This window comes from Schistocerca serialis, chromosome 8 (genome assembly GCF_023864345.2).
Source record: "Schistocerca serialis cubense isolate TAMUIC-IGC-003099 chromosome 8, iqSchSeri2.2, whole genome shotgun sequence".
In the NCBI taxonomy this organism is placed as follows: domain Eukaryota; kingdom Metazoa; phylum Arthropoda; class Insecta; order Orthoptera; family Acrididae; genus Schistocerca; species Schistocerca serialis.
In genome coordinates, this window is record NC_064645.1 from 227,055,182 (window position 1) to 227,127,270 (window position 72,089).

A 72,089-nucleotide genomic window follows, 5' to 3' on the forward strand; every position below is an offset into this window, starting at 1 on the left:
TGTAGTCACCTTCCTCAGTCGATCCAGGGAGCGCTGTCTGTGGGTCACTCCATCTTATTTGGACAATTTATCATAACTGTTTAAAATTTACTCTAATGTTTTAACATGCTATTGCCTTCCCCACTTGTAATCCCGGCCTTCAGCCGTTAATTGTTTGTAACACTGCTTGTGGCCTTCAGCGAACAAATTATTTTCAGTTTTCTCTTAATAAGGCCTGGAGTTGTCACTATAGCTTGTTACAGTTCGTTAAGATTGTTTTAAAAAAGGTTTTAGTATTTTAACATGCAACGGCCTTCCTTACTTGTAATTCAGGCCTTCGGCCGTTGATTATTCTGAAAATTGCGTGTGGCCTTCAGCTTCAAATAATTTTGAATCCTTTCTTAATCAGGATGTCCGCCGTCATTTGTTTGTAACATTGCTTGTGGCCTTCAGACGACAAATAATTTTCAGTCCCGTTTTAGTGAGGCCTTCAGCCGTCTCTATAGCTTTTTACAAGTTATTAAGATTATTAGAAAGGGTTTTAGTATTTTTATTTGTAATTCAGTCCTTCAGCCGTTGTGTATTCTGAAACTGCTGCTGTCCTTCAGCCGTTAATTGTTTGTAACATTGCTTGTGGCTTTCAGCCGACAAATAGTTTCAGTTCTGTCTTGATAAGGCCTTCAGCCGTCACTATAACTTGTTACAGTTATTAATATTGTTGAAGGGATTTTTGGTATTTTTTTAACGTGTAAATGTCCACCTTATTGGTAATTCAGGCCTTCAGCCGTTGTGTATTTTTGAAAATGCTTTTGGCCTTCAGCCGACAAATAATTTTGAACCTTCTTAATCAGGCGTTCAGCCGTTGATTGTGTGTTACATTGCTTGCGGCCTTCAGCCGACAATAACTTGCAATTTTTCTAATAAGGCTTTCAGCTGTCAATGTAGTAAAATCTTAAAAATGATAGTTGAGAGTTTTGTTTTTTAAAAATAAAGTGTTTTCTATGCGCCGGTCGCAGGTTCGAATCCTACCTCGGGCATGGATGTGTGTGATGTCCTTAGGTTAGTTAGGTTTAAGTAGATCTAAGTTCTAGGGGACTGAGGTACACAGCAGTTAAGTCCCATAGTGCTCAGAGCCATTTGAACCATTCGTTTTCTGTGCAACCAATGGTCACTGATTAGGCTCCGTCCATACCTTTCCTGCTTTCCCTAAGTCCCGCGTTTGAAATGAGTTCTGCTTTCATCTCGCAACCACGACTGGGCGTCCTTATCACTTTAGATAGCTGCTCGAAACAAGAGAGAATCTCTTGTGATCCGAAGCGACGCACACCACTGGTACTGATGTGACCACCGCCTAGAGCTGGTTGCGTTATGTGGTCTCCACGGCGTCTGGAAGGAACCGTTCCACATCTGGAATGACTTCACCCGATATGCAAATGGCGTTCACATTGGCTTTCTTCCGCTCCTTGGGAGCCATGTCCCTAAGCGAACCCATAAAACATCTAACACTGGAGCTCTCAACTACCAATAACCTCACCCTCCGTGACTGCCTGGATATTGCAGTCTGAGAGATTTCCTTTTAAACAACACAAGCGACTGTAACTGGCTTAGAGACACTGTCAGCCACAGATAACACTTGGAACCTGCTTGTCAGACTAACAAGGCAGGCCTTACTTTCGGTCCCCCAGGAAGTCTTTCACAGTCTGCCGCGCTCTGAGGCGATCTCCCTCTCTACCACATGTGAGAGGTCAACGTCGGTGCTAGCAGTAATTGGGCTTGCCATCAGTGCGGACCATTCGGTGGGCGCACCAGTCGTGCTGGACGTCTGTTGGATCCTCACTGTCCATCCACAGTAGTGATGCCCATCCACTGCCGCCTCAAGCTCCCAACACAGCCTGGACCTGAGAGCGAAGTGTCACCAACTCAGCTAGCATCCGCACATAGCAAATAAAGTCCCTATCAGTTCTAAAGACTATGGAAAACTGTACTACACAGATAAAGATCGACACATGCGGAACTCTACTATAGACGCTAACCAAAACGCAAGAACTGTGTCTAGTAAATTAGATTAACACACCAGAAATTGAAAAACTAAACTACCAACGCACATGCAATCCACCCGTGGTTAGGAACTCGTCAAATATCACAAAATCGGTTACTTCCCTGTTGCTGTTGTTCATTCGGCAGCTGGTAATGGTTCACCACTGTAGGTATTTAATCAAGTTGGTGAGGGGGACCTGTTATCTTAAGCAGTCTGTAACTGTTGTGTGGCAACAGTGCGCTGGTGATGTTTAGTGTTGATAGAGTAATTCTATGTGGCCCAGTCGTAAGTTATCCCTTTTAAAATTTGGTTAGTGAAGTCTTTCTTTATTTCTGCCTTAAATTGGCTGAGTGGTTTTTATTAAATTTATTGCTGAGTCGCAACTGTTATTTTAGGGCCACTTCTTAAATAGTACCCTCACGTACAGTGATTATTAGATTTAAGGCGAGTTGCAAGTTCTCTCTATGCATACATGCTAACTATTTTGATCGAAGGAAATATTTTATTAAATATCCAGAGCTTTTTACGGGAGTGAGTTCAAGGACAAATTGAATTTCTATTAGTGGATGTTCTTTAATTGCCATATCGGTCATCAGAACCTGTACTAAGCTATCACCAAGATTGTTGTAGTGATCTGTGGTTATAGTTTCAGGTTTTTCCATGGCAGTATATTGCAAGTTTTGCCACGTCCGATCCTATCCAGGATGGTGGTGATGTCTTCCCACATTCCAAGCAGCAAGTGGACATCAAGTACAAGTCACGGCTGAGAGCTTCAACTATTCTGTCTGAATCTTTAATCAATAAACCAGAATCAAGTTAACCTCATTAGAATTAATATCCAACTCTCCACTACTACCACATGAAAGTATCCCAGTTCAACATGCTGGTATTAATGTGCAGAATACCGCTGAGGGGGATCAATATTGCTTTGCATGGTCACTTAGCAATAGAAACTACTCAAAAATGCATCAAATAGGTATACATACAAAACAATTTATTTTATGCGGGTATTATAATTTCAAAGGCATTTCATTCCCCGTAAAACTCCAGGACCTACCAAAATTCGAGGAGCAGCCAGAATGAGCAAAAATAAACATAACTGGTATTTTTGCTGCAGATGCATCAACTCCATTAACACAAGTGTCTTTAAAGGCATCTGATTGCTGGAATCAGGAAGCTCTACATGCGAAAATACCTACCGAGGGATAAAGTTCTTAAAGTATAAGAACACACACCCTGAAGAGCAAGGTACATTTGTCGTGTATGCAGTCTTCGAATGCCTCCTAGCTCTTTTCGTGCATTGTGAAGGTGACCCACTGCCCCTCACACCTCCTTCACAGAGTGGTAGAACAGCACATATCTGGTATGGTTCCTCTCCAAGCACGAAAAACCTGTGAAAATTTGATGGGATTTATCACAATAATAGGCTCATGACCATCTCGCAGGAAAAAGATGCCTTGTACAAGTAGGCAGTTGTTTGTCACAATTGTGGGCTGCCATTGGATAACAAAGCGGGAACGCAACGTAGAGACCATTGTAATCTAATGGTGAAGTTCTGCACCACAGTCCACAATGCATGCTACTTGAAGTACCAACTACCATGGCACATACCTGTCTTCTGCCGTTATTCAAGCAAGTATGAGACTACTTTTGTGCTGAGAATTTGGGCGATTTTGGTTTGAATGATTTTAAGCTCACTGTCAATCCTGGAATTGTCGAAAGAAAGTCACATTTTCTGAGAGAATCATACCAAGAATAATGCTCCACTTCCTCCCTGACTAGGTTTCATGCGCGCACATCTTCAGAAACGTGAGATGGTGTATCGGAAGGATATGCATATCACCAGAGCTGCATATCCTGATGAAGCAAAGTTTTGGCTTGTGCTAAAAGAGGTAATCTTTCCTTCCAGATACGTGACTTCATTGCTTGACATATCTACATTCCCTAGTGAACAGAGAGACGTTGCCATAGTAGATGCAGCATACAAGCATGTTTGAATGTTTGGCATATTTAGAGGAATATCCAAGATTATGCTTGAGTACCTATGTATGCCTGCTCACAGACATCTTTCAGAAGTTTCATATTTATGCCTGGGTACATACTTCCTGTGCCTTACCTTCTATTAAACTGTATTCGGGCTTTTGTGGGACATGATGTAAAGTAAGTGGAATACCTACAGCAAACTGTCAACTGCTGTTGACATCTTGCACATCTATAAATGCAGGATTCGTAGGGTGCTTTGCCAGCGTATGCACAGGTATGGCAAGGTGAATAACTTGCAGATGGGTGAGGATGAGTACAGGCTATGTGAGGCTTTAGGTCATGTTCTTTACTTTTATGTGAAATTCGTCTACGGACAAGCCATCCAGCAGTCTTTGCTGATTGGAGGGTTCCGATGGACGTCCAGAGTGGAAATCGTCAGACTGTAGAATTTAAATGCTGCTGTGGATTCTGGTGGGGGATATTTCCTGGAGGCAGATGAATATCCTATGCAACTGTCCCTGAGCCTGGAGCGCAAAGTGCCATGAAAATGTTCCACCTTCAAGCAGATGACAATGCTGGAGAACTATGAGGAGCCATAGACATACTATATACTACATAAATCTCCATCAGTATCTCAATTTGCAGGTGAAACTTGTTAGAATCACCTATGAAGCTGGTTAACGAGTACAGTGATTTAAACACCAAAATGAGAGCGTCCACGTCGTGGGATTCTGAGAGAGATTTTTATAAATTAATGAACAGTTCATTTTTTGGGAAAACAGAAAATGTTAGGGAATACCATGAAACTAATTTATTATGGTGCAATAGATTTCTTTGTCAGGCTAGATTTCAAGTGGGCCACCATTTTCAAATGGTTCAAATGGCTCTGAGCACTGTGGGACTTAACATCTGTGGTCATCAGTCCCCTAGAATTTAGAACTACTTAAACCTAACTAACCTAAGGACATCACACACATCCATGCCCGAGGCAGGATTCGAACCTGCGACCGTAGCAGTCGCGCGGTTCCGGACTGAGCGCCTAGAACCGCTAGACCACCTCGGCCGGCGCCACCATTTTCAATGAAGGGCTAGTCACTGTGGAGATGATTATGATTTCAGTCTAGTTCACTAAACCTATCTACAGGGTGAGTCTTATTAGTGTTTAAAAACCTCCAAAGCTATGCAGATGATGGTGAGAAAGTAATTTAATGTAAGACACATGGAGCTGCAAATTTCGGGAAATACCCCGAGAGCGGATTACAAATGTTCAACATGCGATAACACCAGGTAATGTACCTTGCTGCGAGTGCAGCGGTTGGGCATGTCTATTCTACACTTACCGGTAAGAAGCAGTCCCACACGTTTTGCTGAGGTATTTTGTTTTTGTTCGTGCGTTATTAAATGTGGTACGGTAGTGCTCGCAGTTGTGATAAAAAAGACTATGATGAATTGTTTTACATTTACGAAAACACAGTAGCCTGGTGAAACGATGTTGGAAACTCCCCCATACCAGCGAGAGTAGGATCGACAGGCTGCACTAGTAGTGAGGTATATCATCTGGTGACATCACATGGGCTACATTTGTCGTCCAGTTTTGTGATATTTTCCGTCATTTGCGGGCCCATATGTGTTTTGTTAAATTACTTGCCTTCGTGTTATCTAATCCACTTTGAGGCTTTTAAACGTTAATAAGAATCACCCTGTGTATCGGCATGTGTGTTATGAACCTCTGCAAACTCCATATGTACTGCGTTCACTATGAGTCTGCGCAGCCAGATTTTGCCAATCCCAAATTTCTTTATGTAGATACAGTCAGTTTCATCTACTGAGTGAAAGGCTGCGATCCATAGGAAGTAATTAGATACAATCCCGAAACATTCGACACGTCAGAATATGCAGGGAATAATCCTTATGAATAACACATCACAGCAAGAAGGGTATTGGTCTGATAATAGATTAGCTGATGTGTTTCAGGTTATGGAGTTCATGGGGCAGAGGTAATATGTCTGCATAGAGTATAGATGCTGCGTGCATCTGAAGGTGGGTTAAGGATGTGCATTGTGTGGTTTCAAAGGCTTTTATGACTGAAGACTAAAAGAGATGGAATGGCAGTGGTTCACGTAAGACGTGTCAGATAGTCTTCCACTTGCAAGGTAATGAGGTGCATGCTGCAGTGCTGTTCCAGGAGGATGGGATCAGGATCCTACCATACTCACACTATTCAATTCAGAGTGAGTGAATCTGTGGATGGTCATTTATTTGTAACTGGCGAATGTGTGCGTGAGTCTATGTGGAATAGATGGATGGACTCCTTGTTATGGGTGCATATCAGTATGTGTGAATGACTGCCCTTGCATATCATGACTGCACACTAAGTTTACACATAAATATTACCTATATATTTGTGTGTGTGTGTGTGTGGGGGGGGGGGGGGGGGTTTCTTCACTTAATACTGGCATCCCCTATTTCTCTTATATTGTAAATATTGTAGAGAAATTCATCAGAAAGTAATGTTTAAAATGTAAATAATGTTTTAAAAAGTATATGAAAATGATTGCTGTAAAAGAATGAAATTTATAGAAAACCAACCAGAAAGTAATAATTAAATGCGAAACATAGTGGATATGGTCTTCTTCTTCTTCTTTAGTAGTTTTAGCGTAAATGAATGAACATTATCCTCATGTACATATATATATAAAGCATCTCTCTTTCCTGATAGCATTTGCTTTCAAAAAAATCTATACATGTCAACTTTGAAGAATAAAAAATAATTTATTGTGAAAATAGCGTTGGAAGAAAATTGTTGTTAATAAACTGTAAATTATAAAAGAATTGTAAATAACTTTTAACAAACATTGTTAATAAATAAACCAAAAAATTAACAAAATTAAACAATATTTTTAAAATTTCCATTACACAAAAAATATTAATAACAGTGAAGTTGATTTGTTAATTCATGTTCTGTTACCACAACTGAACTTCAGAGAGTAAATTATTGTTGTTAATAACAGACCTGTTTCTCTCTCCCTATAGCGCGTAACTAAAGAGTAAAGCTACACACTCAAGTGCTGTAGTTATAAAAGAGGGAGAGGGAGCTTTAGTCACCCTGGTTCATGGTTGACCTACATTTTCCTGAAAGTTTTATCACTTTGCAGGTATGAGCGAGATATCAGATTAGATCCTGACCTTGAAAGTACCACATACATGTGCACGAGCAGTGTTTCTGGAAGTCCTTATCTAAACCAGTAATATGTTTCTTGGCTTGAACTGGCAGTACCCCAAGTGCTTGGATACACAGGGGAAATGGGGTGGTGTGTGACTTTGAATGTAAGTCATGCAGAGTGGTAAGCTGACACCTAAAGTCCTTTTTAGGTACATAGACAGGCCCACGAAGGGACAGAGGGGAGGGGGTGAGACAATGAATGTAAGCACTGCAACTGTAAACTGATATTCAAGGTCAAGGACGAGGTCAAGGTTATTTGTATCCAGAAGTGGCTCTATATAAGTACTTACGGTTTGAAATGAAGGCTAGTATGGGAAACTATTCACTCAAACTCTCATAAATCAACATACTAGTCTTCAGGACCAGATATATTAGGAATCTGCAGGTGCTCTATTATAATCAAACCACTGGAGTAAAAGTAGGAAAGCACAGGCATTTTACTGGTGAGACATCATATTAGGGAGAAAAACGCTAAATTTTATAAATGCAAGATGAGAAGAAAATACTTACATGCTTTGGTATTCGTTCTACTCGTAATTTCGTGTCTGACAGCACAGAATACAGTATTGCTTATTGGATGCAAGATAAGGGACGTATGGCAGGTTCCGCTCAATATAATAGCACTTGAACTCAGAAAAATATTCTCAACTGAATATGATCCCTGAAGGCGATGGTATTTACGTTTAATCAACTCAGAATGAGCTTCGACTGGTTAAGTTACCACGTGGCATGATTACTGAAAAGAAGGACCATGATCAAGGTACGGATTTTATCACATAAATATCATACTAATTCCAGAAGAAATATCCTTGAAAGTTACATGAAGAAACCCGTATTTAATTTAGAAACCAACCAATGTGCAATATTCTTAACTCATTGAGCTATATTTGCATATGTTTACATGTTTCAACGACAAAGACTGTCTCACAAAACTGCATGTTACACTTAAAATCGAGTGTACAGAAGCTAAAGTATGATCGTAAAGTGAGTTATCTTATTCTACCCTGAGACAGATTAAAAATCGCTACATGGTGAAAAATTAATTCAAGGCCTAACACCAAATCAAATCAGTATGATGATGAAACACACCATGTAACAATAACGAGGACCTGACGAAGAGTCGTCCGCAGCTCGTGGTCGTGCGGTAGCGTTCTCGCTTCCCACACCCGGGTTCCCGGGTTCGATTCCCGGCGGGATCAGGGATTTTCTCTGCCTCGTAATGGCTGGGTGTTGTGTGATGTCCTTAGGTTAGTTAGGTTTAAGTAGTTCTAAGTTCTAAGTTGACCATAGATGTTAAGTCCCAAAGTGCTCAGAGCCATTTGAACCTTTTTTTTTTGACGAAGAGTGTCAGCATGTTTGCAAAATTTTGGCGGGTCCGTCCTCGCCATGTGGTGTGGAAGGCCAGAACCGTTAGTCGCTACCAGCAGCATGTCAGCGAGGCTGAAAGCGAATGGGACATCTCTGACCCTCCCTCCATCTACTGCTAAACTCCAAGTCCCAGAATACTGCACTGTTCGTATAGCTCATGCGTACAGATGTCACCTCTCTCGCTTCTCGTGAAACATTCAAAACTGACTGATTCATCCATCCAGTCACCCAGAAGATTTAACAGGAAGGAATGTGGGTCAAAAAGATATCACTACATAATAACATTTTCTCGCTCATTCTTCTTCCAGGGGCCTCGAACAACATTAAATGTGAAACTTCCTGGCAGATTAAAACTGTGTGCCGGACCGACACTCGATCTCGGTCTCGGTCCCGCACACAGTTTTAATCTGCCAGGAAGTTTCATATCAGCACACACTCCGCTAGATACATTAAATGTGTGAAACTCAATGTGACTCACATATACTGACATGCTCGGAAACGCCAAGTGACAAATGTAATGAAATGGAACTGATAGTGCCGTTTCAAATCTATTAGTGAACTCTGTACCAAAATCTCTACAATCGTTTCTGAGATTAGCCTTCACATACAGACAGAAAAAACAAAACAAAACGTGGCAGCAGACTTTAATTAATATGTATAGATTTCCTGATGATGAGTTCTGAGTGAAGCAATGCACTATTCTATTAAAGGTATCTGGACACCTATTAGTGGGCATTAATATAGGGTCTGTCTATTGTTTTTTTATGAGGCTTGCACTATGGTGTGGAAACTTTCAATAAAGTTCCTGAATGTCTATGGAGGAATGGCACCCCATTCTTCACAAGAACGGAAACTTAAGAAGGTAATGATGTTGAACCTGGGGTCTGGAACGAAGTAGACCTTTTTTTCTTTTTTGGAGTCATCAGTCTTATGACTGGTTTGATGCGGCCCGCCACGAATGGGCAACCTTTTCATATCAGAGTAATTCTTGCAACCTACAACCTCAATTATTTGCTGAATGCATTCTAGTCTCAGTCTTCCTCTACAGTTTTAACCTCCATAGCTCTCTCTAGTAGCATGAAAGTTACTGCCTGATGACTTAAATTTCCTATCATCCTGACCGTTCTTCCTGACAATGTTTTTCATATATCTCTTTTGTAGCCTATTCTGTGGAGAACCTTCTCATTCCCTGTCTTATCATTCTACTTAGTTTCTAGGTAGACTGATATGAATTTTGCTCCATTGAATTCAGATTGGGGCTATGGGCGGAGAAGTCAGTTTCATGAATGTTATTATCCACAAACCATTGCCTCATGCAGGCTGATTTATGACAGTGTGCATTGTCATGCTGACACAAACAACAATTTTTTCTCAACTGTTCCTCTACTGTATCCAGAGAACGATGCTGTAAAATGAGTTCATAATCTTCCGCATTTACGTTTTCTTAAGTGTAGTAAAGGGATCACACCATAACCACGGAAAACACCATCATACTATAACACCACCTGCTCCATACTTCACTGTTGACAGTAGACACGATGCCAGATAACATTCTCCAGGCATTCGTCAAACCTAAATCCTTCCACAGGGTATAGCGTGATTCATCACCGCAAATCAACCGTTTCCAGTCATCCACTGTCTAGTGAAGTCGCTCCTCACGCCACATGAAGTACCGCTTAGTACTCATTACAGACGTATGTGGCTTATGAGGTGCTTCTCGACCGCTGAAAACCACTGTTTGTATCTCCTAATGTCTATTCATTGTGCTAGCTGTATTGCTCGTAGTACTCTGAAATTCATGAGTGATTGCTTCTTCTGATTTCATGTGAACTTTTACAATCACCGTCTGCAATGCTTGCCAGTCCCTGTCCCTCAGGACATACGGTGTGCCTGGTATTTGTTTAGCCATGATTGTTACTTCGCATTTCCACTTCACAAATGCATCACTATCAGTCGACTTGCGCTGCATTAAAAGATTTGAAATACCCCTGATGGATTTGTTATTCAGGTGCCACCTTTTCATCTCAGAGTAGCATTTGCAATTATATTATATTATTATTATATTATATGCTGTATGTACGTCGACGTTCTCAGTCACTGAGCCCCCCTGACCGACCCATTCCGCTGTTACTGTCTCTCTACTGACAACACAATACTGTATGCCTCCTTTGTATTGGAGCGTAGCCTCTGGTGGCATCTAGTGCTCATTTCCGCGTTACGTAGGGGTGTCCAAATATTTTTGTTGTGTGTGTGCAGGAGTGTGTTCCTAAAAGCAAAGAACGTTTGTTTCTCCAAACAGTTCTACTCAAGATAGTGAAAGACAACTTATTTTACAGAGAATTTTGATAGCTTATTGTTAACTGTCTTTCTATGAAGTCGTCGTACAAATTTAAATATTTCTCGTGGCGCTCTCCAATCGTTCCTATGCTTTCTGCATACCTAGTTGCCATCAAGTTGTTGAACCTGTCACTAACGTCCTCTTTCAGTTCATTGACATTTCCATAGTGCTTTCCGCTCAAAAATTCCAACAGTTTGGGAAAAAGACGGTCTGTGAAGGGTTGACAGTGGGTCGTTACATTTATAGTCTCTTCACAGTGCATTAACTCTAAGAGAAAGTGGCATTTCGGTCCAAAATACTGGTCCTTGTTTTTTTTAAGCTCAGAATTTGTTTGGTATTTTTATTTTGTTTTGCTGACCCATCTCTCGTCACCAGCAAGTGTGGTTCAAGAGCAATTTGAAATCCTTACTGTGCTGACAAAATTCAGTGCAGCTCCCATTTGCTATCGCGTTCATTTGTCAAAAATCATGGAACCTTGGAGGCACATACTTTTATGCAGTCTAAATCACCACTATCGAATTGATGAGGAAGACATTGTGAAATTTCAAGAAAACATAAGCTCACTCCATCAACGGTCCTTGATTTGAATTTGTCAGTCACAGCTGAAGGTCGACCCGCTCTTCATTCATAACGTTTCGATAAACTTCGGTCACCTGTGCGTAAATTTCTAAAGACCGGACAATTTTTTGCATTACGATACCACATTACACTATGAACCTCACACGTGATTGTTAATGTAGGTACACTCTTTTAAAATCACACAAATAAGAAGTGAACGACTGTTCGTACTCGCTTTTATCGTAACGGCGACAACGATTAGTAAGGTCTATGACAAGGCGTCGTGGTTTGGGGGAGAAATGCCCGGCTCGACAGATCAGATCAAAACGTTCTTTACTTTTAGAATGATCCTCGTAAAAATGGGCAACTCTATTGATATGATGAATTCAGGTCATATTTCTGTTAGTTTTTCTAGACTGTCGATTGACAACGAGGTAGTTGCTGCAATAGTGTAGGGACATTTGTTGTAAATCTCCTAAACCACTGGAACAATTTAAACCAAACTTGATACACATATCCATTACTATCAGGCAACAATTTTGAGTGAGAAAGAACCACCTATGTATCATACTTCAGGGCAGATGACATCATTAACACTGAAATACACGGAAAACTACTGCATCATGCATGACGTTTAAATTTATTACTACTTTGCTACTAACTCTATTCGCAACACCTTTAGCAAACAGTATCCACATATCTGCTGAATGTACTTACAAAATTATATCCCTGCACAGCTCAAAGTGGGAAGGAGAAGATGGACAGCGCAAGGGGTGGGTGGGTGGAGGAGATGAACATAGATAGGAAAGAGATGTATGGAGAGGGGGAAGGAGGAGATGGCCAGCCTGTCTCCATTCTTTATTGCCATAAAATATACTCGTCCATCATCTAGGTCAAATACACTTTTGAAAACTAATAGTACTGGATTAATTTGTAGCAATGAAAGGTATTGTGGAACCTATGTTATCTGACTGCTTCCAGATATATTTGGAATATGAATTTACTGGTACATGCGACCAGTTAATTTCAAAATTATGTTCCCTATCAAAGGAATCTTAAGTAACTTGCTCAGTGGAAAAACATTTCAATAAAAATAAAAAGGGTGTTTCATCTTGAGTATTACAATCAGGAGGGCATCTTATATAGCATACCATGTAACTTCTACCCACAGTAAGGTAAGCAGTTAGAAAGGAATCCCTATTACACCTAGTGATTTCTTTCCTTTGTTATGAATATCTAACCTCACTAGGAAATTTATTGTCCAATGCCATTTTAGTCATTTCTTATCTCATATAAGAAATGGTGCACTGGTCAACTGAAAGGTATAAATAACTTACTCTCTCAAGGCATATCTTCAAAATGGTGATTGTAAGTCCTCTGTGACTTCTCTGATCATTCAGACATATGAAAGCAGTGTGTTGCCTGTTACCACTGTACTTAAGCATTTAGCTGTTACTATAGATTCTGCTTTGTGAGCTGATTGATTGTCCCATGAGCTAAGTTAGTGATAGCATGGCCATTTAAGTGTGTGTGTGTTACGTTGAGATGTTTGTGAAAATTTGGCCTTCCTTGACAATCACACCCCACGACTCAATGGATAGCAGAAATCTCTGCTTCTATGAACTAATCACAACAAAGCTAGAATTTATATAAATGATGACTGTCAAGTTGCCTTTTCAGTAGGATTTGACAGTTGTGTGTAGGTTCTCAGTATGAAGGTAGGATGACACCATCTCTAATGCATTCATTAAAACCATCTTCAGGTTGACAACTGTTTATCTGTGTACATACATATAGTGTACCACAAATGAATTATCAATATGAATTTGTCCATATGGCTTGATACCTTGGTTTTAAGTGGATTTAAAAGTGATCTATTTGAGGTGACATTATGTTGCTGATAGAGTGAACTTTCAAGCTACTTAAGCATTTACTTGCATAAGGTGAACATACTGTATAAACAAGTTATTTGTAATTCTGGGAAGCCCAGTTCAAATTACAAGTAGAATATGCAATACTCAATCAATGGAGTTATGTGATACACAGAGAAATGTTTTGTATTTGCTCATTTGTTGAAGCCTTGCATTGAGCATCATTCCACACATTAATGACATTGTCATTGATGCTATGAGAATTATATGCACAGTCATTAAAAGGGTGCCAAAATTTGCAGCTCAGTAATCCAAAATACAATGATAAAGAAAATAATTTTGAAGTGAAGCATTTGAATATAATAATGGCATACTATCATTTTCACTTCTTTCTCTGTGACTGTTTCTCATAACTTCTTTAGATGCTGTAGCATAGATTACTGCATGTTCACATGTCTATGTATTAAATTATGTCAACTGTAGTGTATGGTGTAAAATCCTGAAACAGCTTCCTATAATCATCTAATTAAAAGTAAAACTTACCCATTTTCTGTTTTTAGGACAATCAGTACAGTTCTATGTCATTTGGAATGTAAAATTTCAGGGATTTGTGGTTTCTTTATTGAAGTGATGGTTGACTGTACTTATCATCATTGATCAAACATTTCTGGAGAAACAGCCTGTCACTTCAGAAATTTAGGGAAAGAAATATTTACTGCAAAAGGTATAGCACCTGGTATGTAATAGGTATAATCGTATGAACCTCCTCTTAAAAATAACTGTTCCTTCATAAAAGACCATGTAAGATAAAAATCATAAAAATACATTTATTTATAGAAATATTTTATAAATGTCTTTTCCTATGTACACTTCGATATTTACAAACATTTACAATGACTATATTCACACTTTTATATCCATAAATTTAATACTTACAAATGATATAACTTTTTCAGTTACATGCATTGGTATAAAATTTTTTGTTGTACAATATACACATTGAAAATAAATATGATTTCCTTATCCAGGTACAGGTTCCTATTACAGTGCTCAATATAATTAGGTGTATTTTAGAACTCTTAAGATAACATCCTCTGGGTTATGCCCAGAAACAAAGAATTTAATTATGCTGTTTATACATGTTTGATACTTTCTGCACTTCATACGAGTGTGAATTTCCCAGCATCTGTTACAACATTGCATTTCTAGGATAAGTGGGTAGGTTTATTCATGAAAAAATGTTACAATCTGAGAAGCTGCATTTTGACCATAAATGTTACTTAAATTACTTGTAATTATTTAAAATGTAGATTTTCTCTTGAGTAAAGACCAGCATTATTAAAACATTACAAGAATGTTGATATGGGATATATTTGTAATAAATAAGGAATTATCAGTGGTATCACAAATGCAAATGGATTTTTATCAACTATAGTAAAAAAACATAGGTTACTGCTATTTTGATAACTCTTATAACAAAAAACAGACTGCTTGAGGTACCAAAGTAGCCATTTAGATTTGGAAATCTTTTGAATAGCATAATAGCACATGATTAACATGTAGAATAGAACAAATCTGAATGTAATTTATTTACTTAGAATTACAAGGAACTTACTGTCAATGAAAATAAGATTTTGGAGGTGTTGCTGCAGGTTAACACTATAGGATATAATTAAAAATAGACTTCTGTAAGGATATGAAGCTGGCACCATTACAGTGGATACAGTTGAAGTAAAACAAATACTAGCATGTGTGTGTGTGTGTGTGTGTGTGTGTGTGTGTGTGTGTGTGTGTGTGTTTACATGCTTGTGCATGCCATTTGGGTGAGAACAGATGGCCTAAGGAGATTATGGAATATTCCACCTAATAAAAGAAGAGGATGCCCAAACAGAGTGTGAAGAGGGAGTTGGAAGGATCTCTGGCAGAAAGGAATTCAGAGCTGGAAGTTCGGAAAGACAGAAGACTTTTCAAGCAAAATTGCAAGAAACAACTGTAATGTATTGAATCACAGTAATAAAAAAGAAGAAGAGTTACAGAAGGATTAATGTTCTTCAGTTCAGAAATTACAAAAACTGAAATTGTGCTTGATGTAATACTCCACTCTCATTTGAGATTATTGTATTTGAGTACAAAAGGGTGCCAATGTTAAGGAGCAATGTATTAGGACAACGATCTTTTAATTGCAGGGTTGGCTTTTTTTTCCATACAGAATCACAGAATAAAAGCAGCAAATTTGAGTCTGCTTATTACGAGCAGAGTGTTGAAGTAAATTAGCAAATGTCTATAAAGATTTTGCTACATGATGTGATAACTTATAGCAATGTACAGAACTGCTGCTGACATTATCTACAGTTCCAGGTTGCTACAAGAGACCTTTTTGAAGGGGTAGGTGTATGAGAAAGGAGAACACTATAATTTAACTGCGGTTTCTCTAAGTCTGTCAGACACAAAAGTAATGAAACATGGTGAAAAAAATAATTTATCAATATCTGTAACATTGGAATTTTGATGAAATGCCAATTGATATTGTAAATTTGTTTATGACCAACACAGCAAGAGGTAATACATGCTTCATGCTTTTAAAAGTTTGACTGTACAGAAATGTCAAGAATACAAATAATTTTTTTGAGCATTTGTGATTTATTTCCTGACTGAATGCAGTAGTGGTAAGAACCTACAAAATAAAAGTTTATAGTACAGTTTTGTGTTAAATAATAAATTACCCCAGACTTTGTCAGGTACTGACACATGATTTAATATTTATATATATATTGTGTACTTTTATTGCACATGTAGTCTATGAGTAAAGTTAGAAGGCACTATTTGTTCTTTCATAATATCAGTTTAATGTCGCTTTTACCCTGTGAAACACACACAAGACTAACTGAAAAATGATTATATTGCCTCCCTAGTGCTGTATTTATTCAACGCAATGTTCTAGCGTACTAATCAGTCAAATGCTTTGCAGCACAACAGGTACCTCACTGCATTTGTCAATATTGTCATTTCTCGGACGATTTCAGGATCAGTTCATCTGTTCACTGTCTAGGCAGTATCGTTTGAATATTCTTTCGTCATAACACAGCGAGTTTGTCGAGGCACAATTGACAGTCAAACTACATCTAACATTACAAAATGGCACAGCCTGCGAATGTGGGGAATGAAATGCACCACGGTCCAGAGATTAAAACGGAGATACGCACGTCCTACCGACAACCACACCCAACCACTGCCATCTCGTGGTAGTTCTTAAGCACCACTTTGGACTCTTCATCTAAATAAAGCATAGAGATGGACGTGAGCTGCGTCGGTACACAGCACGCTTTCGGCACGAGGCCAGGGTTCATCGAATTCATCAAAGTCTGTACGACGGCGTGGTTCGTAGAGTTCATGTGAGCTGACAGTGGGAACGGACAGTCACCGTGACAATACCACGCTTCGTAGCCTGGCGGTGCTACAATCCAGTCGTCCCAACCGACTTCGCGGAAATCCACGTAGAGCGGGTGACGGCGACATGTCGAACGCTGGTCCTTCCGCTTCGACTTGCGGCTGGGGGGCGCGCCGTTGCGCTTGGAACGTCTCTGAGGTCCGCGCTTGTCGTCGGTGTAAGCGAGCAGTATAGGCTGCCGTTGCAGCCACCGGGAGTCGTCCTCATCGGCGGCACGTCGCAGCCGCACGTGATGAGGTATCGGTGTCGCCGGTTGCTGCTTTGCGTACTGGTCCGCAGCCAGCACCTCCACCAGCAAGCCGTGGTTGTGGCGCGGATCCTCGCGCCACCTGCGCACCGCCGGCAGCACGTCGAGCGCCAGCGATTCGTTGGAGCCGGTGCCGACCACGCGAGAGTCGACGAGGCGCGTGAGGGGCACATCTCGGGTGCCGCGGCGCACCACATCGTGCACCAGCACGCGCAAGCGCCGGCGGCCGCGGCCGGTCTCGATGGCGTCGCGCGCCAGCCGCAGCTCGGCTGCCTGCAGCAGCTCGGACTCGGGAATGCTCTTCACGTCGAAGTGAAGACGGAAGCGATGATGCCCCTCGAACTCTGCGTCCGCATCAGATTCTGCAATACAAACGAGAAAAATGAAATTTAGCGTGGTAAACTGCGTAGGCGCGATATCACTCAGGTATGCAACTTTTTATTGTAATGTAATTCGTCATCAAAAGTTACCGACCAAAACGTTGTACAAAACTCGCACATAAATATAGTTGTCTATATCCACATGGTGGCGCATAGGTCCGAGCAGCTTACATCCATAATTGCGAATCTAACCCACAAATTCCAAACGACAAGAGTAAAACCAAAGTTTAAGTACACGTTATATCAGCTCTAAAGAGAGGCTCGTTTTATACAAGGATAAAAATATATAAACACTCCCTAAAATAAACATAAAGAGAACAAAGTTAAAACATCATATGAGTCATAAACATTGAATGTAACCAGTATTTCTTTACGAGTTGACCTAACTTTTAACTATTGTTACGGCAACTTCTAGTATTTTAATCCACTCTTCCGGTTATTTCTCTTTGGCATCTGTAACAGCACGCATCCTTCTGACGACTGCAGACAACTAGCTGTAAGCGTTAGTAAGAAGAATTTTATATTATTCCTCGCAAACAAATCGTCGCGTTTTCTTGATAAATCCTGGAGAAGCTTGCAAATCAGACCCCAGCGACACAACGTTAATGAGTTCTGGTTGTAGCTGTCAGAAAATACATCTTAATTCATCCTCGTGTACATCAAACTAAGCTGAAATATGTAAAGTTGTGGAGGTATGGTCAGTCGTGGGACGCCACAATGGCTGAGATGTAACGTAAATTCGTCCTTAAGACAAGCTTCCATCCCCAACCTGTATGTGAAGAATCTCAAGTACTTGCGTAGAAATTATGGATTGTAATCTTGAAATTATGGCCAACAGAAAGTTGTGATTAGTGGAACCGTATAATACGAAGCCGAATCCTTTAGTTTACAGTGCTTCCTTTACCTGATACCAATCAGTGATGGCAAAAGCTGTTCACTAAAGAACTGCCGGGAAACTACTATATTACGACGCAGTAACAAAGCACCAGCTATTAGCGTCCCTCATACTCAATGAAGTCAACCTATAATAGCTAAACGCTGAATCGAAAGAACTAAGACAGATGGTACAGCGAACCTTCAGACTGTGACGAAGTGCTGAAGACATCATCTGAGTGTTTTGTAGTACCTGAATTGTTTAACGCAAACATCCGGAAGACTTCATCGAGTTTGAGGGACGCTAGTAGCTGGTGCTTTGTTACTACGTCATAATCTCAGGAGCTTAAGTGTTAGCACAAAACAATACTGGCCCACTGTCCAGAAAAATATTAGGCCCATGCTTCAATTTGGCACACATCTTTAACTTGTCAAATGTAATCAATACAGCACGTACTCTGCTCAAAGAAAAAGCAATAAATATCTACTACTAGAAAATTTTTTATCTTCCACGGTGCACAAAGGAAGAGGATACATTTACTGTGATGTGCAGCAGGTTCAATAAGCTTCAGTTCAAAGATGCGAAATCTTTCGCTATGTACTTAAGACTCACTGGGCGGCAAAAGACTAATTATACCCCGCAAGGTACGAGGGCTTTTCGGAAAGTAAGGAACGATAGGTCGCGAAATGGAAACCACACTGAAAGTCAAAACTGTTTTATTTATTGCAACAGTTAGCTACAACTTCCAGCTACTTATCTCCATAGTCGCCGATCCGACTTAGACGTTTGTCGTAGCGTTGTACCAACTTTCCAATACCCTCGTTATAGAAGGCAGCTGCCAGTGCTTTCCGCCAATTCTCTACGCTGGCATCTTCATTGCCCCTTCAGAATGCGGCTAAGAATTGTCTTGAAGAAGAAAACGAACGACAGTTATGTAATGTTGGCTGCATAGCTTCAGGCGAGATTTCTCACCAGGCTCTCGTACTTGGCGGGGGACACTATTGTTCTAGGTATCTTTATGTGCTCCCTGTGTGTTCAGAACTATAAAGAACGACGTAACGCGATCGATGGGCGTATTAGAGACACTGCCCAACACACCTGTGCAAAACTTCGTCGGATTTTCACTGTGGTGTGATAACGAATATCTTTGCTGGACTGGGACTCTAGCCCGGTTTTCCCCTCTTATTGGGAGCGCATTAACCACTTCGGTTATCCGAGCACGCCTCCAAGACCGATAAGCAGGAAATTCATGATCGAGTTCCGGTCTGGCACAAATTTTTAGTGCCACCCATTGTGCAGCTGAAGTCTAATCGTATTCGCAACTGCGAATACATTTAATTCATTCTACCATGAGGGACAATCACAGTTTGTTTGAGGGCGTTGCTGCAGTATATACGCAACCTAGCGTGACTCCGATGCTCGTATATAGGGCCCAGCACGTAGGCAAGGGATTAGCATGGCAGTGTCTCTTTCCGATGTGCTCTCGATAAATGCGGAAATGACCTACGGCGATATTATTAACAAATGCGTCAAAACAGGGTCAACGTGCTGTTATTCTTTTCATGGATGCCGAAGGACGAACACTGGTAGACATTGCATCGGAGAATGAAGAATTAGTGTGGGGCAGCAGGTCTGTCGAAAATCACCGTTTTGGAATGCTGCTGATCCACGATAATCCACGTCGTCATATCGAAATGTCGTTACGCCGACTCAAGCGGAAGACAATACAGCATCCACCCTGTAGTCCTGATATCTCCCCATGCGATTATCTCGCCTTCGAGCCTTTAAAAAAGGCCCTTGAACGATCAACGATTCCAGTCGGGCGAGGATGCGCAGCAGGCAGTAACGGACTTCTTCACATAGCAGGACAGTGTTCTGCTAAACCAGATGTGTCGGTATGATAATTGCCTCAAGGATCACAGAGATTTTGCGTGATTGGGATACTGATTCTGGACTGTAAGGTCTTCGGACGGATAGTCCCTTACGTATATCTATGTCTTGCGCATCATTACATAGCAGACGATAATATTCTTACTGCACCATATACTGAGTGTTATTATTGTTCCATTTACGGATTGTGCGTTGTTCGGGCGTCTGTGCGAGCTGTTATTTGCCTACACTTTTTACTATTTTCGATCATTTGTTTAATTTTGATCACAAACATTCCGGGGACACTGTGTGTATTACAGCAACTGGTTTTCTGCAGGCATCGCTTACACAGCCAAATCCTACTCGTTGCACACAGACGCACAGTTTAGTTACATACATGCAACTTTCAACGCTTACGTAGCGCATTTCACCAAGTTGATGTCAAGTGTCATCATGTTATGAATGGTTATGAAGCAATAAATCTTTTATGTGTAAACAGATGTTCTGGTTTTACCAGAAGGAAGAAAGGAATGGAAATTCGCCCGTCGCGCTTGAATGCTGAATGCCCCTGGACTGACAAATTGATTCGGGTTCACAGTTTTTCACCCGAACACTGTGTCTCTGCGCCTGCGTTGTCAGAGTGGCCCGCAGTACACAAAGGCGGGAAGGCGGCTGAAGTTGCCTGGCCGGGGCACACGAGTCGTTAACATCTCTGCGTTTGTCCCGTCTCTGAAGACCTCATTGTCGACAGGAGGTTAAACTAAAATCTCCCTTCCGGGTTTATAGCAATTTTATACACCAAATAGTCCAAACCAAGCCACCTACAGCCACAAAAAACCGCCTTTGCAGTGTACCTCGTTGTCTGCTTCTTCACGAGAGGTAGTGGGTGTTTGTTTTCGTGCCATCCACTGCGACCAGGCGAAATATGTCCACTACAGCCACTATTTTACTACACTAACCAAAAAGAAAAAGAGAAAATTCTACATCTGAAAGATGAAGTTTATTCAGATTTTGCTCCATTCACAGAAGAGTGGCGCTAATAGTGCCACCATGAGGATGCAAATTAGGTTTGCTTTAAATACGTGTTGTAAGAGTCGTGAGCATTAATTACATTTGAGATTGGACGTGTTGACTTGATGTTAGTGAAGAATGCCTTTACGGCAACACCTCACTGTGTTTGAACGAGGTCGTGTAGTAGGGCTATGAGAAGCTGGGTGTTCCTTCTTCGATATTACAGAAGGTTTTGCAAGAATGTAGCGACTGTACATGACTGCTGGCAGCGGTGTCCACGGGAATGCACAGTCGCGAGAAGACCAGACTGTGGATGGCCACGTGGCACTAACGGGAGGGAAGACCATCGTGTTCGGTGCATGACTATCGCATCGCACTGCATCTACAGCAGCTGATGACTGATGATCTCAGAAGTTAAGTCCCATAGTGCTGAGAGCCATTTGAACCAGATTTTCCTTCGCATTTCCTTTCGACGCCTTATATAAAAATATTAATAAATACAATATAATTAGCATTATTTTGGTTTATTTGTAGTGTAAGTAACGTAAAAATTTAAAATACAGAAATTTCTGCATAGAGACTGGATCCCACGATCCTTTTCTTATCTTTCCGTATTCTTGGCGCTGCGCCAACCGCTGTCTAGTAACTAAACTAACATAAATGACTCGTGCAGGCCTCGGCTGCAAGAGACTGTGGTCATTTGTGTGTGAGTAGCGTTTGCATGAGTGAGTGAGGGAGTGAGTGAGTGAGTGAGTGAATGAGTGCCGAAAGCTTACTTGTTTGACAGTCTTTTTGTTGTGCCTCACTACGACTCAGCATCTCCGCTATATGGTGTGTAGCAATCTATCCTTTTCATAGTATTGTCATTATTTCATCTTTGATTTTCCATTTTTTAAGTACTAGTTCGTAATTCTAGCCCCAAAATTGCCTTAATAATGACATATTTTCAAAAAGCCTTTAATTCCCTATTTCATCTCCTTAGGAATGGAATTTCGAAAAATTGATTCTTAAACGACGCCTACAGTATAAGATCAACACTCTCCTCAAATTTCCAGTTTCTATCCTTAGCGGTTTGGGCTGGGTGATGTTGGGTCAGTCAGGACGTCGCCTTTGACATACATAGTTTTCGTTTCTCGGAAACTTCCTGTACGTATGTCAGTTATTTCGGTACTAACCTCGGTGCGTAAAACTGCGGACGGTATTGGCGCCGTGCGCGGGAACGACGTGGCGCCGGGGTTGCTTGGCGTGCTGCTGCTGAGCCTCGAAGCGCGTCCGCCAGAGCTCGAGCATGGCGGGCGGCACAACGACGCGGGAGCGGTCGGGCCGTGGCCGGGAGCGCAGCCCCAGCGCGGACAGCAGGCTGGCCTCCGCCCCCGCGGGCAGCGCTCGCCCCTGCGTTGCGCTCGCCGCCCCCACCAGCACAGCCAGCGCCACCGCCAGCAGCAGCGCCGCCGCCGCCGTGGCGGGGCGCAGCGCACTCATCCTCTCTACACTCCGGCCGCTGTGGACGGGAAAACAAGGCACAGCTATAAACGAGGGTGCCAGGCGAAACGTGCAAGCGGACTACAAGGGGAAGGCCAATGTGCAGTACACTCATGTATGACCAGAAAGATTCATGCCGAGACAGAGTTAGTCAGCTGTAGTAGAAATGTGTGTCCAAACGTTAGTCGATGTCGAAGGTCGGAAAATACGTCGGCTATTCGGAAAGTAAGATCCGATCGGTGGCGAAAAGGAATCTCTGTGAAAATCGAATGTGTTTTATTTGTTAGCTACAGGTTCCAGCTACTTCTCTAAATAGTCGCCACTCCAACATTTTTCCCGCATTGTATCAACTTGCCAATACCCATCATAGAAACTTGTGGTTTCTGCCAATTCTCTGCACTGATCTGCAGATTGTTCTCTGTGCGCAACATGTGAGCAGAGATGAAACTCATAGGAAACCAGTTACGGGCTGTACTTTGCGTGATCGAACACTTCCTGTCGAAAGCGCTACAGGAGCATATTCATTGACCCTGCAGAGTGCAAACTCTTTCACCAGGTCCTCATCCCTGGCGAGACACACTATTTATCTAGGCATGTGCTCACTGTCCGCTCAGAACTGGAAAGAGCAACGTGACTCGCTCGACGGGCATTATAGAGACATGGCCCGACACATCCGTGCGAAGGTTCATTGGATTTTCACTGTCGGTTCCATTTCGCGACCAATCGGACCTTACTTTTCGAATAGCCCTCGCACTCTCTTTGAAGGTCTCTCTTTCAGGAACCATAGCTGCAAAGAGTGAAATACGAAACACTGTTACAAAGCCTTCTACTCACATCTCATCAACAAGAAGAAAAGGTCCCTTAAAAGTAAATGAAACGTTTTTGCAGCTACGACAAGATGAAATTTTTCTTGCCCGATGGAACTGGGAAGACCCTTCCACCTTCTTGAGTCACGCAACGGTTTGCAGTTGAATTCATGCACTTTAATCGTGTCGAGACATCTGCGCACCTTACTGTAGCACAGAAAATTCTTTGACAGTGATAGTTCAACATCTTTTCCCGCAGAGCACAGAAAAATAAGTGTCGTATCACTCTGTTTAGTCGTGAGTGTTTGCCGGCTCTGCTGACATGAAATGACATTATTCGGAGCGTTTTGATGTTTATAATCTGGTTTCATATCGTTGATTTTACTACTGCAATAACTAAAGATCCAATCAGATCCAGTGAATATATTCTGACTGGGATTGTACATATATTAAAACAAATTATGTATTACAATACCCTAGTTGCTTTGGTAATATTCTCGCAAAATATTAAATCATTCTGTACATCATTCTATACATTCGATAGATGTATTGATTCTGTAGGGCTGTCAACACAGATTTTGTTGAAACTGTGTTAAAGCCTTTCTCAAAATCAGTGAACTGCAAATCTTTACTTCATACTGATTGCTTCGTTCCATACTCTTGTAAAATAAAGGTGTTACGTTGCCCGTTTAAATTCTACTGTTTATTCGACGCAGTTTGTACACGTTAGGGACAGGAGGCGGACAAATCTTTGTTTTTGTCTTGCTGTCTCGTTTCCTTTGTGAGTGGAAATAATTATACTCTTGTTTCAGATTTGGGGACTTCACTTCTTCCTAGACATTATGGATTTAGCTTTGCAAGTTCATCATCTTCCGACGCCTTTCCTTTGCACATTCCTCGTGATTCTGTAAACCTTGGCATTTAATTTTATTGTTTATCCGTTCTTCTTATTAATACCTTTAACTATACAAACTAGAAAATAGGTCTTGGTATGCTGATACGATTTCCTCTCTCATGTTTGTTGCAGTGCCGTCCGTCATCTTCACTTGTGATACAAGGTGTCTGTCAAACACAAGTTTTGATTTTATTCAGTTCCAGTGTTCAGAGTTCGCTATTTATTCCCTCTCTCCCATTCTCTCTACGACGTTAACGAATAGTTCTACATAATTCAGAATATTCTGTTTTGTATTGCTGTGGTCTTCAGTCCTAAGACAGGCTTGATGTAGCTAGCCGTGTTACTCTATCGTGTGCAAACCTCTTGATAACAGAGTAACTACGGCAGCCTACATTCTTTTGAGTCTGTTTACTGTGTTCCTCTCTTTGTCTCTCCCTACAATTTTACCCCTTTTTATCCCCCTCCCCACATACACTTGAAACTAGTCACCCCTTTGTGTTTCAGAGCATGTGCTATCAACCTATCCCTTCCGTTAGTCAAGTTGTGCCACAAATTTGTTTTCTTCCCCGTTCTGTTCATTAGTTACATGCTCCATTCATCCCATATTCAGCATTTTTTTGCAGCGCCGTATTTCAAAAGCTTCTATTTTCTTCTTGTGTAAAATCTTTATTGTTCACGTTCACTTCCATAAAAGACTATACTTCAGACAAATACCTTGAGAAAAAATTTCCTAACGGTTAGATCTATGTTCGGTGTTAAATTTCCCCTCTTCGGAAATTCTTTTCTTCCCATTGCCAGTCTACATTTTTTATCCTCTCTACTTCGGTAATCATCAGTTATTTTAATCCCCAAATATTAAAATTCATCTACTATTTTCAGTGTCTCGTTTTCTAGTTACTTCCCTCAGAATCGCATGATTGAATTCGAATCTATTCTATTTTGTCCTTATATTTTTTATTTCTTCTCCAAGGACTTTAGTTCTTTCTCCATTTTTTCTTTGGTATCATTTACTGGTTGCTCAATGTAAAGGCTGAATAAGGTCATGGATAGGCTACAACGCTGTCTCACATTGTTCCAAGGGCGCCGATATTCCAAACTTTCTGGGTGTGCGTATCAGTGGCGGAATGTAGTATATGTTTTCGAGGGAGACTCGATAATTTTTAAAATGATTACCTTTCATTTATAATCATTTTTTAACATAAAAATCTTTGCCTTGATAAAGTAAAATTTACTGGAACTGTAAGCATACGTTGAGATTGTCCTAGCTCAGTCCCAACACAGCTGATTTAAAAGCAACAGAAATGAGATCAATCTCGGGTGCAAATGTACGAGGAACCCACAACGGCAGACGCGCAACGTACACGATACGGGCCCGCCTGCAAAAATAAACATCCTTATCCCTAACATGAAATGTATAACCAACCATTAACTAACATAAGTTTCTTTATAGCAGGTAGAGATAGAAATTTAACTGTGTGTGTTATAAAATCGCCTGTAATGTACCCAAAAAGATCATTCGTTTACTTTATTCAAAGTATTAAACAAAAATGATTAATACCGATAAATGTGATTAAAAATTAATTCATTACAGTGATATACAGGAAACTTCGAATTCGAATGTGTGTATGTATGTACACTCCTGGAAATGGAAAAAAGAACACATTGACACCGGTGTGTCAGACCCACCATACTTGCTCCGGACACTGCGAGAGGGCTGTACAAGCAATGATCACACGCACGGCACAGCGGACACACCAGGAACCGCGGTGTTGGCCGTCGAATGGCGCTAGCTGCGCAGCATTTGTGCACCGCCGCCGTCAGTGTCAGCCAGTTTGCCGTGGCATACGGAGCTCCATCGCAGTCTTTAACACTGGTAGCATGCCGCGACAGCGTGGACGTGAACCGTATGTGCAGTTGGCGGACTTTGAGCGAGGGCGTATAGTGGGCATGCGGGAGGTCGGGTGGACGTACCGCCGAATTGCTCAACACGTGGGGCGTGAGGTCTCCACAGTACATCGATGTTGTCGCCAGTGGTCGGCGGAAGGTGCACGTGCCCGTCGACCTGGGACCGGACCGCAGCGACGCACGGATGCACGCCAAGACCGTAGGATCCTACGCAGTGCCGTAGGGGACCGCACCGCCACTTCCCAGCAAATTAGGGACACTGTTGCTCCTGGTGTATCGGCGAGGACCATTCGCAATCGTCTCCATGAAGCTGGGCTACGGTCCCGCACACCGTTAGGCCGTCTTCCGCTCACGCCCCAACATCGTGCAGCCCGCCTCCAGTGGTGTCGCGACAGGCGTGAATGGAGGGACGAATGGAGACGTGTCGTCTTCAGCGATGAGAGTCGCTTCTGCCTTGGTGCCAATGATGGTCGTATGCGTGTTTGGCGCCGTGCAGGTGAGCGCCACAATCAGGACTGCATACGACCGAGGCACACAGGGCCAACACCCGGCATCATGGTGTGGGGAGCGATCTCCTACACTGGCCGTACACCACTGGTGATCGTCGAGGGGACACTGAATAGTGCACGGTACATCCAAACCTTCATCGAACCCATCGTTCTACCATTCCTAGACCGGCAAGGGAACTTGCTGTTCCAACAGGACAATGCACGTCCGCATATATCCCGTGCCACCCAACGTGCTCTAGAAGGTGAAAGTCAACTACCCTGGACAGCAAGATCTCCGGATCTGTCCCCCATTGAGCATGTTTGGGACTGGATGAAGCGTCGTCTCACGCGGTCTGCACGTCCAGCACGAACGCTGGTCCAACTGAGGCGCCAGGTGGAAATGGCATGGCAAGCCGTTCCACAGGACTACATCCAGCATCTCTACGATCGTCTCCATGGGAGAATAGCAGCCTGCATTGCTGCGAAAGGTGGATATACACTGTACTAGTGCCGACATTGTGCATGCTCTGTTGCCTGTGTCTATGTGCCTGTGGTTCTGTCAGTGTGATCATGTGATGTATCTGACCCCAGGAATGTGTCAATAAAGTTTCCCCTTCCTGGGACAATGAATTCACGGTGTTCTTATTTCAATTTCCAGGAGTGTATATATGTATGTATGTATTTATTTCAGTTTTCCATACGCGTTCAGGAACTGCGTAACGTGTGAAAACTGCGAAAATTTTTGGCCGCTGGAGAGCTTTTGCTCCACACATTCCGCCAGTAGACCACCTTCTTTGTACTAGCTATCAATGCTGTGACACCTCTTCGGTCTACAGTATAGACTACTTCGTCCTTCAAAGCCTCTGCCGACAAACAAAACGGTAACATCCAGATTACATGAAAACAATTTCACTGTAATCTTAAACTACACCACTGTTATGGTTAAAAAAATAACTACTGAGGTACTTTGTTGCAATCGGCTTCCTTGTATCTCTGATTATTCTTTATTATTTCTCGATGTTGGCAAACAGATATTTTAAAACAATTATTGATGAATGGAGTGGGAATATTGTTGCGAGTCACTTGTAAGGAAATATGAATGCAAGCCGAAAAGACGGAATTCCACTCACAGCATACTGCGACTGTTGTTCTGGAGAGTGACTTGACTTGGCCAAAGAAAGGCAAGGAACGGGGGAGTGTATTGTTTCGTTGCCTTTGTACAAAGACATCTGAAACAAACAGATATATTTCAGAAGTCAGAAACTTTAACTAACATCTCTCTGTTTTAATAATTCATTAATTTTTGGTAAAGGCAAGAGAGAAATATTTATTTTATTTTGTTTTTATCAAACTAAAAATGTTGTGGATCCAGCAAACCCACGAGATTTTGTATTTGGGTGCTCGAGTACCGGCGCACCCACGTAGTCGACGCACACGCTTCCTTCTCAACTATTGCTTCCTTTCATGCTCCTCAACTCCTGTAACTATCATTTGGTTTCTGCACGAGTTGCAAGTAGCATTCTCTTCCTGTATTTTACCTCTGCTACCTTCATAATTTGAAAGAGTGTATTTCAGTCAACGTCAAAAGCTTTCTCCAGGTCTACAACTGCTATAAACTTGGTCTGCGTTTCTTAAACGTATCTTCTTAGAGACGAGTTAGGTCAGTATTACTTAGCATGTCCCTACATTTCTCCAGAACCCGAACTGATCTTCCCCGACTTCAGCTTCAACCGGCTTTTCCATTCTGTAAAGAATTCGTATTGATATCTTGCAACTATGACTTTTTTTAAAAGATAACATGTGCTTTCTTTGGCATTTAAACTGTTACGTTCTTCGTGGAGTCAGAGTATTCATCCGGTCTCATACATGTTGCACACCACGTGGAGTAGTTTTGTCATGGCTGGCTCTCCCAAAGTCATCAGTAGTTCTGACTGAAATGTCGTCTATTCCTGCGGCCTTATTTTGACTTAAATCTTTTTGGGCTCTGTCAAATTCTTCTCGCAGTATTATGTCTTCTGTCACATCTTCATTAAAGTCCTCTTCCCTTCCTATAATATTATCTTCAAGTTCATCTCCCTCGGATATCTCCTCTACATACTCCTTCCACATTTCAGCTTTCCCTTCTTTCCTTAGCACTGGTTTTCCGTCTGAGCTCTTGATACACGAACAGCTGTTTCTTTGATCTCCGAAGGCTTTTCATTTTCATATACGCGGTATCTATCGATCCTGTAGCGATGTATTGTTCTATATCCTCACATTTTTGCTCTAGCCATTCCTGCTTCACCATTTTGCACTTCGTGCCAATCTGTTTTTAGACATATGTATTTCCTTTCGTCTACTTCATTTGCTGCATTTTTGTGTTTTTTAGTTTCACCACTTGAATTCGGTATCTCTTGTGATAGCCAATGATTTCTACTAGACATTGTCTCTTTACCTATTTGATCCTCTTCTGCCTTGACTATTTCATATCTCAAAGCTATCCATTCGTCTTCTTCTGTGTTCCTTTCCCTTTTGTTGTCAAGCACTGTCTAATGCTCCTTCTGAAGTTAGCAAAAACTTCTAATTCCTTCAATATATATGCTTAATTTACTACCATTTTGCAGTTTCGTAACCAATGAATTGAGGCCAGAGCCCAAATCTTCCCCTGGAAGTGCCTTTTAGTTTACAATCTGACTGAAATCTGTCGCTTACCGTTATATAATCAACCTAAAAGCTTACTGTGTTTCCAGATCTCTCCCACGCATACAACCTCCTTCATGAGTCTTAAACCAAGTATTAGCAATGTCTAAATTACGCTCCGTTCAAAATTCTACCACGCGACTTCCTCTTTCATTTCTTTCCCACAGTCCGTATTACTATTTTTCCTTGTTTTCCTTTCCCTACTATCGAATTCGAGTACCCCGTAACAAACTTCCATGTCTCTTAACTTTATGAATTTTTTTTTCCTCAACATACATTTCTTCGATCTCTTCATCTTATAAAACTTGTACTGCTCTGGTGGGCGTTGACTTCATGAGTTCAGTATGCGGTTCATAGAAGCTTGCCAGGATTCTTATTCATTATCAGACCTACTTCTGCATTACTCATTTCATTTTGTATATAAACCTGTATTCATCAGACCAAAAGTCCTGTTCGTTCTGCCACCGAACTTCACTGATTATATCTAACTTCAATCTACGCATTTTTCTTTTTAACTTTTCTAATTTACCTATCCTATTAATAGATCTAACATTTTATGTTCCGACCCGCAGAGTGCCGGTTTTGTTTCTTTGTTGTTACCCGTAACACATTAGGTCGAGAAGGTATCATAGTTTAATGGAACACGAAATTTAAAATGTTGTTCCTGTGCTGCCCATCTATAAAATCATATTTTCCTCCGTCGGAAGTCTATTTTTAGCTTACGGTTCCTAATAGATGCACGACGTGAACCTCTGGACTGGACACTGGTATTAACCCTGGTTGGAACACTTAATTTTCATTAAGATGTGATTAAATGTTCCCTATACTAACTCTTAGCTGAATAGTTTTTAGCACCTGTGATATATCGAGCGAAGTGGCGCTGTGGTTAGCACACTGGATCCGCATTCGGGAGGACGACGGTTCAAACCCGAGTCCGGCTATCCTCACTTAGGTTTTCCGTGATTTCCCTAAGCCGCCTGAGGTCGACGGTCGACTTCCTTCCCAAATCCGATGAAACCGATGACCTTGCTATTTGGTCCACTTCCCCGAACAAACCTACCAGCCACCTCTGATAAGTGGTTAGTGCAGATTGTCTGGACTTTTAGAACGCAATAATAAATTTCCGTAATGTTAAACATACATAAACAACAGTGTTGCTCCCCTGATCGTTATATTGTACAGCTGATTACAGCAGCTCTGAAATTAATCCTTTTGCTTATAATTTATTTAAAAAAAATTAGTTTTATTGCACCATGAGAAAAAGATGAACTTCTGGTCCAGCTTTAAGCTTTACACGCATAGGAAGTGACGAAGTTTGAAATGGCCACGTGTCAAGTATGGAGCACAACAGGGAAATAGCATATGACGCTATGCTATACACGCGTAGTATTAGCCAAACAACTCTTTTTAAAGCCATTTGCACTAAAATGTCACCACTTTTGATCCTTAAGTCATACGCATTGTTATCGTTATTTGTAGTGAAGCCTACACTGAACAGTTAAGTTTTGACGACACCGCCGATTTCTTCTGGGCTCACTAGTTCTGCAGGTCAATAGCACGACGTACAGGCAATAAATCTGAAGCAACGAAATTAGACGCCGTGGGTGTTGCAACTGCGGAGCCGGCAGCACTCTCAATTATCTTTATGGTAACTGCCAGTTAAATTTTATGTGTAGAAGTGAACTTGAACAGCGTCATTACATATGCAGGAGCAGACCTCTACGTCCGTCGCTTTCGGCCAGGTGTGCTGCGTGTTCTCAAAACCATGAAGTGGTAATTAATGCTAGCTCGATGGAAATACGCTTTAGAAAGTAACTCGACGGCTCCAAGCTGCTGACAGCCAATGAAAGTAAATATAGTAGGAATCTCACTGCTCGTTTCGTAATGAGACGTACAAAAAGAACACGTGCACCCACTTCTCAGTCACCTGCTCGTGCAGCCAAGCAACGACGCGGAACAGCCTTATTATACGTAGAATTGTTTACTGGTAACAGGAGACATCGTGTAACGGCGTAGGGGAAAAGTAGATCAATATTTAATTCACACACTGATTCATACAAAAGTAAAAATGAAGTAAAGTTTGTGTATAGTAATAAAAGAGCAATAAAAGAGCAGGAAAAGTAACGGGCTCTATTATTGCTCACTCACTGAAAGGAACTAGTGTTTATAAGAATTTCTAAAGGAAATGGAGAGAATATTTACCTTTATGGTGGGTTGAAGCTATGCAAAAAAAGTGGCAACTACAAATGCAATGAAAAGTAACAGCAGTGAGAACAACAATCTGCTGAACGTTTGGCTAGAGACGATGCAATAAAGAAACTCAAAGGATGCAATATTACTGACATAAATTTCAGTTTAAATGTCATCCGCAGCTTACGTTTTATTTGGACGAGGAGCAAATATCAATGTCTGACAGAGTGGTAGCCTTATTATCAATAGCATTGTTTTTGTGTTAGCTCGTGCTGCAGAACGAAAGAAGGAAAACGTTCATGTTCTTCGGAATTGTGGTGTCTGTGCGATTTCTTTAAAAATCCCTGCGTATGTTTCGTTTGAATGAACTGTAATGCTGTGCAGTCATAAAATATATTTGGTTTTAAACGGTTTTTACGAATTTAAATCTATCTAAAATGAGTGCAAATTTGTAAGTTTATTAGAAGCGTGGTACTTAATTTTCAGCAGATAAGAGAACTAAGTGGAAAGTTGACTATGTTTTCCTTGAGAAACTAAGTGCGAGGCAGCTTTGCGCAAGCTGATTAGACCGTTTGTTGAATGAACACCAAGAGCAAATTAGAAACTTATTTTAAAGAGCGTAGTACTGAATGTATAAATCGATTTTTTACTGTGAAAGTGCACTGCATGTCTGAGCGTGCCACGCGTTACTTTTCGTTCAACAAGCCACACATTCGACGGCCGAGCCGATGGTTTGTTCCACAGACTGACAATCACTTACAGCAATTTTTGCATTTGACGGATGACGACACACGCCGCGGAACGGCTGCATTTCCTATGATGTGAACTGAGCACAGCTGGCAGATTTGCCGTCCGCGATGTGGCAGCCCTGCCAGCTTGCGGTCGGTATTAGGGTCAACGCGATACGAGAAACTATTTATGGACGAAGATTTCGAGCCGTTACGGAAATAAGGCTGGTAAAAAAAGGGAAGGTGTTGAAAATAGTAATTATCTCCATTGGTGAAATTCTAGAAAGAAACACTGCTCGATCAGTGTTCCGTTAAAGTATAAGCGCACATATCGTCGAGGAAATGGAAATATTCATTCATGCTTCAAGGCGTGGAACAGGGCTCCAGCGAAAAAAGCAAGTCAAAGTACACAAAAATTCATTTTTCCGGTACGCCAAGTCTTCCTAATGTGTTTAAGTTAAGTCATCATTAGTCCTAATTATGTCTGCAAATGCCGATGCCAGCAGTACAAATAGTCGATATCCATACCGAAAATTCCATGTCCATCATACTTTAGTACCGATTATGTTTTATAATGAAGTCAAAAGGTAAAACTGTTGCAGTGCAATGTTGCACAATAGTGTAGTGTGGTGTTAACGAGCAGAAACGACGGGAAAAAAGAAAATTTGGAAAGCTAAATTAAGAAGTGAAGCATTTGAGTTGTGGAGAACGCGGTATGTGAAACGTGTACTACAGTAACTGCTACAAAAATACTAATGCATTGACACAAGCTGTAGTCTGCCTATCTACAATCAAGCACTCAGACCCATCTTGCTAGGGCCTACATAGTTTATACCTCAATAACTCATAATTAATTTCTAATTATGTAAATAACTGGCGTTTTTGTATAATTTATATGAAGCAGGCGCGCCTAATGATTCAAGTCATGCTCCAAACAAGTTACAATAAATCTAATTTAAATTATAACCTAAATATCTGACTAAAATCTGTATTCCGCAAATATTTCTCAAGACACTTCTTCACACTTATTTACTGTGTTCACAAATATATTTCGACTACATACTGCCTAAATTCTAAAGGAACTTCGTAAAATTTTTATCGCTACTAGGACAGAGGAGATTAAGCGTAGCTGCCGAAAACTGATTGTCTTCCAGTACTGGCGGTAGCTGTAACGGAAAAGAAAGAAGGACAGGAAATACATCAGAATCAGTGAACTACAAGCAATAATACTCTATAGCTTCAATTAGAAATCTGTGCTGATTGACTTAGAGATCCATGGGACACTGTCTTTCGAAGAGAACTTTAAGAGATATAACTAAAGGAAAAAAAAACAAAATACGAAATGTGTTGATAGTTAAATTCCTCTCTCCAAAGAATATTACTAAGAAGAATCCGTTCTTCAAGGAACAAAAGTAATCCGCAAATACGAGGAAAAAACAAGACATCCTCCAGCGCTAGCGCGTCGACACAATCGCGAAGAAGAGGGCAGTGTATCGCGTTACCCATTTCGTAACAGAACGCTGTTGGAGAAAAAAAGATAGGGAATCATGTTTCACGCGGACAGAAATAACGCACTCGTTCTCACGGACAATACTGGTAGTACAGGCAATTTTGCCTGCTCAGTTGTAACCGACGCTATTCAGCTTGTCCTTACGAAATAACGAAGGTATTACATTGTCATGATCTTTATTGTTACTCTTCAATGGCCTTCTGAAGTATCAATAGAAGCCAACGAAACCCTCTTGTATACTTTAAGGCTTTTCTGTCTCTCCCATGAAATTATTTTGGGTCTTTTTATACTTGTCTTTTCAAACTTTTGGTGTCGCCCTTAAGACTTTTAATTTGTATCTTTACTTTATTAAGGTTAATATGTGATGAGAGCAAGGAGAAGGGAGGGGGAGGGGAATTCGTGTTCGTCTTACTATACAAAAACACCCACTGCCTATCCACCACATTTACCTCTGTTACAAATTTAATTATTGCTTTCTGCACCAGTATGTGACCCATCAACTTATCCCTTTTTATTCAGGATCTGTAATAAGTGTCTTTCCTCCCCTATTCTATTGAACATGTCTTCATTAATTACCAAACCTATCGCTATAATGTTCAGCGTTATTCTTCAGCACCAGATTTCAAAAACGTCTATTGTCTATACTGTTTATCGTTCACGTTTAACTTCCATATAAAAACACACTCCAGATATTCTTTCAAAATGCAATAGTACCACATTCATGTAAGATGATAACGTTGTGTCTAAATTTATGAAGAATGTAGCAACCAGTCGCGAAAACATAATTTATCTTGCAAATCGATTTCGACTGATACCAGTCATCTTCGGTACATTTTTCTAACCGATACATGCCGTAGGTAGAAGTACTGTCCTTGGCAGTTTTCTATCATGAAGTTAATGTTTCCGCGACTGGTTGCTACATTCTTCATAACTTTATATTCCACGGACTTTGCACAGAAAGGGAACATTATGGAGCCCAACATTATAACGTTGTCTCTTTCATGGGAGCCTTTCTTCCTATTAGCAATTTGCATTTTATATCCTCTCTGCTTCCAACGCCAAATATTTTATTGCCCAAATAATGTGTCTTTTAGCGTCTTATCGCTTAACGTATTTTCCACTTACATCTGCTGACTTCAATCTTACTATACTCCATTACCCTTGTTTTAATTTTGTTGATGTTCATCTCTTAATCTCTTGTTAAGACATCTATTTAGTTCAACTGCTCTCTCAACATTATCAGCAACCACGTACTGTGATAATCTTTCCTAGTTTCTCCATGCTTTCTTTCCCTTAGTACAAATTCAATAAAATGGAAGTTATTCTAAGGCCCTGTCTCACAGCTCCCTAGTCAAGTGATGTTTCCGTTTCATGTCTTTCGTCTCGTAGGATTGAATTCTGGTTCCGTATAAGCTGTAGTTACGTTTCGCTACTAAATTTACAAATACTTTAATTGTTGATTGTACTTTCTTCAAGCTATTTTCTAAGATAAGTCGTAGGGGTGTTATTTCCTACCGCGTTCCTACGTATCACTGGAACCCAGAGTGATTAGAGCTGCAACAATTTTGCACATAGTAATCATAGAGTAGTAAAATGAAAAATGATGGCTGTTGCCATGTAAACCTTTAACTAAAAAAATAAATAATAACTCGAAAATTTCAAGAAAATGTTCTAAAGTTTTTCCGGTCAATTAGACATATCCAACGGTTAGAAATCGAATGGGTTGACACTGTAAAGGGAACAAGTGGGCGTCTGAAACGCCGTAGAACACGTGACATTCAACTCTTAAGCTATTGGCTCTATCCCGGAGCTCCCGAAAGTGTGTCTGTCGAATGCTGCATGTCTATGTAAGAACTCACCCATAAGAAATGTGGCTCATGCAAGGACTGCTAGATAACCGTTCTATGCTTCAGTTTGCATTCTGCTAACAAATAAATAGCACGACGAAGTTCTGAACACGAAATGAATGTCTACATCTACATCACACTTCGTAAACCACCTAAAGATGCTCGGCGGAGAGTACTTCTGGTGAATTTAACAGATTCCATCTTTCCTGCTCCACTCGCGAAAGGCGCGCAGGAAGAATGATTGTTGGTAAGCCTCTGTGTTAGCTCTAATTTTTCTAATTTTCTGTTGTGGTCATTTCGCGAAACGTATACGAAATGCAAGTGTATGTTGTCCAACTGTTCCCCGCTATCTCGAAAATTCAATAGTAAACATCTCTCCGTGATGCACAATGTCTCCTAGCAACGTCTGCCACTGGAGTTTATTGAGCATCTTTGTAACACTCTCGCGCCAACTGAATGAACAAGTGACGAAACACGTCGCTCTTAGTTGGATCTCTCTTTCCCTCTCTCACTCTGTTTGCCTGTCCCCTATCAGTCCTACCCGGTAAGGATCCCAGATGATTAAAAGCAGTCAAAATCTGTCGAACAAGCGCCCAGCAAACCATGTCCTTCCCGGATGAGTTACATTTCCTTAAGATTCATCTAATGAATCTACGTCTTCATCTGCTGCTCCCACTACTTGCTTTATGTGGTTATTCCACTTTTTCCAGCAATTTTTTATCATTAGTGTAGTTGTGCAGCAGTGTATTTCTTTTCCTATGTGTGGGCAATATGTTACATTTATTTATGTTCAGCGTTAACTGCCAGAGCCTGCACCATTCTTCAATCCTCTGCAGGTTATTCTGCAAATCGATACAGTCTTCTGGCGTTGCGACCGGCTGAGAGAGATTCCGACGCCCCCTACGTTGTACACAGTAACAGTCCTATCACACCTCTGTCTGTCAAAAAATGTTCAAATATGTGTGAGTTTCTAAGAGACCAAACTGCTTAGGTCATCGGTCCCTAGACTTACGCACTACTTAAACTCACTTATGCTAAGAACAACACACACACCCACGCCCGAGGGAGGACTCGAACCTCCGGCGGGAGGGGCCGCGCTTATTTCTGTCGATTTTATTCCGTTAAGAATGACATGTTGGCTTATATATGCTAGAAAGATCTGCATCCAGTCGCAAAAACCAGTCCAATACTCGGTATGTTCATATTTTTTTTCACGAAGTGACATTGTAGGATGGTGTCACGTGCCTTCCTGGAGTCAAGGAACGTGGCATCAACCTGACCGCTATTGTCTACAACGCTATGGATCTCATGGAGGAACAGTGCGAGTTGCAGTTCTCAAGATCTCTGTCTGCTGAATCTATGTTGATTTTTTTGGAGATTTTCGTTCTGTAAAAGCTCTTAATTCTTGGGCATAAGACATGCTCCATAATTCTACAACAGTTTGACATCATCGATATGGGCCTATAATTATGTGCATCTCTCCTATGACCTGTGCTTTTTTCCAGTCGCTAGGTACCTTTCGTTGCACCAACGGTCTACGATAAGCTGCTGCAGGAAGGGGAAAAAGTTTTTTCGCATGATCTTTGTGCAATGTTATAAGTATCTTATATTTTCCTATAGCCTTTCCACTACTAAGCGATTGAAGCTACTTTCCATCCTGCGATTGGTTATCTCGATATCTGCCATTTCAGCGTTCGTACTGTGACTGAAAGAAGGGACCGTGTTACTATCTTCTGTGTGAATTCCCATTGTTGTGTCACAGGTAATCAACCAACACCATCGTTGCTAGATCAATTACAATCCTAAAGCACACCCCAAATGTTCGTTTGAATAGCTACACGATGATAGTATGTTGTACGAAAATAAAAAAAAAGAAGTTATCACTTTTGTCATGCTGAATCGGTATGTTGGTGTGCTTCAATCTTTTGTAGTACCTGAGTTGCTGTAAGACGCTTGATGTCAACAAGTTGCTGCGACATGGCGCATACAAGGTAATTAAGGGCAGCTGTGCAAGTATTATTCGTTAACAGCGCTATCTGAAGATTAGATTTCTTTCCCTGTCTTTATTAGCACCGTATTTGCTGTAGGAACCTCAAGAGTCGCGTCGATAAGACTTAAGCCAAAGAAAAATCCGTGTAATACCATTTCAGACCCACTCAGCAAAGTAAGGCTGCTGTAACATGCGTACAGGAAAACTCACTGTACGGTACGTGATTTCAAAGAATTGTTAATTTGGTATAGTGAGAAATACGCTGCCTGGCAAGTGCCAGAAATTCACTGAGGTGACCAATCGCACGCGTCGGAGAACGTTAGTAGCTTGAAATACAGGTTGAAAACAGAGGAAGTGTATTCGACCATCATGTTCGTCGTCATGAAAAACGATTCTGAGTCCATATCGTATTCTGTATGTACTGCAGAAGATAAGTTTTTGTGGTTTACCACAGTTTACGAAAACAGTGATTTGGCTGTGTTTGAACTGCATAAGAATAACTAATAATTTTAACTAGCGTTTCAAACTCATGAAGGGACGAAGCAGGAAGACGATACGGTACGTACAAATTGTAGCCAGACCACACGTACTGAAAATTATCTAAATATGACTTCGTATGTATGTAACAAGAAGAAGAAGCAGCAGCAGCAGCAGCAGCAATGAAATAAAGTAATACCATTTTATACACACATGCATGTGAACTTCATTTGAGGATCTAAATGATGTTAGATAACAGAAGATGCAATGGTTTCGTTTTGCCACGTAGCAGAATGTATTCGGATTTGGTTTTATAAAATCGCAGCTTCGTTTCATACAAGATAGCTTAGAGTATTTCGATTTTAAATCTTCAGTTAATATCCAGGTGCAGTACATTATTCACAGTAATACTTGTGGAAGAGCTCTTCTGTTTTGTACTGTTTTGCTTTCACCGTGGAGTACCAACGACAGTCACTTTTATACAGTACAGATCTATACACTCAGTGGGTCACGGAGTTTGCTCATTTTTCGAACGACTCTACTAGATAATAAGGTGTAACGACTACTGTTCTAGTGCGGTGCATTTTTCAAGCGTTTTAGAGATGACGATGACGATGTTTCGTTTGTGGGCGATCAACTGCTCGGTCATCAGCTCTCGTACAATGTCCCAATCACAGTCCAATTTTAGCCATGTTCCCAAAGATGATTATGATAATGAAATGATGGGGACAACACAAAAACCCAGTCCCCGGGCAAATAAAATCCCCAACCTGGCCGGGAATCGAACCCGGGACTCCGTGATCCAGAGGCAACAACGCTAGCCACTAGACCGCGGGCTGTGGACAAGCGTTTTAGAGAAATCAAAGTTGGACGAGCATGTCACGAACAGCTTTCAACCACGAAAGGTGCCTAGCAACGGCGTTAGCACTACGGGTAAGCCGTCAGACTAGAAGTCCGAGAAATGTGATTTTTTAAAAATGTTTTACGAAATACTTGTATCGCCACAACGAGTATTCTTTCTTTGGTGAGGTAGGATGACGATGATGATGATGATGCTGATGATGAGTGTTGTACATTCGTGGCAATGTGTAATCGGGGTATAATATGGAATCTTATTACAATGCGCGACAAAAGTACCAAGAAGGCTTGGTCGGATGTCAACATTACTTTGTACACGTACAAACTATCGGCGAGTATGTAAATGAATAGATCTGCAGTTCTCAGTGGCAGGAAGAACGGCCACCAATATGTGTTAGTATTGTTCGTCACTAGTGTTGTCACCAAGCCTGCTAGGGTGTATGAGGATCGTGCACAGCGTACAACGCTGAGTTATTACGGTGAAGGTCACAGAGATCCCGCGTACTCCTATGAGACAGTGTTACCAGCTCGTGACAGTCTGAAAAGGGCCTCATTGTGGGCCTCCATTTGGCCTCTGGACGAATAGTGTGATATCGAGATTTGTGGAATATTCAGATATGACAATAGCTCGATGTTGGACTGCATGGGAAAGTGAGGGCAGGCATACTCATCAAGATTCCGACCGACAACCTATGATCAGAAAAACCGAGAGACGCCATACTGTGCAGAAAGCAAATGGTATACTCTTCATGTCCGCTCCTGCCATCCGAGAACAACTAATGGAGACCCTGCAACATTTTGAGTCATCCCGCACCATTGGTCACAGACAGAAAGCAGCCAGATCAGGACATTATCGTCCCATGCATTGGCTGCAGTTAGAACGCAACACAATTCGCTGCGTTTGAAGGGATGCCCTGACCGGAAAACACGGACTGCTGATGGATGGCGTCGCACTGTGTTCAGCGATGAATCGCAGCTTTGCACTACCCTGGAGGAGCATCGTCAGCGAGTTGTGACGGTGACATGAGATGTCCCATTCTTGCAGTGTTTCGGAGAGGCACAGCCGCGTTACTCCTGGCTTCGTGGTACTGGAGGCCATCGTGTATGATGTGAGGTTTCGTGGTCTCACGTATTTCCTGCGTTCTCTTGCGTTACTTCTCCTGCTGCAGAATCGTGGTAACATGCTTCTACAGGGCAATGCTCGACCACACAAAGTGCGTGTACCTATAAAATATCTGTGTGGTGTTGAGTTGGCCAGCGAGGTCACCAGATCTATCCGCGTTGAACATGTGTGGGCGCAGCTTGGACATCAACCCTGTCCCACTGCCAGTATATCGAGGACCAATTACAACAGGTCTGGGCCAGCTATGCTCGGGAGCGGGTAGAACGGCTTTATGACACCCTCCTCAAGCCAATCACTGCATGCAGCCAGGACAGATGGGACGCAGTATCATACTGAAAAGTGGGACTCGCACTGTGAAGTCTTTTGTGAATCTCACTCAATACTGTAATCACTGAAATAACTTGACATATCCTCTGAAACAGTTTAGTTTCTTTCCCCCCTCCCGGTGCGGGCGCTTTAAATCTTTTTGTCAGGCATGTAAATGAACATTTATCAATACTTTCGTACGCATATCACGGTGAAGTCATATGCGTGTGACTTATTTCGTAAAGTTTTGTTTCTTAATGATCCAAAAATGTATTATTATTGTTGCAATTATTATTATTATGTTATAAGGAAAATATGTTTGATTGGTGATTAGAAAAAATAAGCCAAGAGAAAGTAGGACTCGCGCTCTGAATTCATTCATCCCAGGAACCGAGAATGTCTAGGGTTTTTGCCGATTACCGATATCGATAGTTAATAGACGGACAGCCAGACTGTCGAATAATTAATGACAAGAGAAATATTTTTTTCCGTGTGATATATTTACAAATTAACAATTTTCAGATTATTTCGTTTAATTATACCGTAAAATCGTGCTTCTTGCCAAATTTCATGATTCTGGGTCAACGTGAAGTAACCTATAGGTTTTGAAGAGTTCGTTTGCGGGAACCCAAATATGACACAAATCTTCATGTTTTTTGATTGCATTGACTTAGAAGCTTAATGTTTACACTCTGCCAAGGGATCGTACTATACTACAAATTCCCGAGAAAAAGAGTTTTTATCAGTCTGACAACGAAGTGATCCTATGAAGGTTCTTTTCTTACCACACATGGCTCTAAGCACCATGGGACTTAACATCTGAGGTCATCAGCCCTCTAGACTTAGAACTACTTAAACCTAACTAACCTAAGGACATCACACACATTCATGCCCGAGGCAGGATTTGAACCTGTGATCGTAGCAGCAGCGCGGTAGCGCCTAGAACCGCTCGGCCACAGCGGTCGGCCCTTTCTTACCGATTGGCGTATAGAACCCTAAAAAGAAAGAAAATGACTCATGCCGATGACCGTAACGTCAGACTTCTAGTTCGCCGTCTTATTAGGTTGCACTGACGCCGCCAATCGGCGACTAGTTCTCTGATACGTTATTCAACAGGCTCGTAACACTTACCTCGATTTCTCTCTACCTCTTGAGAAGAGTATCGTACTAGAGAATGACTTTTTCTTTTTAAATGTACACTATAGTAACCCCAAACATGAGCAAAACGGGGGACCTGTTGTTTGTATACATTGCCGGGAGTCGTACGCCACACGAAGTAGTGCAAACAACCGACGTGAAAGAATATGCGACCAACTGTGCGGCTGGTTACGTCAATGGGTCACATCTTAATGCCGTAAACAATGCCAACATAACATTTGGTGAGGTTCCTGAACACACTTATTACATCTCCAGATTAATTTATTGCGTTTGTTTTTCGTACTCGTCTATAGGAGGGATAATTGCGGTCCCATCACCTCACACTCTGAAAATAACGCTCTCGCTGACCCGAGGTATACGGTTTACCGTGTTCATTCGGATTAGCAGGAAGGGCACCCGAGGTGACGTCGTTGCCGGGCGGCGTCAAGGGTCGCCTGACCCAGATCGTGCGCCGAGAAACTCGATCGGGCTGAGGCGCAGGCGGCGAGGCGGCCGGCTCGGGGTCGGCGCGACGCCCGGCGACGCCACGGCTGAAAGCCGAGACCGGCCCGTGGGGTGGCGGGCTTCGCCGTCCCGCCCCGGACTGACTCAGCGGGCGCACCCTCGCCCCCTGGACCCAACTTTTACACCAGTGTCTTCCCCGCTCATAAAGGCAAAAGTAATTCACTTCACGTCCTCAGGCCTCTTTCCTTCGGTGACCGTCCAATAAAACGAATTGATTTCTTCACCCTTCAAAGAATATGCGCGGCACTGTTCCACAGCGAACACAGCGTTTGAGACTGCATGCACCTATATCGCTCTCCGAATGATTTTTCCTCTCTAGTGGCAGCATGATGTGTTTCTTCACCTTTTTGTTGACGGAGTCAACATTTTTTTCGGTTGAAATGAAGATTCTACGAGTTAAAGATTACGAAAGCTGCAGCGCCATATTCCCTGCAACAGTATTTACGTCGTTGCTCGTGGACGATAAGTCGAAACAGCGAATTCTCGGTAATACAATACCGACAAGAGCAAGGTCGTGGGCAAGCACAAAGTGTCACGTGACAGAAGGGAATCGGGCAACTTATCTCTCATCAGTCGTCGTATTACCAACACGGATTACAGTGTGGAGCTCAATAGTGGCTTCAGTGCTATGACAGTGGAGAGCATTGAAAAAGGTGAGCAACGCACCGTCCGAACGTGTTTATCTCAGTTAAACCAACAGTCAGACAGGAGTAAATTTTTTAAAAAATACTTACATTCTGTCGCAGCTCATTTTTCAAACGGAGGAACATAAAATTGTGTGTAACCGAAGGTATCGACTTTCGATGAACAGCATTACATTGACCAAGTTTGTGGCACTTCATAATACTGCTCCATACATGGTGCGCGTTTTGTTTTTATGTAGGTAAGCCGAATGACTTCACATTCGAAGGGTTGCTTTTACAACAAACTCCAGATTATCCGAGTTACAGATGACTAGAGACTGCGCAGATAGCCAGAAAACACGAATAATAGAAATACATATGATTTTTACCGAAATCTGTACGTTGTATTTACGAAACATGCTACGTGTCAGATCCGAAAACGCATGATATCACTTACTCGTTACAGACGGGAAACTGTCATATTACTTACAGAATTACACCTAGAACAAATTGTATTTCGTATCATTTACTTCACTACCTGAAAAATTTCATTCAATTTTTCCTCGCTATCCGCACAGTCGAAACGTCGATGCAGTAAAACGAATATGGCTCTGCACACTGCAATAATGTACCAACGAATTTCATTGCATCGGCGAGCGCGGCGGCCGCCTCTTCGCTCTCTGAACTTTGTTCAGTACTGGGTGTCACAGGAAGAAGTTTTATCTTTGTTCAGATAATCATTCCTGTCATATTCCTGAATACTGATTACCGACCATTCCTCTCAGAGACACCATGTATATTCACGTCACTTACCTTCTCAAAAAGTGGTTCAAATGGCTCTGAGCACTATGGGACTCAACTGCTGTGGTCATAAGTCCCCTAGAACTTAGAACTACTTAAACCTAACTGACCTAAGGACATCACACACATCCATGCCCGAGGCAGGATTCGAACCTGCGACCGTAGCGGTCGTGCGGTTCCAGACTGTAGCGCCTTTAACCGCTCGGCCACTCCGGCCGGCTTACCTTCTCAAATCCCGGTTCTGTAGACATGAGATATAGCCATTCGCAGATGTTTTCGTCATCTACTTTTTCACAGTTATGAACATGTATCCTAAACAACTGTGAGATAATATCAACATTCGTTTTTTATCTTTCAAAACTCGCCAAACTACGCACGAATCATCCGCAAGTCGGATAATCCGCACTCGCATTCTTGAGAACTTACAAGATGGCTGATGGGAGCGACCACAAACGCAAAATGGTTCAAATGGCTCTGAGCACTATGGGACTCAACTGCTGTGGTCATAAGTCCCCTAGAACTTAGAACTACTTAAACCTAACTAACCTAAGGACAGCACACAACACCCAGCCATCACGAGGCAGAGAAAATCCCTGACCCCGCCGGGAATCGAACCCGGGAACCCGGGCGTGGGAAGCGAGAACGCTACCGCACGACCACGAGATGCGGGCCCACAAACGCATTTCCCATTTATGATAGCTCTCATCAGCCACGGCGCCAACTGCCAACTCAGTCTGTACGTACAGTATTTACTTTACGACTCTTACGCAAGGACGAATATTAAGTGTGCGATAGACTGAATAGAATATACCAAAGAGCTATTTGGACTTCATTGTTGTACGCAACATGTATTTTGCTGATATTAAGGAACGTGTTCTGAGCAGTTTGGATTTTGTCCCAAAATTTGCCACCTGTCTTGTTTTTCTAATACTTGTTCTGTAAACTGATATTCTTAACATGTTTTAGACCTCTCTCAATCTGTCACTAAAACCTGCTAACGAATTATACTACCTTGTATATTCCTCATAGTTCCAGTTTTTCAAAGAGTGTTCAACGAACGTTCGCCTACGTACCTGATTAGTAAGCGTAAGATGGCTGCCATGCGAAGGAACCGAGTTCGATTCCTGATACTGCAACGATTTTTTCTTGGTGAGAGGTCTGTTACGGGTGCACTCGGCTTCTGATGGCAACTGAGGAGCTACATGAAAGAGGAATAGACGCTCCACAGTCTTTAACGTCGGCAAAACGGCCGGGAGGGCGGCGTGTTAGGTACATGCCTCTCCATACGGCATCCGCAACGCTGTGGATAACACAACGGCCGTTCGACATCCCTAGGGCCTTCAAGTCTTTGACGACGCGCTCGTCTCTCTCGTTTGATCAACCATAGGTAGACTACATCTGATATAGTATGGTGTTGAAAAGCCGAGTATATCTACTTTCACATAATTTTCGTAAGTAATTGAACATAGCCTGAAATTTACAGTGAAATTCATAATTAAAATGCCTGGGGACAAAAGTGATGTTCACAATTCATTACTAGATCACTCTATTGCACACAGAAGAGAATCAAATTACGGGTGGCATCTGGTCTATATCTGTACCTATATCTATATGCCGCAGCCTACCTACCTTTTCTTTGCGGTGTGTGCTTATGGTGCCAATATTATTTCTCCCCTTTTCTCTTTCATTCATGAATGTTCGTGGAAAAGAACGACTGCAGAAAAAACTCCGTAGGGGCTCTAGTTTCTCTGATTTTCTTCCCGCGGTCATTTCGTGGGACTCGTGTAGCACAAATTACTATGTTGTCCAAGTATACTTGGAACGTGAACTCAACGAATTTCGACAGGATATACAACGTTTCTGGCATAGCGTCTACCACCTGACGTTGTTTAGCATCATAACACTCTCGCGCTTACTAAACCGTCCCATATCCAAAGGCATATGCTCTTTGTTGGATCTTCCCAATCTCTTTCATCAGTCCAACCTGAAAACGGTCCCAGACTAATGAACAGTAATCAAGAATCGATCTTACTTGTGTTTTATAAAATGCTTCTTTTGTGGTCGGATCACATTTATAAGGATTCTTTCTATGAATCTCAGCCTGGTATTTGTTTCTCCTTCAATTTTTTTTTTATAGAGTATGTGATCATTCCACTTATGGTCACTCCCAACGGTTATTCCCAGGAACTTTGAAGATGTTACTGTTTCCGGTGATTTATCACCAGTATCAAACAGTAATGGGTCTCTTCACGTAATTACACACGATACGTTAAATTTATTTGGGTTCATGGTCAACTTCCCGTCTCTACAGTACTCCATTAGCCTCTGCAGGTCATCGTTGATTTCGCTAGTGTCTTTTAGCGTTTCAGTCTCTCTATAGACAACAGCATCTGATACTAAGACACTCAGCGGTAAGCCAACATATTTCTCACTAAATGACAATTGCAAAGTATCAGATGTCTTCCTGAAGTTACAGAACACGACATCAGTCTGTGGTCTAGTGTGCGTAATGCATGAGTGTAGTACATATTCTATAATTCTACAAAAGATTAACATTAGCGTTACAGCCTTATCTGCATCTGTCCCGCGATCCATCCTGAAAAAGGGAATGAGTGGCACTTTTTTCCAGTCGCTAACTAGCCTTCGTTGTTCCAGCGACCTACGGTAAAGAATTACTAGAAGGAACAAGGTCTTTCACATAATGCCTGTAGAAAATCACAAGCCTCTCGTTCCATCCAGTTGCCTTGGTAATGTTGAGCAGATTTAGTTGATTTTCTGTTCCGCGATAGTTTCTCAATATCTGCCGTTTCATGTTTTTGCAGTGATTGAATTCAGGAACTTATTACCATTTTAGGCCGCGAAACAATTTCTGCATGCCGTATTTGGTGTAAAGTGTGATATAAAAAAAAAGGTCCCGTTCGAAGTCCGTACAGTCCAAGATCGGTATGCCAATCAGGCACTGAGACAATTATCTCAAGTCCGTAACTGGCAGCTGTATATGCTCGTCCGACAGGAATCGTCGACACTTCAAGGCCTTTTCTATGGGACCATAGGCGTGGTAATTGCATGGGAAGCGATCAGGACTGTAGGGCAGGTGCTCTAATGACTCCCTCTTGAGTTGGCGTAAATTCAGCGTTGTGAATTTTACGATATGGGGAACGTGTGTTTTCATGAAACAACGGCACCGCTTGGCGCACCATTCCACAACGGTGGTTTTCGACACACATTCTCCGATGTACGTCTGCAGATGATTGTGCTTCGGCAGCCAGGAAAAGGATAACGACACGTTGGACCTGTCTGGACGCATTTTATAATATCGTCGCCATTGTTCAAGTTTCTGCATTTAGCACAGGCACGTTGGAAATACACGAATGCCACATGAACCTTTGGCTACATGTCGATACTTATATACCCGCATCGGAGTCGCTCTACGTTGCCTATATGCTGCAGCAGCGCCCTCAAACGAGTTCTTTTTGATCGCATCTTATATTTCAGGTTTTCTCTGTCATGTTATGTTTTGGTGCTAGTACGGACACGCATCACCTGGAGAAATCTATTTCGATCCCCTTGCTGACTGTACGGAAGACTCAAACTGTTTAGTGTTTTTCGTCAGGTCAGCTGGCAGACTCTTACGATTCCAGTGAACACTTATGTCTTTGCTGTCCTTATGCTCACTTTGGCTCCGTTCAGCTTATGCTTTTCAACGAGGATTTGACTTCGTTGCGTTTAACCCCCCCCCCCCCCCCCCCCTCCTTCTCGCCCAAGCTTGCTCAGTACATGCTGGTGGAAGGCGTGTAGTACAATACTTATGAATTTTATACATTTTTGTTCCACAACTTCGTCCGGACAGTTGAATATTTTATCTCGACTACTGAAGTAAATGGAATTTTTTCCCGTCACTCTTACTAATCAAAATTATTTTCCTACATGTCGCAACATTCCTTATCACACCTGTAGTCGAGCGAGGTGGCGCAGTGGTTAGCACCCTGGACTCGCATTCGGGAGGACGACGGTTCAATCCCGTCTCCAGCCATCCTGATTTAGGTTTTCCGTGATTTCCCTAAATCGTTTCAGGCAAATGCCGGGATGGTTCCTTTGAAAGGGCACGGCCGATTTCCTTCCCAATCCTTCCCTAACCCGAGCTTGCGCTCCGTCTCTAATGACCTCGTTGTCGACGGGACGTTAAACACTAACCACCACCACCACCACCTGTAGTCATTAGTGTTGAAACAGTCAATGGTACATTAAATCTAAAACAAATCAAAATAACGTAACTGATATTTCTTTAACTTTTAAGTAACTCCTCATCATTAGAAAAATAATTTTATTATTTGTATGCAACGTCAACCGCCATTTTACTTACTATCAAAATCCGTACTCAAATGCTCATTGTGCAGTCATAACGGTGTCGTAACCATAGAGAAATATATTCCGTGAAGCGATAATATTCCGGATCACTACGATTTGTTGTAGTCTTGGGCTACAGTAGACGAAACTACATAGCTAACTGAAAACAATGGACATTTCCATTGCCAAGTCTCTTCTCCCATGAAGAAATATCGTATTTTCATTAGTGCTCATATATATAATTAATAGACAGCACACACTATAGTCATGCAGCACCCAAACGAAGTTTCCAGAGTATTAAAAAACCTTAATTCGTTCAAGTGAACGTCGAATGTTGCCATATATGGATCAGTGATCTCTCGAATAGCTAAGTTATAGTAACAAGGTTCCTTAGAAAGAATAGTTTTTTTTTTCAAATTATAACCGGCAATCCCCAGTTACAAAACTTCGGTTACATCACGATTGCGTCTTTATGAATTTGGCTGAGTACGAAACGTTAGGAGACATGAAACAAAATGTCTCTCTACGGGGATAATTTAGTTTATGATGACTGTCGGGGAAAAAAGACCAGACAATATTGGTTTTTTGTTCGATGTTCTCGTATTTAGTACATAAATTATGCTACATAGTCTTTCCTCTTATTTGAAGTTTTTAAGTATATAGCATGTTTGAAACTGGTAACTGCAGTACACGTGAAAAAGTAATAGTTCACAAGATACGGCGGTTTCAGATGAACTTTTCACTCTGTAGCAGGATGTAAACTGTTTTAGAACTTTCTGGCAGATTAGACCTGTGTGCCAGATCGGAACTTGAAACCGAAACGTTGTCATTCAAGAGCAATGCTCTTACCAACTGAGTAATAAGTAAGAGCATTTCCTGCGAATGGTACTGTTCCGGGTTTGAATCCAGGTATGGTGCACAGTTTTAATCAATCAGAAAGTTTCGTATTCAGCGGTGTTATCCTTCATCGCATGCTTGCATTACATTTTACGCACTGCTTTCCAGGGACACGACATAAGGCAGAAAGTGGAAAGGGAATATTATAGCTGGTAGGGAGAGGCAGATAGTTTACGTCACCGGTTACGTAATTAAAGAACACAACTCCACTGTTGACGATCTCGTGAAACTGTACGAGAAAACTTTTTCCAATATTCTTGGTGAAGGGAAAGTGTATTATTTTATGCTTACTGTTCTTCTTCCTATGGTCATTGTCGTCGTCTTCAACCCGAAGAGTGGTTTAAGGTAGATCTCCACGCTACTCTAACCTTCTTAAGCTTCTTCAGCTCTACATAACTATTAAAACCCAGATCCAGTTATAACTGCTTACTGTGGCCAAGCCAAAATTTCCACATACAGTTGTTATCTCCCCCCCCCCCCCCCACACACACACACACACACTTACTTCCATTACCAAAATGACGAATCCTTGATGCTTCAGGACTTCAGAATGTGGCTTATCAACCTATCCCTTTTTCCAGTAAAGTTGTGCGTAACGTTCCCCTTTTTTTCCCAGTCTGATTTTAGCACCCTCTCAGTTACCCGATACACCCATTTGGTCTTCAGCAATTTGACAAATCTGCTGTATCATCACATAACAGAAACTTCTATCCTTTTCGTATCAGAGGTGTTTATCTCCCACTTTGCACTGATATACAAGGCTGCACTCAGACAAACACCTTCAGACAAAGAATTCCTAGCATTTATATCTATACTCGAAGTTAACAAATTCCTCTGTAGTAGAAATCCTTTTCTTGTTATTGCCGGTCTGCTTTTTATGTACTCTCGACTTCGGCCATTGTCAGTAACTTTGCCGCACATATAATGAAATTCATCTCTACTTTTGTGTCTTATTTACCAACTTCAGCATTGTCTACTTTGATTATATGGATACTCTTATTTTAATTTGTTGATGTTAATCTTATACCCTCAGGTTTTTATTTAATTTCCCTTAACTTGACCTTCCTTTCCAACTGTCTCCTTGGTTTCTTGCACAACTTTCTTGATGATACAGAAAAAAATAAAATGTATTAAATAACAAGAAACTTAGATAAATATATGTAGTTTTCCTTAGGCAGACAATATGGGGGAAAACAATTTCCCTGGACATCGATTAGTCAGCCAGAGGACAGAATCGGTCAGTCCAGAAAGTCCGTGACTGCTTGCGGAAGCAGTACGTACGACCTTCACCTCGTTGGAGTGGTTGAAGATGTGTGCGAGGACTAGTGAGGGCCAAGCATTATTCTCTTTCTTGGAATAGGCAAAACCAATTAAATGCAAGTTACAGCATCCACCCTATCACATCAACAGCCTACAACTCATAGCGCATGTTAGTTTCCTAAAATCGATCTCAAGTGTGTTTCTGAAGTTAATGCGCGTTTTTTCGCCGTGTATCCACGCGTACTAATTTTCTTGAGTGATGTCCCTAACCTAACCTTACCTTATGTTGGACCCCATGGCAGAGTAAGCTAGGTAAGCTTCGGTAGCATTTAGCTACAATATTTCCAGATGTGTAAGCTGTCGATATATGCTGCAATATTTGATTGAGAGTGATTAACGAGGACAGTTTCGCTTTCAACTCAATATATACTTACACTGGGCAAACAAACTTCCTAATTATAGTTACGTAGTCACTGGAGACTATCAAGTAACAACTTAAAGACTTCCGACCCAGTCCCTGACATTGTTTAAATGCGAAGTTATGGATGATGTGATAATTTTGGTTTAAATAACACTGATTAACGCTCAGTGTTCTTGTGATCTAGAAGTAACATGGAAGACAACTTTGCTTTTCATGCCATACGGGGTAGGCCTTCAGTTCTTCTGTTCTTTGAGTTTCTTTACTGGGTGGCAGTATTTCCAGCGTTCCCGTGAATCACTTGTGTAGCATAAAGAATAGTTATCAGTAACATTATTTATTAAGCAATTTGCCTCACAATATGCGTATTAAATTCGATATTTAGTAACTCTTTCGTTTTCACTGTGTTTCCCAAAGCTTTGCGTTTCATTCAGAACATTTCCAGTGAAGCTTGTTTCTCCACCAGACATTTTGTAATATAATAGATATTATTTTTTGTGCTAAGATCTCCAAATACAAGTATTTTCTGTCTTGAGGATCTCCTATTTAGCAGTCCAGTTCATCGAGCTTGCAGAAAAAAACCAACTATTTTTACGCACTCCTTTCACGCTTTAAAGTGTGTGTGATGTGCTTTCTCCATAGAATAAAATCTATTCGACGTGACCATGCATACGTATGTGTACAAAATTAACAGTATTGAACGATGGGTGCGGACTGAAAGCAAATACACGATGAGAACATTGCGAAATTATATAAAGAAAGCTGCGATACAGATGTGAGAAATAACTTTTAGCATATTAAAGTTAAATAGTTCTCCACAGACAATTGATTGTGGAAATATAGAAATACTAACATTTCTCTTCTGTATCCCTTAAGGGAAACAGTATCGAATGAAATTCGATATCAGTCTCTGGTGCTTTCCTCGGTTACGGATCTTTTGGAACGTGGTTCATAGTCGCGACCAGAGGCGCATATTTTCTTCGAGGTCGCTGCGCACATATAACCAGTTGCCGCTTCTTGGAAAGAAGGCGGCCGGCGTTAATATTCCAAGTAGACGCCAGAAGCGATGTACGCAGATCCGCGAAGAGCGCTGTCGAATAACTGCAAGTCTCGCTGCACATAGCTGTTATGGAAATCTAAGACACGTGTAATAGTATCCTAGATTCCGTAGACACACTGAGGCTCTTCGCAGATGACGCAGTTTTTATAGAGCTAGGTCATGTCACTGTACAATTATTACGAAATGCATGAAGTCTTTTGGTTATCAGTGCAGGTTCGAAAAACTGACCGCTGACCCACATCATAGACAAGTGCAGAGTAATGCGCGTATGTGAAAATAAAAACACGGTTTCGTTTGACATCACGAATGACGACCGTTCACTGCAGTCAGTCACATAAGAGAAACGCATTTGAATGCCTGTTCGGAGCAATTTGAAAGTGATAACCCACATCCATCTAGCCACGGAGAAACTAGAAACAGGTCAGACTAGGATTTATCGGACGAATCCTAAGAAAGTATTAGTTATTTTCGAACGATGTCTGTTACTGTTCAGTAGTATGACAAATGTTAAGGGTATTCTTCGTCGATCAAGTTGGTTTAACACAAGAGACCGTGAAAATCAGTAAAGTGCTGCGCATGCGCACTTCGTTAAGAGTTAGATTAGTCTAGCAGAGTCGGCCTCTGTGGCCGAGCGGTTCTAGGCGCTTTAGTCTGGAACCGCGCGACCGCTACGGTAGCAGGTTCGAATCCTGCCTCGAACATGGATGTGTATGATGTCCTTAGGTTAGTTAGGTTTAAGAAGTTCTAAGTTCTAGTGGACTGATGACCTCAGATGTTAAGTCCCATAGTGCTCAGAGCCATTTGAACCATTTATTATAGCGGAAACGCTGGAACATGTACAGTGGCGAACGTGGCAAGAGCTTTCGGAGTTGCACTGACAAGGGAAGGTCTCAGACGAATAGGCTGATATCTGGCAGGTCGCTAGTGTGCTACTAAAAATGAAAGACAAGATGTGTTACATCAACATCCCCGATGCTCCCGCGCTCCCCGTCACCCCATTTTCGAGAAAACCACCCCTGAAGGTCATCGCATAATTGACCAAAACTTGACGGGACCCACAGATAATTGAAAATTATGTGGGTGCGCAAATGCCTATTTTCCTAAAAATCGAGGAAAATGTATGACAACGAAAAATGCTAAATTTTAAATTACCTATCAATCCTGTCAGTTTAAAGTCGATTGTGCGTCGTGAACTTTAGGGATGGTTTCCTCAAAACTTGGAGGGATGTTGAGCAAAAATTTCTTAGTCTTTCATTTTAGTTTTTGCACAAACGACTGCCAAATATGTGAAGGATCGGTAGACCCCTTTTGGGCGTTACTCTCAAACGTTTCACAATCCATGTTCCAGTACGATTCAGGATACATTATTTCCTCCAGTTCGTATCGTGCAATGATCGCGAGAGTCTTGGGCACGTTATTTTCACTTGAGCTGTCCAGGAGCCTTACGCCCGCTGAACGCCTCAATGTTCCATTAGTTGTCATTACGTCTTAGAGATTATAGGGATCCTCCTTGCTCTGCATAACAGGAAATCCCACGGATAAAGGTTTCCGGGTTAAAATTCAGGTGCTAGTACATTTTTTGAACACCATCTGCAAATGCAGAGCTCTGCAGTCCCATTAATACAAAATTATCTGTTATTCTTCTAATGATGAAGTTTTGATAATGAGAGAACGAATTTTGGAATTTCACATCCCGTCAACGTCAGTACGTGTAGCGATCTCTCTTGACCAGGTATGGGGTCAAAACTGACCGTGGCTCTTCAGAGGCAACGGCTCGGCATCTACCTTAATTTATTCAGGGACGCTGAGGAAAATGTCATGTTGGTCGAACGGACTGCAGCTGCTCCAGAATGGAAGTCGAGCAGGCACTTACCCACTGAGCCAACATGCAAAACTGAGGTCATGGGAACTGAGTTTGACTTAGTTAAAATTGTACCTAGAAGCACTTCACTGCAAAGCTTATACTAACAAGACAGATAGTTTGTTATCTAAACAGGCAATTGAACCAGTATTATTGAAAACAATAATTCCAAAATTCTGTCTTTACGGCTCATCGTTGACGGACTATCAGTATTACTGTAGGTATTTCATCTGCATACTACAAGAACGTTGGCTTTATGCCAGCAGCTTTTTTCTTTTTTAATCAGGCTGCGCACAGCCGCGCTACAAAGATATGAGGCACTTGTCGATTAACAAATAATGTGGAAAAGCGCTTTAAGCATGACGTTAATTACCTGTACGTACGGTGGATCATAATTGCAATCTCTCAGTACTGAGCAGAGCACGTCAGTTTTAAAATTATAGTACAATTTTTCAGTGAACTTGCTGAACATTTACGTAACTGTCGTAGCTTATACCATTTTTTTAAAGTCAGATAATTTTGTGTCCCCCCGCAGTTCATGTTATGAGTCTATGTGCCTTGATTACTGGAATCCAAAATATAATTCAAATTGTACAATTTTTCAGCAGATTATTTTTCTTCTTTTGGTATGAAAAGTGAGTTTTACGTAAAGTCGGATGTGATTTCTAGATACTCGTTTTGCAGTAATGTATCATGAATGTCGTTTACGTCTAAAAACGTAGAACGTTATGGATGACACAGATGTAAGTCATTTCGCACATCCTTATTGAAATGTCGATTCATTGAATTTTGTGTAAGATTAGTGATTTATGCCTGTTCTGTGCTATATTTACCTCCTGCAGTTTGGAATCAGTACAGACAGATTCTACAGCAATCGGCACTACCTTTGGTATAAAGAAACCTGTAATTTTTTTTCTTTTAGAAATGTTGTACCTATATGTCACTGCAGATGGAATAATTTAGTTTTCATTTATGAGCGTCATTTCCAGCAGTATTATACTCACTCTGGGATGAAGTTCTGATGTATATGAATTTCTTTCATATAAGGTGTCAACAGTAACTTTTCAGTACGTTATGCGTATGGAAAGCTTAATGTCTACATTTAAGGCTTGTTAATGAGGTTTTAGTAATCATTAACACAGAGTTCTCACGTAATTATATTTCAGAACGCTATATGTTGATAGAAATACAGGTTAACCTTCTATGATTACTCAAGTGACTGCGGTAACGGGAAAACAATGTCAGTGTAGATGATGCTTCAACACGAAGGAAAGTAAACATCTAAAAAAATAATAGTCACGATCTGTAGCAAAGGCTGAAGAGATTTCCGAAATGTTTGATAAAAAAAAATCTTCTTCAAAGCATTGACCTGGGCGCTTATCTCAGAGGCAATAATGGCTCTGGCCGGCTGTCTTTGTTCAATCTGAAATAGAAACTTTCAAAGAAGAGATGATACAGCCATAGTGTTACCATTTATCTTAGTAAACCTTGAAGTTTATTACATTAAAATATACTGCGAGCACTAGAAACACCTTAATGTATTAAAGACCGTAATTCGCATTATATATTATACCAGCCACTGTGAAAGTGCATTGCTACAGAAAGGACTTTTGTTACTGTTATTCTGTTTGGTGCACTAGTCGTTTCTCGGAAGTGTAGAGCTTCAACCGCCAGTGGCGGTCACTAGTGACAGGTAGGTAGAGGGGGAGGGAAGGGACGGGAAGTATTCTACCTGCTCCAGTCCGACAAGCGATTAGGCACAATAGCACTGTGGACACTGGACAGTTATTCATACCCACCTGCAACGCACACACAGTGCACACGTGCCGTAAATAGCACAGCGACACAATGCGAATTAGAAAAATAACAAATAAGATCATACTTTAGGCGAATTCGTGGAACGTGACTATGCATTGTTACATGAACAGGCTTCCGCATGATTTTAAAATATCACGTGCTAATGAAGAAGCCATTTATTACTATGGAAGATGATCCTTTTTATGAAAGTTTTTCTGTGTTACTTGAATTTCGTATCCAGATGGTTCGATGTCCACCGCATCGTGGTTATGGGTGTTATTGCCTACGGTGTACTGATTATGGAAAAGACCGTTTTGACGGCATGTGGTACAGAGGAGAAATTAAACAAACCTTGTTAAAGCTAAAGCGCGTCGCAGGCAATTCAACACTGTAATTTCTCGACAGCGAGGATCATTTATTTATTTGTCTCTATGTTATAATATGTGTTTTCAGTCAAATGAAGAAGAATATGTACTGGAGGCGTATACCTTTTTCTATTCACGGATTACTGAAGCTTATCTTTGGAGTATTGGCATTCGCACAGCACTTCGGAGAAATGGACTTCACTGCTTACTGATAACGACCAAGTTGAACTAGATGTATTCTGTGATCAAGTAACATAATTACCATTATTATCGACAGGTCACAGAAATTCATGTTATCTCCGCAATGTAAGTTTATCGAACACCATAATGACTACTAACACAAAAACTGACCGACGGAGGCCAATTGAGCCCACATCACTCTGGTATTAAATGTCACAGCTCCTTCACAAATTTACAAAATGCTCTAACTTCCTATAAAAAGATGGGATGCAAGTACAAATGTACACCATCAAATATTTTATAAAACGTCTTATGAAAGATATCTGAGAACTTATCTTACAGTGCAATGCGGCCCTTGGAGAAGCCGCTATGACTGACGCGTATTATCTTGTTTACTGCAACTATTATTTAACAGCAGAAGGAACCGATATCAGAAATAATGGCGGGGAAACACTGTGACAAGTCGGATCGTCCATGATTGCCCAAAATGATAACTTTTCTCTTTTGCATCTTTACTGTTGCCAGCAATCGCACATCTCATTTTAACAGCGGTGCGAGGAGCCATATGCCCCATTGGGCATCACGAATTAGTTATGGAGCTGCTTTAGAAACCTAACTGATTTAGCGGATGAAACTAGAGCTCTGAAAAATGTAGTTTCTAAAATTGTATTTTGTAAATGCAGTTAATCGCTGGAAGAGTTACGCCTACTTCCTCTCAACCTGCGTTGCCTTACAGAACTGCTGTCACGATTCAGCTCTCATCCGCTTATCACAACGGGTGACGTTATCTGACACAAAATACGATTAAAGAGAATACCAATAATATCCAGATCGAATTCATGCCGAAAAATGTACAATTATTCGTAGTCACTAGTGGGATACAGCGAAAACCATAAAAAAGTTCTGCAACCAGAAACGTTTTGAGATCGAGAATATCGGCCCGTTACAGCGTTTTCCACAACTATGAAGGATTTGTAGTTAATGTATTTTAGCAATTAAATTTTAGAATACGTTGGACTTGGGAGTTTTGAAGGTGGTACAACTTCTTGATGAAAGATTCGGTCACTTTTGCCAGGGAAAGTAGAAAGCGGAGAAACATACTCTGGAAGCAGGTTAAATAAACACTGTTGGCAACAAGTTGACGTGGAATGGTGGATCGAGACAATTCGTTTCAAACATGTTCGCATGAAAGTGAAGACACTTCATCATGTTACGACGGTGGCGAAACTGCCAAATTATCGCAGATTTTACATAATACCCAATGAGTGGTTGTAGATAACCGAACGTGAGTTTATTTTCTATGTGTGCTCACCGGAACAAGTTTCTTGTAGTGATTAGCGCTCGCTGAGGCCGTACAGTAAGTTATGGTTCAAGTGTGCGGCAGATAGAAAATGAGAATTGCTGTTGGTCACCCGCACGTTGTGAAAAGTGTTGTCTTACCGATAGCATGCTATTTTCTAGAGGTACTTACATGAGCCGTCCGTGACGGCGGCAAGCAGACTGAGCTGACAGCGACGACACCTCACTGGCGAACCGACGATCGTCCGTAGGCACATCACCAACTGTACGGGCGCACACCACAACAACCACCCTCCGTGCTCTTCAGAACGTCGTAATCCAAGTACTCTGTATGCTGTCTGCCACCACTGGAACTGGGGACAACGTCACACTATTCTGCGGGCTTATCTCCTGTCCGTCAGACGACGACCGCGTGTTTCTCCTAAGAAGGCAGATCTCCGTCCTGGAAGTGGCGACTCCACCAGCTGCCCGCGAAGGACTGAGCGAGTAGCGACTCTCGCGGGCGCACGCACTGACCGCCAGGGAGTGGGGCTCTTGGGGTGGGGGGAGGGGGGGTGGGAGGTCGTGAGGCGGCCCCACAACTGGGAGCCGCTGTTGGCCTCTGGACAGGCTCACGCGCCTCAGAGACGCGTTTGCTTTACACGAGCGCCAAACGTGCCTTCGTTGGGAACTCTGTGATTAAATTCTCGGCAGCAGGACAGTTGCCGCCTAATGTCATTTTTATTTACTGGCAAGTACTTTATTGATTATACCTCTGTCTCTAAAAAGAAGAAAATGCTATAAACTGCTCCACTCACTGTGGATCATCCCATAAGCCAATAAGCAAACACATACCGTCTTCTTCTTGTGTGATGCTGCCTGGGGCCTAGCTAAAACGTTTACACTGTTTTCTTCTGTGCATTCTTCAGCGTAACCATTTTCCTTTCAGTATAACTGCTGGGCAGTCTTATTGTCCACAGACTAATATAGTAAATTATCGTCTCAGAACAATGTGTTCTTATCGTAGTTTAGCGAAAGTTTGCCACTCCTATACGTCGAAAGTTGCGCAAGTCACACCAGTGTCCAATAAAGGCAATAGGAGTAATCCGCTGAATTACAGACCCATGTCACAACCGTCGACCTGCAGTAGAATTTTGGAACATATACTGTGGTCAAAAGATATCAGTTATCTTGAAGAAAACGATTTACTGACAAATAGCCAGCGCAGATTAAGAAAATATTGTTGTTATACTAGCTCTTTGTTCTCATTAACAAGGGGAGGGCACGACGTTGCGATCACGGTTTTACTTCAAACTTTGTACACCTTTAGTATGCCATTGACGTGCGAGTAGTAATGTGCGCTACTCTGGCAATTCTGAGAAAATCGCAAGAGAAGTTTCACGAGTCTATTATATAACTGATGTATCTGTGCGTAGGTGGCGGACGTTAAGGGTTCATGGTGGTTAAGTGGTTAGCATTCAAGCTACTTAAGACGAACGTGTATGAGGCGATGGTTCGACTCCCGCTCAAACCTTCATTTTTGTAGTACAACTGTAAATTCTATCATATTCAAAAAATTTGCACCTACACTATTCGTTCTTACTACATTAGGAACATCTCATCGGTGCGCAGGTTGATTGTCAAACGGGGCCTGACTCTGTCTCTGCAGCCGCAAGCGTCGAGGTGCAAAGTAGTTCCGGGTACCTTACCAGATTGCATGTATAAGGGATTTCGCAAATCACGAAAGGCATACGTTTTCAGGAAAACACTATGCTTTTTTTCATATAGTTGTCGATAGTTATAAATATGTTAAATAGTTAAATTTTATTACAAAAATGTAAGTAGTCAAATAACATGAAATTCACTAACACTTCAGGCATATACAGATGGTTTTTTAAAATTGTATTACCTCTCAAATGTCATATAAATTAAATAACATGACCAGTGATGCAAAAAATACACATTAAAACATAAGTCTAAACATGAGCCGAACCGTCGCCTCATAGACGTTCCTCTTACGAGGCTCGAACGCTAACCACTTAACCACGAAGGATTCTCACGTTCTGCACCAACGCGCAGATACATCAGTTACATAATAGACGCGTAAAACCTCTCTTGCGATTTTCTCGGAACTGCCAGAATAGTGCACCTTACTAATTCCACCTTATGTTGTTTTAATGGCCTACTAAAGGTATACAAAGTTTGAAGTAAATCTGTGATTCTAACGTCGTGGCCTCTCCTTTAAGTAATAAGCGCTATTGACAGCGTATGTCAAAATGATTGCATATTTTTAGATTTCGAGAAGGCTTTTGACGCAGTTCCTCACAAGCGATTTATAATAATATACTGTATACATGGTAAAACGTACCGCCTCAGTCGTGCGACTGGATTCGTGATTTCGTGTCAGAAAGGTCACAGGCCGTAGCAAACGAGTAAAAGTCATCGAGTAAAGCTGAAGTAATTTCTGGCGTTCCCCAAGAAATTTTTATAGATCCTCTGCTGTTCCTGGCGCACAGGAACGATTTAGGAGACAATCTGAACAGCCTCCTAAGATTGTTTGCAGATGAAACGCTGTCATTTACGGCCGTTTAAAGCCATCATATGCCCAGAACAACCTGAAAAAAGATTTATACAAAATATATATATATGGTGCGAAACGTGGCAGTTGAATCTAAATATTGAGAAGGGTGATGTCATACAAACGAGTATTAAAGGGAACTGCTAAAGTTCGGTTACATGATAAATCGAACAGGCTGTGTATTCAACTAAATACTTAGGGATTGCAGCTATAAAAACTTAAAATGGAACGATCACATAGATACTGTTGTAGGGGCAGCGAACCAAAGACTGCAGTTTATTGGCAAAACGCTTAGAAAATGCAACAGGTCTACTCAAGAGACTGTCTAGACTACGTTTGTCCACTCTCTTCTGGAGGATTGCTACACAGTATTGGATCCGCATCGGATAGGATTGAATCGGGATATAGAAAAAGCTCAAAGGACTACAGCTCGTTTTGTTATCGCGTAATTGGGTTGAGGTTGTCACGGATATGATAGGAGAATTACTGTGGCAATCATTAAAACCTACATAGTGAGAAATGATCGTCATAATGAAGTAAGGGAAATCAGAGTTCATACGAAAAAGTTGAAGTGTTCGTTTTTCCCGCATGCTTTCTGGGAGAGGAACGGGAAGAAATAATCTGAAGGTGATTCGATGAATGCCGGCAGTTGACTGTGAATTGCAGTGTAGTCATGTAAATGTAGATATATTGGGTTGGTGCATAGGTTCGAAACTTTCTCCGTAAGTCTCATAAAGATAACAGGTACACATAATAGCGACTTTAATCATCAGTAACATATCCTCCTCCACTATTTACAGCAGTCTGCCAACGATGGAGTAACTTTTCGATCCCGCGACTGTAGAAATCACGTGGTTTTGGGCGAAGAACTCATAAAACCATATTCGGAGTGCATTTTCATTCCTAAAGTATGTTCCTTGGAGGTTGTTCGATAGAGAGCGGAAAAGGTGAAAATCTGAGGACGCTAATTAGGTGAATAAGCTGGGTGCGGAATGATTTCTCCACTGAACTTCTGTTTACTGCTTTATGTTAAGTCTAGCAGAATGTGGGCGGGCGTTATCGTGGAGTAGCAGACTCCCTCGTCGTTGTTCTTGGAATGCGTTTCCTAGACGTCTCGGTCGTTGATAATAAATGTCAGCAGTGATCGCTACTCCTCTGGGGAGCAATTCGTAGTACATCGCGCCGTCGCTGTTCCACCAGATGCATAACATTATCTTTTATGGATGCTCGTAGGTCTTGTATGGGGAGTTACTACTTTGTTTGGACTCAATCATTCCTTTCTTTCCGTCTGTTAGCATAAAGATACCACTTCTCTTCACCAATAGCGATACAGGACAGGAATAGTCGGTGTTGTTCACGAGCCAATTGATGACGAACAAGTAGAGATACACACATGATCACCCACTGAATTTTGTGATTTTGGTTTAGAGCATGCATTACCCATACACCCGATTGTGAACCTTCTCCTTTGTATGCAAATGCCGCACGATATTGGAATAATCATAGTTTACCACCTTTGTCAGTTGTCAAGTACACTAACGTGGATCATTGTGGATTAATGCGTTTAAACGATCTTTGTGAAATCACGAGTGTCTCCCTGAACGTGAGGAGCCACTAATGTCGAAATGATCCTCCTTAAAACGAGAAACTTCTTTCTTGCGGTGCTCTGTCCGACGGCATTATACCCATACACTGCGCAAATGTTTCTGGCTGTCTCCGCTGCTGTCACCCCTCTACTGAACTCAAACAGAAGAATATGTCGGAAATGTTCCTATTTCTCCACTTGGCGCTCCATTTTCTAGCGTCCACAGCCTCACTAATTATCTCCGAATGACAAAATGACAATGTTGTTGTTGTTGTGGTCTTCAGTCCTGAGACTGGTTTGATGCAGCTCTCCATGCTACTCTATCCTGTACAAGCTTCTTCATCTCCCAGTACCTACTGCAACCTACATCCTTCTGAATCTGCTTAGTGTATTTATCTCTTGGTCTCCCTCTACGATTTTTACCCTCCACGCTGCCATCCAATACTAAATTGGTGATCCCTTGATGCCTCACAACATGTCCTACCAACCGACCCCTTCTTCTGGTCAAGTTGTGCCACAAACTTCTCTTCTGCCCAATCCTATTCAATACTTCCTCATTAGTTATGTGATCTACCCATCTAATCTTCAGCATTCTTCTGTAGCATCACATTTCGAAAGCTTCTATTCTCTTCTTGTCCAAACTATTTATCGTCCATGTTTCACTTCCATACATGGCTACACTCCATACAAATACTTTCAGAAATGACTTCCTGACGCTTAAATCTATACTCGATATTAACAAATTTCTCTTCTTCAGAAACGCTTTCCTTGCCATTGCCAGTCTACATTTTATATCCTCTCTACTACGTCCATCATCAGTTATTTTTCTCCCCAAATAGCAAAACTCCTTTACTACTTTAAGTGTCTCATTTCCTAATCTAATTTCCTCAGCATCACCCGACTTAATTCGACTACAATCCATTATCCTCGTTTTGCTTTTGTTGATGTTCATCTTATATCCTCCTTTCAAGACACTGTCCATTCCATTCAACTGCTCTTCCAAGTCCTTTGCTGTCTCTGACAGAATTACAATGTCATCGGCGAACCTCAAAGTTTTTCTTTCTTCTCCATGGATTTTAATACCTTCTCCGAATTTTTCTTTTGTTTCCTTTACTGCTTGCTCAATATACAGATTGAATAACATCGGGGAGAGGCTACAACCCTGTCTTACTCCCTTCCCAACCACTGCTTCCCTTTCATGTCCCTCGACTCTTGTAACTGCCATCTGCTTTCTGTACAAATTGTAAATAGCCTTTCGCTCCCTGTATTTTACCCCTGCCACCTTTAGAATTTGAAAGAGAGTATTCCAGTCAACACTGTCAAAAGCTTTCTCTAAGTCTACAAATGCTAGAAACGTAGGTTTGCCTTTCCTTAATCTTTCTTCTAAGATAATTCGTAAGGTCAGTATTGCCTCACGTGCGCCTGTTTCATACATCTTGCTCACCAGATGGTAGAGTTTTGTCACGACTTGCTCTTCCAAGGCCGGCAGTAGTTCTAATGGAATGTTGTCTACTCCGGGGGCCTTGTTTCGACTCAGGTCTTTCAGTGCTCTGTCAAATTCTTCACGCAATATCGTATCTCCCATTTCATCTTCATCTACGTCCTCTTCCATTTCCATAATATTGTCCTCAAGTACATCGCTCTTGTATAGACCCTCTATATACTCCTTTCACCTTTCTGCTTTCCCTTCTTTGCTTAGAACTGGGTTTCCATCTGAGCTCTTGATGTTCATACAAGTGGTTCTCTTATCTCCTGTAGGCAGTATCTATCTTACCCCTAGTGAGATAAGCCTCTACATCCTTACATTTGTCCTCTAGCCATCCCTGCTTAGCCATTTTGCACTTCCTGTCGATCTCATTTTTGAGACGTTCGTATTCCTTTTTGCCTGCTTCATTTACTGCATTTTTATATTTTCTCCTTTCATCAATTAAGTTCAATATTTCTTCTGTTACCTAAGGATTTCTTCTAGCCTCTCCTGCCTTCACTACTTCATCCCTCAGAGCTACCCATTCTTCTTCTACTGTATTTCTTTCCCCCATTCCTGTCAATTGTTCCCTTATGCTCTCCCTGAAACTCTGTACAACCTCTGGTTCTTTCAGTTTATCCAGATCCCATCTCCTTAAATTCCCACCTTATTGCAGTTTCTTCAGTTTTTATCTACAGGTCATAACCAATAGATTGTGGTCAGACTCCACATCTGCCCCTGGAAATGTCTTACAATTTAAAACCTGGTTCCTAAATCTCTGTCTTATCATTATATAATCTATCTGATACCTTTTAGTATCTCCAGGGTTCTTCCATGTATACAACCTTCTTTCATGATTCTTAAACCAAGTGTTAGCTATGATTAAGTTGTGCTCTGTGCAAAATTCTACCAGGCGGCTTCCTCTTTCATTTCTTAGCCCCAATCCATATTCACCTACTACGTTTCCTTCTCTCCTTTTTCCTACACTTGAATTCCAGTCACCCATGACTATTAAATTTTCGTCTCCCTTCACTATCTGAATAATTTCTTTGATTTCATCATACATTTCTTCAATTTCTTCGTCATCTGCAGAGCTAGTTGGCATATAAACTTGTACTACTGTAGTAGGTGTGGGCTTCGTATCTATCTTGGCAACAATAATGCGTTCACTATGCTGTTTGTAGTAGCTTAACCGCATTCCTATTTTCCTATTCATTATTGAACCTTCTCCTGCATTACCCCTATTTGATTTTGTATTTATAACCCTGTAGTCACCTGACCAGAAGTCTTGTTCCTCCTGCCACCGAACTTCACTAATTCCCACTATATCTAACTTTAACCTATCCATTTCCCTTTTTAAATTTTCTAACCTACCTGCCCGATTAAGGGATCTGACATTCCACGCTCCGATCAGTAGAACGCCAGTTTTCTTTCTCCTGATAATGACATCCTCTTGAGTAGTCCCCGCCCGGAGATCCTAATGGGGGACTATTGTAAAATAGTCCGGAATATTTTACCCAAGAGGACGCCATCATCACTTAATCATGCAGTAAAGCTGCATGCCCTCGGGAAAAATTACGGCCGTAGTTTCCCCTTGCTTTCAGCCGTTCGCAGTACCAGCACAGCATGATAATATGTAAGCTCAAATAGTTACAATGAACTACAAATATAAAAAGACAATCGATAAATAAACCCTTAACAACTGGAGTACAAACATGCAAAACCAAAAGGCTGCAAACTTATGCACCAACCTGGTAGACGACGAAGAACTATCGAAACACTGTACATAAAAGATTATACAGAAGTCCTCTAATTTAGTTCAAGATTGTAAGAAATCTTTTGCATGACAAATCTTTCCTAAGTGATCTCACGATTGCAAAAGAGCGGATGACTGAAGGAGCACATAACATTTCAACTCAAATAGAAACAAAGGATGATGCTATACAATCCTGAAGTAGATTAGCGGAAACTTAGTAAATATTCTTCTGGGCACTACACTTAGCCTAAAAAATGCAAGAACGCACGTATTGTGTAGAATAATGAAAAATTAACGAAAATTCCGTAAAAAAAACACGAAGTTTACACTTGGCCTTTTTTACATTCACCATTCTGTATACTAAATTTTTAAGCTAGTAAGCGCTTGACTAAATTAACATAATTGCTATTGAACCAAATATTCCTAGACCAAGTAAGAATATTCTGTTGCAAGTGATTTTGGTGTATGAGTGCAATGTTCAGAGGAGAGTCGAACAGAGTATTTAATTTGCAGTTTGTGGATAAGTTCATGTAGTGTAGTCATTGCTTCAGCGGGAGAGCCACCAGCAACAGTGAGATCTTACGAAGCGATAGAAAAGGATTGGGAAACTAAACCCTGTGTAATGTGAAACGAACGAATATTCCTATATGACGGCGTCGGTTGTCACACGCTTTCAACCCAAGCATTCGAACGAAAGTCGAGAAAATTAGAATGTGCAAGTTGAAGGAAGAGTGATTTTAACGTCCTGTAGCCAAATCTCTTCTGTGTGCTTTTCGGAGTAACTATCCTGGCACCTGACTGTAGCATTTCAAGAAAACTATGGAGTACAAAAAAACTGAATGCATGGACAAGGATTTGAACCAACATCCCCCGGTGTCGGAAACACTGCGTCATCTTGCTCGGCAGCACAGCAGCTGGGTTCTACGCTTTTCATTATACAACAATGAAAGTTACAGATATGATTTTTGCATTAAAGTACGAATTTTATGCAGTTGTAAGCATACAGATGAAGCTTTCGAGAATCATATAACACGGTTCCAATAGCCTTTGTATTTTTACTATTCTCTCATAGTTTTAGATGGAATCATGAAAAACGCCGATAGCGGTTTCGGAACACTTAAAGTTCCATCACCTGGTGTAAACTGTAATAATGAAAATATTTTGTTGCATGAGATTGAGAGGGAATCTTCAAGCTTTCTAAATCAAAAATTCAGCTCAGGAATTATAGAATTAAAATGACTAAAATAAAACAGAGGACATGAAGTTACTTATAAATAAAATCACTTAACCGTCTTAGGTCATCCTCATCTCCATTGTCGTTATGCCACAAAAGTTCCGATTCAAATGAGTAAAAAGGCAGCGTTATGTACGCACCCTAACTTGCCTGAATAATATCATGCTAAACTAAAATATTTTGTGATACAGGTCAGTGCGTTCGTTAATAGAATCATGAGGATGGGAATGGAGACATCTTAAGATTTCAATTTCTTCCAGAACAGTGAGTGACCGACCTTTCTCTGCAGTGTGTGACACTGTCACTTTGTCGCTAACCTGCTGCAGCTGATGATGGTTGTCAATCAAATGGATTGTTAACGCTGCCTGGAACTGACATGGTCTTTGTGTTCTTTAAAACTCATTTGAAAATTCTTACCTTTCTGGCCAGTATACCTGCTCCTACCCAACTGGTGCGTATCGCACTCAGTACAATACACACCAGGATACGAGAACGGTTTCTTTTTAAAACTTCGTGATTCCGTAACCTGCTATTCAAATTTTTGTATGAAAAATGCCGGAACTATGTAGGCTGGCAACAGTTTCTTTCTAGATCTTAATAAATACCCATGATATGCATCTCACTTGTTTTATGATTCTCGTGACTCTCGCTGTCCGGTAATCGTGCCTTTGTTTGGAATTTTTGTAGGTTTCGCTTGTCACTCTTCTTACACGGAACTTCAGTTCCATGAAAACATTGGGGATGACGATGATCTGAAATGATAAAGTAATTTTATTTGCTAATAACATCCTGTTGTCTGGATTTTGTTTTAGTAATTTTTTACTGTGCGTTCCTCATCTGACATTTTCTTAAACTTGAGGATTGCCTCCCATTGTTTTGTAACACAATATTTTCACCGTTAGAGTTTTACACTAGATGATGGAACTAAGTTTTTCGAGACAAGTCGTATACGCAATAAAAAACTGTTGATTCAGCAACTGTTGTGCGGTTTCTTAATGTCACAAAAAGTACTTGAGGAGTTGCGACTGCGTCACCGGAGGAAACATTAGTAGGTTCTGCTGGATAGACGAATTCCTTTTACGTTCAAACGAACAACAATACAGTTTTGTAGTACGATTCAAAACCGCTGTACATAAATATCAAATGATGCATCTTACATATTCCTGTTCAAATGATCACTTGAAGTCCATTACAAAGCGTGAACGAACTTACAATTGAGAATTTGTCAAAACGAGTGTATTTAATAAATATAGACGTTATCACGGAAAGATCATACGGCTACGGTTAACTGCGTTAGAGATAGTGAGCTGGTAGAGATACGAACCTGCATGAATCCTCCCCCCCCACCCCCCACCCATCCCCACCAATCCCGTAGTTTGCAGAGTTGGGATGCCTTGGGTGCCTCAAGAATACCTTCGGTTCAGCCACAACGTAGGGGTATCTGCCTAGAGGCCAGACAAACATGGCATTCCTGAAGAGGGCAGCAGCCTTTCGAGTAGTTTAATGTGCAACGGTGTGGGTGATTGGCTGATCTACTCACGTAATAGCAGCAAACATGGCCTTCTTGTGCTGCGACTGCGAATGGTTGAAAGCAAGGGTAAACTACAGCCGTTATTCTTCACAAGTGCATGCAGCTCTACTGTATAGTTAAATGATGATGGTGTACCCTTGAGTAAAATTCTCCGGAGGTAAGACTTCCCCCCTCCATTTGGATCGCAGTCATGGACTACTAAGGAGGATATCGTCATCAAGTAAAATGAAACTGGCATTCTACGGTTGGGAGCACGGAATCTTCGATCCCGTAATCGGATGGGTAGGTTAGAGAATTTAGAAACGTAAGTGAACAGAAAGCTAGAAGTTGTGGGAATTAGTGAAGTTCGGTGGCACAGTGAACAGCACAGTTGGTCAGGTTTCTACGGGGCTATAAATACGAAACCAAACAATAGTAATGTAGGAGTAAACAACCAATAAGAAAATAAGCATACGCTTATATGGTGGATGCATCTTATTGTTGACACCTGTAAATAATGCGACAGCTATAACCTTCTGAAGAAAGGCACTTCATATCTGAAACCTCGCAAGGAAATAAAATTTATTTTGTACAACTGATTGTTCATTACTTCGATGAATTAAGTGTAAGCTTCTATGTATATTATAGTGAACGCATTATCATAGCCAAGACAGACAGGAATCAAACATCTACCACAGTAATGCAAGCTTATGTATGCCAACTAGAACCGGAAATGAAGAAGAGATGGAAATAATTTTTGAGGAGATAAAAGAATTGATTCAGATAGTTAAGGGTCATGAAATTTTAATTGTGATGGGTGATTAGAATTCGATATTAGTGAAAGAAAGAAAAGGAAAAAATAGTACGAGAATATGGACTGGGTGAAAGGAATTAAGGAGGAACCTACCTGTTAGAAGTTTGCACAAAGCATAATAATCTTATTGCTAACACTTAGTTTCAGAATAATGAAAGAAGATTTTATAGACGGAGGAGATCTGGAAACTCTGGAAGATGATATATTGATTATTGAACGCTAAGAGAGGCGTTTCGTAACCAGTATTTTACTGTAAGAAATTTCAGGTGCCATATGTAGACTCTGGCCGTAATTTGTTGGATTTGAACTGTAGATTAAAACTGAAGAAGTTGCAAAATTGTGGGACATTAAGGACATGGGACCTGGATAAACTGAAGGAACCAAAGGTTGTTGAACGTTTCAGAGGGAGCGTTAGGCAATGTTGGACTGACACTGGGGAAAGAAATGCAATACAAAACGAATAGGGATCTTACAGAGATGAAACAGTGAATGCAGCAGAGGATCAAATAGGTAAAAAGACAATGCCTAATTGAAATTCTTGCATATCACAGGAGGTATTGAATTTAACTGATGAAAGGAAAAAATGTAAAAACGCAGAAAATGAAGCAGGCGCTAGGGAATACAGATATCTAAAAATGGGACTGACAAGGTGCAAAATGGCTAAGTAGGAATGGCTAGAAGAGAAATGTTTAAGGATACAGAAGCATACCGCTGTATCACACGGGAAAAGATAATACCTCCTACAGGAAAGTTACAGAGGCCTTTGGAAGAAAGAGAAGGAGCTGTATGAATATCAATAGCCGATGCGGAAAACCAGTACTAAGCAACAAAGGGAAAGCTGGAAGATGCAAAGAGTATACAGAGGGATTACACACAGAAAATAAACTTGAAGGTACAACTGTTCAAAAGGGAATAAGAGGTAGGTGAGGATGAGCTAGGTGATATAATACTGCGAGATGACTTTGACAGAGCAATAAAAAAGTCGAAACAAGCCCTCTGGAGGTGGTGATGTCTCCTCAGAATTATTGATGTTCTTGGGAAAGGCAGCCATGTCAAATGTATGTGTAAGATGTATGAGGCATGAAAAGTACTCTCACACCTCAAGAAGAATTTAGTAAATTTAGTACGAAAGAAAGTAAATGTTAACAGGAGTGAATATTACATGTGTGAACATTACAGGTGTCAGTATTACAGTTTGGTAAGGCATAGTTGTAAAATGACGACACGAATTATTTACAGAAGTATGGAAAACAGGTAGAAGCCGACGTCAAGGAAGATCAGTTTCGGTTCCGGAAAATGTAGGAAGAAGCGACGTAATACTGACCCTACGACTTATCGTAGAAATTAAAAGATATATTAAAGAAAGAAATAATTACGGTTTTAGCACTTGCAGATTTAGAGAAAGCTTGTGACAAAGTTGACTCGAGCGTCCTCTTTACAATTGAAAGTAGCAGCGATAAAATATAGGGAAGGAAAGGTTATTTACAAATTGTACACAAACCAGACGGCAGTTTGAATAGTCGAAAGGCATGAAAAGGATGTAGTAGTTGAGAAGGGTGTGGAGAGAGGGTCCTAACCCATCTCCGGTACACACAGCAAGCAGGAAGAGAGACAAAAGTTCACGGAGAAGAAACAAATTTTGAGCTTTGCCGATGACATTGTAATTCTGTTAGAGACAGTGATGGACTTGTCAGAGCAGTTGAACGGAATGGGCCGTGTCTTCAGATGAGGATGTGAAATGACAGTCACAAAACCAGAGCAAGGGTAATGAAACCTAATCGAATTAAATTATGCGATGCTGAGGGAGTTTAATTAGAGAAAGAGGCATTAAAAGAAGTAAATGTGTTTTGCGATTTGAGCAGCAAAATAACTGATGATGGCTGAAGTAGAGGGGGTATGAAATTTACACTGGCAGTACGGAGGAAAACGTATCTAAAAGAGAGATATTTTTTAACATTTAATAAAAATGTAGGTGTTTAGACTTCTGTTCTGAAACTCTTTGTCTGGAGTGCATTGTTGTGTAGAAGTATAGCGTGGGAGGTAAGCAGTTCTGACAAGAGGATGCTTAATAGTAGATGGATAGAGCAAATAACTAACGCGGAAGTACTGAAAAGAATTGGGAAGAAAAGAAGCCCAAGAGATGAATGCAGTCAGCAGGTTCAAGTGTACGTGGGTCACGGTAATTATTCAGAAGTGAAACGGCTTGCACAGGATAGACTAGCGTTGGAGCCTGCATCAAAGCAGTGTTCGGGCTGAAGAACACAACCACAACAACATGAATCCATGGCTGTAGTAAAATTGTTATCGCTCGGAAGTAACCGTAAGGTTTGTAGTTTTGGTGTGTAGACTCTTATTAAATTGGCATATTCTCTTTGAGCTAATTCCGCCCGGGCACTGGGCGTGGCTGTGCACCTGCCGTTAACGGCAGGCTTCTGTGAGAGGTACAAAGGACGCAGAGCACTCGCGTTTACCCGCCCGTGCGGGTTCCCAGCCACCCAATCACCAGAAAGAGCGCGCGCTAACATTCTACACAAAGCGAGCCTCTCGACAAACATCGGTCATCGGCTGCCACTCTCAACGCTAAGCAACGGACACAGTTCCCTCCACGAAGTGACATATGAGCCGTAGGTTTGTTGTTGCTGTTACAGATTTTGGGCACGAAGGAAAGTGGGCCTCTTACTGCAGAAGGGCAACTTTTACAGTAGAGAGAGAGAAAAAAAAATGAATAACATCGATTTAATGAAGTTTATTTCCTGACATGTATTTCTGGTTTCTCGATGTAGGTATACATGCTTAATTCATACACGTAAAAGTCAAGTATGGCGCAAGAGGAAAGAGGGGAGCGGTTTAATAATGCACGTGTTCCCTTTCTGCAGTATAATAGATTTTTAAATTAATTTTAGGGTTAAGTTACTTGTCTTAAAATAGAATTATACATATAAACCTCTTTAATTCTAATAAACATTGTTACATATTTCTGCATAATATTTGGTGTTTTGCATGGTTGCATTACTCAATTATCTTCATCTACATGATGAGATGCCGTTGTTGTAGGCTCAGTTCAAAAGCTGTATCTTCTCTTGAGGGCTATAGACGAAATATTTTTTTATTTCATTCATTTTGTTGTTATTTATGGGCGGTACAGGTATGTAGCCTTTCTTTGAAGGGAGTTCCAAAGGCTGTACAGTTTTTCTCAGTCTATTAGCGACCATCGTCAAGCAAGATTAGTGTTGCACGTAACGCTATGAGAATTTTCAGCTGAAAATTGCGTCATGATATTTTAAAATAGTGAGACCCCCTTTTTAGGTGTCTTTTGGCGTCTGTACCATACGAATCACCCTGAGGCAGGTTCTTTTACAGAAAGTAGGCAACCAGCAACTATAGGCGACAAAAGAATTCACCTTCATTTGAACAATGGAAAACAGGTTTCCGTTTTTTACGGACTGTTTTATGAATTCAGCAACGTCATCCACGGTATTATATCTTTCCTCCTTCCTTCAACATTTCCGGACTAGTTCCCTATCTGGAGTAAACGGAAAGTTGACGTCGTTGCCAGACCCGAGTTATCGTGCATATACATTTTTCCGTTTTTGCGGTGAACAATGCACTGATCCACTCAGAACAATAATCGTTTAAAACTGAAATTATAAATTTTGGACTATTTGGCTTTCTCCACTAAGCGATACATGTAATCATATGACCAAGAAAAGAAGTTAAATTTGGTTCTCACTCTGATGTCGGCTAAAGAACATCTGGAAACTTCAACTTCTTATCGTTATCACTTACACGTTTTGTGAGGACATTCCTGGTGCGACTACAGGTATCTGGGAAAACTCTAGTGGTGTTGAAAGATTGGAATGTGGTTTTTGTTTAGACAGCATGTAACCGATAGAAATGTAAAAAGAGAAAGATTTCATTTTCATCGGAACTTCTATATTTGTCTATGTTTATATAATAGCTCCAGCAACTGGGACCTGAAATCGCAATTACATATTTGTGAACGACAAATTGTTTTAAATTTTAGCGAAGCAACAATTTTTCGTTGCCTGAATACGACAGAGAATGGAAGCAGAGCTCATGAGGTAGCAAGATTTAGTGACAACCAGCGTCACAAAGCCTTTATCCTC

At 41.3% G+C, this 72,089-nt stretch overlaps 1 protein-coding gene across 1 annotated transcript; it reads right to left on the reverse strand.

Annotated features, from left to right (window-relative positions):
- Positions 1–14,165: 14,165 nt before the first annotated feature.
- Positions 14,166–57,506, reverse strand: LOC126416429 (protein decapentaplegic). The gene is made up of 3 exons (XM_050084150.1): positions 57,214–57,506; positions 22,363–22,688; positions 14,166–17,415 (listed from the first exon to the last, which is right to left on the reverse strand). Exons 2-3 carry the CDS (start codon positions 22,667–22,669, stop codon positions 16,565–16,567), a joined length of 1,158 nt encoding a protein of 385 aa, XP_049940107.1. The 5' UTR covers positions 22,670–22,688; positions 57,214–57,506; the 3' UTR covers positions 14,166–16,564.
- Positions 57,507–72,089: the final 14,583 nt, after the last annotated feature.

Excerpts from the sequence above, each read along its gene's own strand:
- LOC126416429 (XM_050084150.1), bottom strand. The coding sequence starts at position 22,669 with ATGAGTGCGCTGCGCCCCGCCACGGCGGCGGCGGCGCTGCTGCTGGCG. Across the intron at positions 17,416-22,362 it reads CCGCAGTTTTACGCACCGAG|AATCTGATGCGGACGCAGAG; the intron begins GTTAGTACCGAA and ends TTTGTATTGCAG.